Source organism: Malaya genurostris, chromosome 3 (assembly GCF_030247185.1).
Source record: "Malaya genurostris strain Urasoe2022 chromosome 3, Malgen_1.1, whole genome shotgun sequence".
In the NCBI taxonomy this organism is placed as follows: domain Eukaryota; kingdom Metazoa; phylum Arthropoda; class Insecta; order Diptera; family Culicidae; genus Malaya; species Malaya genurostris.
In genome coordinates, this window is record NC_080572.1 from 36,564,244 (window position 1) to 36,636,332 (window position 72,089).

At 38.8% G+C, this 72,089-nt stretch overlaps 5 protein-coding genes across 7 annotated transcripts; 4 read left to right on the forward strand and 1 right to left on the reverse strand.

Annotated features, from left to right (window-relative positions):
* Positions 1–4,003: 4,003 nt before the first annotated feature.
* On the forward strand, positions 4,004–5,509 carry LOC131436851 (vacuolar protein-sorting-associated protein 36). 2 transcript variants are annotated; one of them, XM_058605793.1, is made up of 4 exons: positions 4,005–4,144; positions 4,209–4,320; positions 4,375–5,058; positions 5,117–5,509. In XM_058605793.1, exons 2-4 carry the CDS (start codon positions 4,225–4,227, stop codon positions 5,486–5,488), a joined length of 1,152 nt encoding a protein of 383 aa, XP_058461776.1. In that variant the 5' UTR covers positions 4,005–4,144; positions 4,209–4,224; the 3' UTR covers positions 5,489–5,509. The 2 variants fall into 2 exon arrangements, with proteins under 2 accessions (XP_058461775.1, XP_058461776.1); XM_058605792.1 differs by having other exon boundaries at positions 4,004–4,320.
* On the reverse strand, positions 5,482–6,959 carry LOC131436850 (F-box/WD repeat-containing protein 4). The gene is made up of 2 exons (XM_058605791.1): positions 5,970–6,959; positions 5,482–5,920 (listed from the first exon to the last, which is right to left on the reverse strand). The coding sequence occupies exons 1-2, from the start codon at positions 6,800–6,802 to the stop codon at positions 5,482–5,484; spliced, it is 1,272 nt and encodes a 423-aa protein (XP_058461774.1). The 5' UTR covers positions 6,803–6,959.
* A 19,085-nt stretch (positions 6,960–26,044) lies between these two features.
* LOC131437454 (vacuolar ATPase assembly integral membrane protein VMA21 homolog) lies at positions 26,045–26,600 on the forward strand. 2 transcript variants are annotated; one of them, XM_058606820.1, is made up of 2 exons: positions 26,045–26,234; positions 26,325–26,600. In XM_058606820.1, the coding sequence occupies exons 1-2, from the start codon at positions 26,193–26,195 to the stop codon at positions 26,598–26,600; spliced, it is 318 nt and encodes a 105-aa protein (XP_058462803.1). In that variant the 5' UTR covers positions 26,045–26,192. The 2 variants fall into 2 exon arrangements, with proteins under 2 accessions (XP_058462803.1, XP_058462804.1); XM_058606821.1 differs by having other exon boundaries at positions 26,045–26,222.
* Positions 26,601–26,664: 64 nt separating this feature from the next.
* On the forward strand, positions 26,665–28,022 carry LOC131437452 (protein Exd1 homolog). Its single transcript, XM_058606819.1, has 3 exons — positions 26,665–27,291; positions 27,497–27,604; positions 27,672–28,022. The coding sequence occupies exons 1-3, from the start codon at positions 26,665–26,667 to the stop codon at positions 27,966–27,968; spliced, it is 1,032 nt and encodes a 343-aa protein (XP_058462802.1). The 3' UTR covers positions 27,969–28,022.
* A 4,839-nt stretch (positions 28,023–32,861) lies between these two features.
* LOC131436796 (proteasomal ubiquitin receptor ADRM1 homolog) lies at positions 32,862–35,032 on the forward strand. Its single transcript, XM_058605714.1, has 3 exons — positions 32,862–33,065; positions 33,241–33,807; positions 33,868–35,032. The coding sequence occupies exons 2-3, from the start codon at positions 33,254–33,256 to the stop codon at positions 34,616–34,618; spliced, it is 1,305 nt and encodes a 434-aa protein (XP_058461697.1). The 5' UTR covers positions 32,862–33,065; positions 33,241–33,253; the 3' UTR covers positions 34,619–35,032.
* The last annotated feature ends 37,057 nt before the right edge of the window (positions 35,033–72,089 follow it).

Consider the following 72,089-nt stretch of genomic DNA (forward strand, 5'->3'; position numbering starts at 1 on the left):
GTGGAGGAACAATTAAGGGCAAGGTAAAGTCCCGCTCAAACCGTGCTGGTCTGAGGTGCCCAGTTGACGGCAGAATCCATCGTTTGCCTCGGAAGGGGAACTACGCCGAGCGTGTCAGTGCTGGTGCATCGGTCTATCTGACGGCAGTGATGGAGTACTTGGTTGCCGAAGTGTTGGAGTTGACCGGTAACGCTGCCCATGACAACGAAAACGAAAATCATCCCTCGCCATCTGCAGCTGGCCATCCGTTGAAAACCCCGTCCTTTTCAGGATGACCACATTACTGTGATAAAGAAATATTTAGAATTGCTTTAAGTTTAGCCAGTTCTGATACGCCTGGAAAGTAGAATGCGCAAATCAAGTGGAAACATTTGTTCTAACAATTTTTGTTTTCGGCCGCATACTAAAGTAATCGCGACAAAAATACATATTGATCTGTGGCAAATCTGTTTCGCACGGCATATTTGTAAACTAGTATAAAGATGTGTTCAAAATCATCACTTTCGCTTTCGCATTGCCGTTCGTAATTCAATGTGTTAGTGACGGTGCAAATTATTTTAACTCCCATCTTGATGAATCTTTTGGTAGGAAATATTGAGATCTGACATGGTTCTCGTGTGTGTCTTGTTTCGGCAATGGGCCTTGCTGGACTTTTTGGCTGCCTTTTTCGGTGTCATTGTGCTGACGCTGTCTCGTGCATTCATATCGGGAAACAATGAGACGACAGGTCCTCGATGTTGCTATCGTGTGTCTTGTTTCGGGAAGAGTTGCTCAGCAAATGATAGGAAAAGTGAACCATTCAACTTTTATATGGATGCTCTTGTATAGATACAGACATCTCGCGTTCTGATTGGCTGGTGCTGTCATGGGTTAAATCAAACAGGTTTTTCAATAGTGTACTATTGAAAAACTTCAATATTGTTGTGATACACGTTCAAGTTGAAGATTTTCGATTCTATTGGTAGTTAGATTATATAAATCCTTCTACAAATCACTGAGCTATGAGCTTTCAAAATACGAGAAAGGCAAACGCGCCATATGAATTATCCTCTTTGATACTCGTTTATACCAAACATTTCAGAAAAGTTTCATTGTGAACTATTTAAGAATATGTCACACAACTGAAAGTTTTATCATAAAATTGTGATCATATTTCCGATGGCATGTAGCAAGAATTATGTTGATTCGTTAGATATAACAGGAGATATTCACGATCAAAAACTTATCACTCTCTCAGAGGGTAAATTTTGAAAAGGCGCCCCATAGTAAAGTAAGTCGTATTCACGACAAAAGATCATTACACCACTATGTTGTATTAAAACAGGTTTTTGGCTATTTTATTCAGCGTGAACATATGGTAACAGTGGAAAGCTATGGTAGAGTATTTTCGCCTATTCGCTACTAATGGCATTACTTGTTATCGTGCACGGTCCCTATAGATCTTCCATATAAAACTTCTAGCTGATGAATTTGCTCTAAGATGCAAAAAAGTATGTTTGTTTATGTTTACCGTTGCTGTATTAAATTGCAACAAATTCAAAGTACAAGATATGGATTGTACATGTCGTTTAGTTTAACCGAACCTCTTCCCAAAGAACTAAATCCACTCTTCCCAAAGAACCGAATCGAACATTGCGTACCCTTTTAGACTTAGCCATTGGATGTTGCTGCAACCGATTCTGTTGGTCTGCCGGCGAGGAATGACGAATCCGTAAGTCAGCATCGCATTCGAAACGATTTCCATTGAACTGTTAACCACGGGTAAATAAAGTGCTAATCTACCAAAAAAGTACGACACTTGTAGAAAAATCAATAGGCACTTGATTCATCGAAATTGGTTTCAAAGCGGAAGTGGGTATTATTAGAGACAATGCTTTGCTGAAGAATTGCTAAACCATTCTGCCCGTTTTAAGAACATTGCTAGCGTATGATAAACCTGTGCTGGAAAAACAGTCATGCATTTGTCGAATCCTATCAAGAATCCCATTTCACTATCTGGTGTATTTGGTGCAGCTTCCGCTTCCCACTGACGTTCACGTTGTACGTTTCTTCCGCGATCAATTTTTAAGGAAAGTTTGTTGCAAACATGCGAATGCTTCGCTTCCCGCTGGACAATCTGCTGAAATCGCAGTCCAAGTTCCAGTGGACAACGGAGTGCCAGCAGGCATTCGAGCGTTTCAAGCAGATTCTCACCTCAGAACTTCTACTAACGCACTACGATCCGAAAAAGGAGATCATCGTTTCTGTTGACACATCGCCAGTTGGTGTTGGAGCCACAATCAGTCACAGGCTCCCAGATGGCTCCATCAAAATAGTACAGCATGCTTCCAGAGCACTTACGACGGCAGAGCAGATCTACAGTCAAACGGATCGTAAAGATCTAGCTATCATCTTTGCCGTCACCAAATTCCACAAAATGATCTTCGAACGGCGCTTCTTGCTGCAGACTGACCATGCTCCGTTGCTCCGAATCTTCGGGTCCAAGAAGGGCATACCGGTATACACGGCCAACCGGTTACAGCGCTTTGCCCTCTCTACTGCTGTACGATTCCACCATCGAGTACGTTCCCACCAATAAGTTCGGCCACGCTGACGTGGTGTCCCGGTTGATAAACCTACACGCGCTACCAGAAGAAGGCTACGTCACCGCCCGCATCATTCTCGAGCAGGATGTTAGGCCAGTAGCAGTTGATACAGTAGATGCGTTGCCTCTTACTTTCAGAAACGTCGCTCGAAGTACTCAAGCTGACCCACTTCCTTGGAAAGTTTACCGTATTATAACCGACGGTTGACCTCAAACGAAAACAATCGATCCTAAAACGATTCCAAATCAGACAGGAATCCATCACTACCATTGACGGATGCATACTGTTCGCTGAACGGCTCGTCATCCCAGATCAAGTTGAAAGGTTCGTTGACACCTTCGAGCGGACCGTCAAAAAATTCAAGAGGGGAGAGGATCCATTGCTAAATCACCGTCTGAGGTTATGTTCGGTCGTCGTATACGGACTCGTCTGGAGCTACTTCGCCCATCATCAACAATTTCACCGACACCGTACGTTCAGCGAAGATCGTTCAATCGAAACGAGCTGGTTTTCGCATCCTACAACCACACACTATTGGAATAACATCTTTTAGCATCATTTTGTTGTAAGAATTTCATTTCATTAGTGAATACAGATTAATAGATTTTTTATTCAAAGAATACAGATTTTCTATGAAAATATCTGGCATCTCTGGATATGCCAGAAGAATAAACAAAGAGAAACTGTCATTTTGCACTTACACTCTCATTGAACATAACTCAAAATTGAGTGACACACCACTCAAATTCATTAAAAAGTGCACGTACTCTGAACTTGAGTTACCACCTATCTACTTATTTTTGAGTAAGGGACGAAGCTGTCAAAATTTGAGTATATTTTACTCAAAATATGGAAAAAATATATTTTTCTAAATTTGAGTTTTTTGCACTCAAAATAAATAAATTCTTTTCCGTTAATGTTTATATAAAAGGATTCCCTAATTAAAATCATTTTTCCGCATTGGAGTCAAAATTGAACGATTTCGATATCCTTATGTAGGATCTCTCACTTAGCATAATTGAAACCACAAAATTACTATTGAACACACCTATGATTGATGATTCATGATTTCAAAAGCCGGATCTAGAAAAGGTAATGAAAAACGGCGTGCTCTTGGACTCTTAAATTCGATAAGAATATTCCGATAAAGAAAACGCACTGAACTGCTAGAAGTATTTTTTTCACTCAAATGTTTGGAAAATCAACGCTTTCTCTAATGTATGAATAAATGCGAGATAACTCATGGCCTTAGTAAACTTTACTCAAATCCATACTCAAGTTTTGACATATTGTTCCAGTTTATGAATTTGAGTAAACGCAACTCAAACCATGAGTTATGTTCAAAGAGCGTGTAGGGTTAGGACCGTTAGGACCATTTCTCGGCTGATTTTTCATTAGGGCGTATAAGCAAGTGACAGTTTCTCTTTCATCACTCTCTCTTTCGATTGTTGTGATGTGATTAAAAAGATTTTCTTTGATTTGACTACACTGTTCGAAAGTCGAAAGTTTCGGGTATCATTTTATGCTAAGAGTTGAGTGATAAACGTGGAAACCGCTTGGTATTTAATAGAAGAGAAAGTAAACAAAGAGAAATGTTCATTGTATGAACGGTATTTTCAATAGGTCCGGAGAAACAGTTATGAACCGATTTGAATATTGCCAGGCACGACTTAGCGAGGGTGAATCTTTCGTTGCCAAAGACCGCAATATTAAATTGTACAATGGTGATGAGAAAGTAAGTCTATTTCCTCTGTTATCCCTACTTAGATAACAGTGTTTTCGCTCATAGACCAACTTCGAAGACGGAGAGCTCGTTCTTACCTCGCACCGAATACTGTGGGGTCGTATTGGAGAAATTGCCCGTGGTGGTAACGTAATATCGCTTCGTCTTAGGTATGTGCAGTCTCTAGACGAAGAGGAGGCCAGTTCAATGTTGTTTGGAAGAAAAAAGAGAATTATCGTCCGATTGGCGATGCTATTGCCCGACAAAACACCCGGTCCGATGGACAATAGTTGTGCTACATTTGTTAAAATTTCCGGCAAAAATGGAATGGATCAGGCATTTGTGCAGGCGCTACACGAAACTGTTGCCGCTAAAATTTGGGAGATTAGTGGAGAAAAAGTACCTGAAGCGGGACCATCGAAACGAGTACTACGAACTGGTATTATGGGAATTGAACGAAAAATGTTTGAAAAGCAAAAACAAACCGATGACAACATAAACATGGCTTTTAAGGATTTGGGAAAGTTGATGGAAAGGGCCAAGGAAATGGTGGAGATTTCTAAGATCGTAAGTGCAAAAATTAGAGAGCGACATGGTGATCTTTCCGAGGATGAAACTATTCGGTTCAAATCGTACTTGATGAGTCTGGGTATAGATGATCCTGTTACGAGAGATGGAACACGAAGCAACTCGGAATATTTTATGAAATTATCGCAACAGTTATGTGAAATTCTGTTAGACCCAATAATGGTGCGTGTCGTTTTTGTTTAGACAATGATTATATAATTTTCAATATTTATTTCTACAGGAAGCAGGTGGAATGATGTCTCTAGCAGACGTGTACTGTAGAGTCAATCGTGCTCGTGGTTTAGAATTACTTTCACCTGAGGATTTGTTGGAAGCCTGCAAATTACTCATAGGCCCGATCAAACTAAGGAAATTTCCAAGTGGTGCTATGGTACTACAGTTAGAGAATCATGACGATGAATTGGTTTCAAAGGAAACAACTGAACTAGTAGAAAAACATACTTCAATAAGTGCTGAAGAGTTGGCTCGAGTCGTAGGTATTTCTTTATTATTAGCAAACGAACGATTACTAGCAGCCGAGGTACTTGGTCAACTTTGTCGCGATGAGTCGATAGAAGGTTTGCGGTTTTATCCTAATTTATTTCTTCAATAAAGACAATTAACTAGATCGTAAGTATAATCTTTCTTTTCTTTGTTATTTGCATCAAAATTAAGCACCCGCAAGTCATGATCTGTTACAAGAAATAATTGACTACAATCCGCCGCAATACTATATACCGGCGAATAATGTGAATGCTTTTTAGAGGAAAAGTACATCTGAATGCAGCGTTTCGGTATTCGAAGATCGTATAAATTTACCCGGAAGTTATACTTCATTCCGCAGAGAACCGAATAGGCTCCGTCATAATCAAAACAATATACCGACGCATCATAGGGGTCTGTCCAAACTGATTCATCCTGTGCAGTTCTGGTATCTATTACTCGAAAAGTAGTGTCAAAATTTCCTGTCAATATAGTATTTGAATCTTTCCACATGACTTGGTATACGGCGCGAGTTGGAGAGTTTAATGTTGATGTTAAACTCCTGGAAAAAGTGTATTATGAACAAAACAAAAAAAGCGTGCGGTTCTTACCTTTCCACATCGATTAGTTTCAATGCTTTCTTCTCACGGTCACTATATTTCCCTGCAGCAAGTTGATTGGCACCGCTCGGACTTAATTTGATAGTTTGGTATCCTTCGTTCAGTTGTTGTTTTTTTTCTAACATGACATCATTTATATCATTGAATCCAGTCCAGAAAGAGGTAGATTTTGACTTCGTCGTGCATACGAACAATTTGGCATCAAAATCCACTGATGTGATTGGTTCTTCTGTAAGCTGCTGTTTTCTGTAAAATCCGCTATCGCAATTATAAACAAAGCAAGAGCCATCGGTTCGACCAGCGAAAAAAAGGTCACCGTTTTTTTCCATCCAATTGATATCATAATCCCTGGATTTTCCCAATATCCAGCTAGCTTTACCGTTCAATACTCTTTCATTATTGACTAAACGTTCATGGGCTCGCAATTGGCCCCTATGCGTCATGTACAACCAACGTCGTTCAAGCAAAATCTGTGAGAAGTAAAGCATTTGATGGTAAAAGAACTGCTTCTCATTGTACCGTCCATATCGCCAGTTTTCAAATAGCCTTATACGCTTCCGATAACTAAAATCGGAGTGAAGATCCCGACCAGGAACATGACTAAATCTATACCTTTGATGCCCCGTGCGCAATAGATATGCACTTCGTTTGGAATACACATGAATGTTAATAACTCGGTAAAAGCGTTTGCAAACACATATTAGCCGACCCAGATCCTCTAGGGAAAGATATTGAAAAACACAAATCAACGAATCCTCGTCCAATTCGCAGATATTAACATTATGTTTATATCTATTAAATGGCGGAGATAGTTGTGCGGACATCGCATCTTCGGAGTGAAATCTATATAGCTTTACACGTTGTAGTGACAACTTAAAGCTTTAAAAAATACAACACATCACAATCTACCGCTGAAAATAATTTCTATTTTTTCGGATTTAATGAAAACAAAAACAAACAAAAATGCAGAAGACGAAACTACACTGAAAGAATTCATCGACCACAGAATGAATGGTTTTTGCTTCATCCGATCCCCATAACGATTTTCAGATGGTTTTAATTAGAGTGACTACAATCAGAGTGACGACCAGAGATGCAATTTATACAGATTTATCTGTATTATACAGACTTTTACATACGCATACAGAATACAGATTTGATACAGATTTCCTAAATTTAATACGAATCTCCCATAAAGCAAAATAAAAACTTTTTCGTATGAGCAATCTATTAGTATTTGACTGCAGTGACGAGAAGCAAAGTCTTGGTCTTATTTAATCTACCATTCTACAGCCATAATGTATTGGAACAACATCTTTTATCATCATTTTATTGTTGAAATTTAATTTTATTAGTGAATACAGATAAATACAGATTTTTTATAGAGAGTAATACAGATTTCCTATGAAAATATTTGGCATCTCTGGTGACGACAGCTGTTCGTTTGGAATGACAGCTACCAGCAGAGATGCCATTTATACAGATTTGTCTGTATTATACAGATTTTTACATAAGCGGCCCTTACACGAGACAATATTATTGTCAATACAAGGAGTATTGACAATACTTTTGATCGTGTAATGGAAACTTCATTGGATTGACGAAAATATTGTCAAAAAATCAAAACTGCTCATCAATCCGACAATACTTTCTCTCCAGAGAGGAAACTGTCAAATATGTGCAATGAACTCATCTCTCAATATTTCAATGTTCATTTGCAATATTTGAAGCTCCAAACGCTTGATTTTCTCGAAAAATGCGGACTCAAGTTACCAAGTCAATTGGATTGACGGTATTGACAATACTTTGGATTGACAATATTATCACAGACTAACAGACATGACAGTATGAGTAATTTCTTATAAAAATAATTTTTCGTGATGCACTAGTTCCACCTATATTGTACTGCGCGAACTATTTACTATCTGTACACCCCTTGTGTTATGAAAAAGTTTTTTTTACTAGTTGGTTTCCCCTCGTTTGTCAACACCGATCAGCTGCTTGCAGGGATGCCTGATTTCCTGATTTGCTGCTTGCAGGGATGCCTGAAATCGTCAATAAATTATTGGATTATGTTGATAATATATTTAACTTTTTCGCGATGTTGGAAGGTAACCATTTATTTGACTCAACGTTGTTCATCTAGACTATTTTTTATTGTGTTGGTAGTTTTCACCCGAAATTAAGTGGCGGCAGACCAGAAGCAAGTAAATATTGTAACAAAGCGGGTTCAATTTTGTATTGCGTTGGAGAATGAGAAGTAGGCAAAATTATGTATATAGTTTTGGCAATATGTATTAAATCTGTATCCTGCATGAAATTCGCATGGACGTATACAAATCAAAACATTACCGGTTATTTTGTATGAATGGCAACTCTGTTGGTAAATGAAAAAAATAAACACAGTCTAGATGACAGACAGGATGTTTTTGATAGGGTAACGTGGCGTCATCATGACACATGTGAGTACTGTCCCAAATAAAGGAATATTCAAAATGACCGTTAAAATGATTGAAGAATCTAATTTGAGTGTCCTGTCTGTTAGTCTGTGATATTATTGTGACGTGTAAGGGCGGCTATACGCATACAGATTTAATATAGAGTACAGATTTTATACAGATTTTCTAAATTTTATACAGATTTATACAGATGTCACAAAAAGTAAGAAAGAACAAATTTAACTTTTCTGTCTGAGCTATCTTTTAGTATTTGATTCCAGTGACGATATAAAAGTCTATCAATCAACGGACAAATCACAAATTAATATGAAAATCTGTGAAATCCATTTATATTATAATTTGAAACCAATTTGAACTGATATTCAATTTTTTTCAATGACTGAGTGAAAACATATATTGGAGAAGCCAAATGAATGAAAAACTAACAGAAAAGATGATTTTTTGGAAATAGATACGCTCAGAGACAGTGCTTTATTTAAGGAAGTAATGGCATCATGAAACTTTACTGTCAAACTGAGAGTTGTATGAACCGACTTGACGTTGCATATTGGGCGTTGAAATTACATGTCAAATTATAAAGTCATCAATTTCAAACTAGATAAATATATGGAAAAAAAACTGTGGATAAAAAAACTATCAAACTTCGTCGTTGAATTGACTGATTGAATCTATCCTACAACCACAATCTTTTGAAATAACATCTTTTATCATCATTTTGTTGTAAGAATTTCATTTTATTAGTGAATACAGATTTTTTATACAAAGAATACGGATTTTCTACACGCTCGTTCAATGTTACTCTAAAGTGAGTACAATTTCACTCACTTTCGTTAAAAGTGGAACTACTCTATAGAGAGTAAAGCTTGTTTACTCACTTTTGAGTGAATATGGTATTTGTCAAATTCTGAGTAACATTTACTCAGTGCTACAAATAGGAAAATTAGCACGAGTGAGTAAATATTACTCATTATCATTCGATTTGAATAAGGGATTCGAAAAAGGAATTTTTACTTTAAACAAATACTGACTTACTTTTATCCAACGAATGAAGGAAGCCGCTTCCTGTTCATCGGTCATTGGAAAGGATCCGTCTGCCTTCCTACGTTGCCCACGTACTGGCATTTTGTACAGCATTCGTACAAATGCTCTGATGTATTCTTATATAGAAAAAATAAATATAATACTTGCTATATGACTGAACACTTTCTTACCGTCTTCAACCTGCGCAGTTTGCTTTGAGGTGTACAGTAAGCATTTCGATAATGTGCTGTTATAACATGGTTCCGCCACAGACTAACAGACATGACAGTATGAGTAAATTCTTATAAAAAATAATTTTTCGTTATGCACTAGCTCCACCTATATTGTACTGCGCGAACTATTTACTATCTGTACACCCCTTGTGTTATGTAAAAGTTTTTTTACTAGTTGGTTTCCCCTCGTTTGTCAACACCGATCAGCTGCTTGCAGGGATGCCTGATTTCATCAAAATATTTGAAAATGAATCGTCACAATAAATATTGATAAAATATTTAACTTTTTCGCGATGTTGGAAGATAACCATTTATTTGACTCAACGTTGTTCATCTAGACTATTTTTTATTGTGTTGGTAGTTTTCACCAGAAATTAAGTGGCGGCAGACCAGAAGCAAGTAAATATTGTAACAAAACGGGTTCGATTTTGTCTTGCGTTGGAGGATGAGAAATAGGCACAATTATGTATATAGTTTTGGCAATATGTATTAAATCTGTATCCTGCATGAAATTCGCATGGACGTATACAAATCAATACATTACAGGTAATTCTGTATGAATGGCAACTCTGTTGGTAAATGAAAAAAATAAACACAGTCTATATGACAGACAGGATGTTTTTGATAGGGTAACGTGGCGCCATCATGACACATGTGAGTACTGTCCCAAATAAAGGAATATTCGAAATTACCGTTAAAATGATTGAAGAATCTAATTTGAGTGTCCTGTCTGTTAGTCTGTGGTTCCGCCTCCGACAAAGGGAAAAGTTCAGTGAACGTAAATTTTCACACAACGTTTTCAAAGCACTGTGAGTCAATTTAAAAATTAAGTAGAAGTTACTCAGTCTTCTAAATCAGTATTACTCACTTTTTGACATTTGAATTAAATAAGCAAAAGTGAGTACAAATGACTCACTTGAGAGTAACATTGAATGAGCGTGTATGAAAATATCTGGCATCTCTGGCTACCCAGTAAATTCGAACATCGGACGCATCGTGCACGAAAGCTTTTGATTACGTTTCGAGCTTACATAGTGTATCGGTAGAACAAAAGAGTGAAGATATACCAAAGCAGAGAGCGGATATCCAATACTCAGGTGATGAGATATATCGGGGTTGGATTTCCAACCTCAAACATAGGGCCAGAGTTTTTCTGGCCCTAAGAGGCGAATGACCTAAAGGTTAAAGCCTCCATGATCGAGACAAAAGAATGTTTAACACTCTTGCACACCCTATCGGGGAGACGTCGGCTCGAAAATGCCTTGTTTGATATTCCTTCGCTCTGTTTCTCTAGCGATACATAATGTAAACATAAAGCTTTTTTAGGTCGACGCGATTGATGCAAATGGTGCAGAATTGTCCGATGACGGGCCGATCGAAGCGCTACAATCGGCCCTATATCGTGCTCAATCGGTCCGATAATCGGCCCGATGATCGGACCGATGCGGGTCGACAACATCCACCGGGTACCAGTTCCAATCGAGCAAACGACCTACACTCTCATTGAACATAACTCAAAATTGAGTGACACATCACTCAAACTCATTAAAAATGCACGTACTTTAAACTTGAGTTACCACCTATCTACTCATTTTTGAGTTATGGGACGAAATTCTCGGTTAATTTTTCAAAAGGGCGTATAAGCAAGTGACAGTTTCTCTTTGTTTACTTTCTCTTCTATTAATTACAAAGCGGTTTCCACGTTTATCACTCAACTCTTTGCATGAAATGATACCCGAAACTTTCGACTTTCAAACAGAATAGTGATATCAAAGAAAATCTTTTTAATCACATTACAATAATCGAAAGAGAGAGTGATAAAAGAGAAACTGTCACTTGCTTATACGCTCTAATGAAAAATCAACCGAGAGCTGTCAAAATTTGAGTAATTTTTACTCAAAATAAGAAAAAAATATTTTGTTCAAAATTTGTGTAAATTCAACTCAAAATTTTAATTTCTTTACTCTCAAAATGAAGAAACTTTAATTCGTTATTTTCATATACAAAGTTATTCTTTTTTCTTTTGAATGCGCAAAATAGTGATTCAAAACCGTTTCTTTTTGAACGGATTGGAATCAAAATCAAATTATTTTGATATCCTTATGTTGGGTTTTTCACTAAGCATAACTGAAACCACAAAACATCGATGATTGACGTTGATTCAAGTTTTCAAAACCGGATCTAGAAACGGCAAAGGAAAACGACGTATTCTTGCATTCTTTATTTCGATAAGAATATTCCAAGAATGAAAACGCTCTGAACTGCAAGTATTTTTTTCACTCAATTGTTTAAAAAGCGACGACACGACCAGACACTCAGAAGAAAAATCAGCATTAAAACTGTTCGCTAACGATTCACCGCCAGTTACCACAAATCTAGCGACCCCTTGTAAATGATAAAAATAATCTTCTCGAGCAACACTGTTTAAGTTGCTATGTACTGGTTACCAAGGATCCCCAAAACAAATAAACATGTTTTGAAAGCGGTGGAATATTAGTGTTAAACTTTGTCCAAATTTAGCAGAAATGCATTTTCGGAATTTAATCGAAACTATGGATAAACCAACGAACGAGGACAATGATCTACTTCCAGCGATTCATCCGTACACTTCCACTGCTAGCTTTTCTGGGCAGTAGGATTCGGTGTAATATGCCGGTGTCAAAATTGTTTTGTGTCGGTTGATTGCGCAGCAGTGGAAACAGTATTTCTCCTTGTTGGCCACTATTCGAGGATTACTAGTGGAATTCCACAAAGAAATCATTTTACCGTACGTTATGCAGGTACCGCAGAGCACAAGCCTCGCTCAGCTCGTTGTCGGTCATTTCCATGTCTTCTTTCTCACACAACGGTTTCAAGTCAAGACCTGAATTTTGAACTTGGCTTTATAAAAGACATAACTCATACTCCTAAATTTTTACATTCCGCTCGAGTCAGGTAAATCCATTAAAATGTTCCGTAATATAATAACCGATCTGAAATTTATTTTGTTTACATTCATCTTGCCTTCGATATGCAGTAACCAAGGTTATGGTGACTGTTATTCAAAATCAATAAATAAATCAACTTGTGCTGCCAGTTTAAAAAAATTCACTAACGTTTCCGATTTGACATTTCCAGTTACTGAGGGGTAGTTAAATTTACGATACAGTTTTGATAGACGAGTGGCAGGTCGTGTCGTCGATCAAAGCGTCGAATGACATATCAGAAATTGTCAATATAAGCAGGAAATGTTCTGCACTGAATAATACAGTTTAATTTAAAAGCACTGTAGTTCACTATCATCCAGAAATTTTCTCTAGAAGTTCGAGACAAAACATTATATCGTTTTCGAAATCATTTATTTTGTTTGTTTGTTTCTGATTTGAAACTTCACAGTGAGTTGACATAACACCAATACGTTAACAGACAAATATAGAACAGATTTCAAATCTTCGCGTTGAGATCATCAGGGCATGTTCAGGAGTGTTCTAGTTCTAGATGCATAATTTATGTCAGTTTTAAAATTTAAATCTAGAAATTATAACAAAATAATCTGGCAGCCCCAGCAGCGTTTTATCTGTGTTTCAAATATAGAAAAAATAAAACGGCAGTGTATACCAGTTTTAAATTTGACAGTAGAACTGGTCGAATTAATAAAACTAAAACGGATTGCTGGGGATTCGTTTGTTTCAGTTTTATTTACATTATAGACCACCCATATGAATCTTGCAGCTGCTGAATTTGCTCTCAAGCTTGAGTTTTATTTTTGACAGTTTTAAATTATACACGCTTAGAAAAAGTTACTCAGAGTTTGAGTACTAGTTACTCATTTTCAAATGATACATGGAAACGTCAAAAATTGAGTAGTTATCATCAATTATATTGAGTAACTCCTACTCTAAAGTTGAGTTTAACGCAAGAACTCATTTTTTTGTTACTATTCGCAAGATCAGTCTAAAAGTTGTAATAACCATTTGTAGCAACAGGTTGTATTTTTTGTTAGTGAGATCGCGTTTTTTGAGGGTGAGTCGCTCAACACAAACGGTGTTGTGTCTGCAAAAACCGGAATGATAAACTCCGTGCTGTGCTTTAGACTGAAGACGAATATGCTCAAATGTCATTTATGAGGAATAAGTGTCTGATTGGTGCCTGAGCATAACTGACATGTATGTTAATTTGCGTTTGACACACTACTCCAAGCGACCACCACTTGATATAGTATTGAGTTCAATTACTTAATATTTTAATACAATACACACAGAAAAGGAGCATTTTTTTTTTTGCAAATTTGGTATATGTGAAATAAAATTTCACACAAAATTTGAGTGATAGTTACTCTATTTTCGGCACATGTACAAATAAAGTATTACTTAGTAAATGAGTAGATTTTACCCAAACATCGTTTCCAGTGGAAGAACTCAAATTTGAGTAACTTCGGAGTTACTCTAAATTAGAGTTGTTCCACTTTTTCTGTAGATGAGTGAGATCTTACTCATTTTTGAGTAACTATTTTTAAGTGTGTACGACAACCTGTCATTTTAGAACAGATATATATCCATCAGAGCGTTGCGAATAGCCTAAAGCTAATGGAATGTTTTGAATTGTTGCCAACTTTACGGATGAGAAGTCGTCACTCTGGCCCGCATAGCGTTTTGGCTACCAAAATTGATTCAGTGACGGTTGTCAAATCCAAAGACAAAACAAAGTCGCCTGTATCTAAGTTAACCGAGCGTTTTCATCTTCTCACCTTCGCTGAAAATGTCAATTTAAATGTGGAAAATTCCTTGTGGATACGGTTATATCGATGACACGACCAGACACTCCGAAGCAAAATCGGAATAGAATGTGTTCGTGAGCGATTTACCGCCAGTAATCGAATATTGAAAATCCCCTAGGTAATAATAAAAATATATTTTACAAGCATCACTGCTGTGGTTGCTACGAAATAGTCGCCATGCACGGCATAATAACAAACAGGTAAATCAGCTAACATGGTTGGTAAACGACTGTACAATGCGCCCAGTGTGGTTCTTAGCCTCTTGTCCAGAAACTCCTATTTATACCTCCCCGCGGTGCCGGCTGGGGTACGAGCAACCATAGGAAAGATCGAGTAACCAACCCCGGTGGGACCTTGGTCGTATGCTGACAGGGAAGGGGGTCCTCTTTAGAGGATGTCGGATGGGTTGGCGTAGGCCTAATAAACCACCCATAAAACATTTATTAGGAATAATACAGGAGAGAATACGACTTGGAACAATCGGCATAGACCCACGCGACGAAATAAGGACTACGATTGGAAACTTGGAACATGGAACTGCAAGTCGCTAGGTTTCGCAGGCTGCGACAGGATAATATACGACGAACTAAATCCTCGCAGCTTCTACGTCGTAGCGCTGCAGGAGCTTTGTTGGATGGGACAGAAGGTGTGGAAAAGCGGACATCGAGCGGCTACCTTCTACCAAAGCTGTGGCACAACGAACGAGCTGGGAACTGGCTTTATAGTGCTGGCCAAGATGCGTCAGCGAGTGATTGGGTGGCAGCCGATCAACGCTAGGATGTGTAAGTTGAGAATTAAAGGCCGTTTTTTCAATTTCAGCATCATCAACGTGCACTGCCAACATAAAGGGAAACCCGATGACGAGAAAGAAGCGTTCTACGTGCAGCTGGAACAAGCCTATGACGGCTGCCCACGCAGAGAAGTAAAAATTGTCATCGGTGACATGAATGCCCAGGTAGGAAGGGAGGCAATGTACCGACCGGTAATCGGGCCGAACAGCCTGCATGCCGCATCGAATAACAACGGCCAACGGTGTGTCAACTTTGCGGCCTCCCGAGGAATGGAAGTCAGAAGCACCTTCTTTCCCCGCAAGGATATCCACAAAGCTACCTGGAGATCACCTGACCAACAGACCGAAAACCAAATCGACCACGTTTTGATCGACGGAAAATTTTTCTCGGACATCAACAATGTTCGCACCTACCGCAGTGCGAATATAGATTCGGACCACTACTTGGTTGCTGTATGCATGCGCTCAAAACTTTCGACGGTGGCTACCCAACGTCGAAACCAAACGTCACGGATTAACATCGCGCGGCTCCGGGATGCTGGAGTAGCCCAAGATTACGTGCAGCAGTTGGCAGTGGCACTACCAACGGAAGAGCAGCTTGGTGCAGCTACTCTTGAAGATGGCTGGAGAGACATCCGTTCTGCCATAGGTAGCACTGCATCAGCAACGCTAGGTACGGCGGCACCGAACGTAAGGAACGACTGGTACGACGACGAATGTGAACAGTTAGTGACCGAGATGAATGCAGCTTGGGCGAATAAGCTGCAACACCGGACGAGAGCAAACGAGGAGCGATACAGACAGGCGCGGAACAGACTAAACTCGGTATCCCGTAGAAAAAAGCACCAACAGGAAGACCGAGATCGCGAAGCGATGGAACAGCTGTTCCGTGCTAAGGACACAAGGAAGTTCTACGAGAAGGTGAATCGTTCGCGCAGAGGCCATGTGCCACAGGCCGATATGTGCAAGGACACCAACGGGGATCTTCTCACGAACGACTGTGAGGTGATCGAGAGGTGGCGGCAGTATTTCGACGAGCACCTCAATAGAGATGTGGCGGAATACGAAAAGGGCGGCGCGGTAACGAACTTGGGAAGGCGTGCGGAGGACGATAGACTGCCGGTCCCAGACCTCCAAGAAGTTGGGGAGGTGGTAAGCCGGTTGAAAAATAATAAGGCCGCTGGCGTTGACCAACTACCAAGCGAGCTACTAAAACACGGTGGTAATGCACTAGCGAAAGCACTGCACTGGGTCGTTACCAAGATCTGGGAGGACAAGATTTTACCGGAGGAATGGATGGAAGTAATCGTGTGTCCCATCTACAAAAAGGGCGATAAGCTGGATTGCTGCAATTACCGCGCGATAACTCTGCTGAACGCCGCCTACAAGGTACTCTCCCAAATCTTATGCCGTCGACTTTCACCAATTGCAAACGAATTCGTGGGACAATATCAGGCAGGATTTATGGGCGAACGCGCTACCACGGACCAAGTATTCGCCATCCGCAAGGTGTTGCAAAAGTGCCGCGAATACAATGTGCCCATACATCACTTATTCATCGATTTCAAATCAGCCTACGACACAATCGATCGAGAACAGCTATGGAAATTCATGCACGACAACGGATTCCCGGAAAAACTGATACGATTGGTCAAGGCTACGATGGATCGAGTGATGTGCGTTGTTCGAGTATCGGGGATAAACTCGAATCCTTTCGAAACTCGCAGAGGGCTACGGCAAGGTGATGGCCTTTCGTGTCTGCTATTCAGCATTGCTTTGGAGGGTGTGATAAGAAGAGCGATGATAGACACGAGTGGCACGATTTTCAGAAAGTCCGTCCAGCTACTTGGTTTCGCTGATGATATTGATATTATAGCACGCAACTTTGAGAAGATGGAAGATACGTACATCGGACTAAAAGCTGAGGCCAAGCTGATCGGACTAGAAATCAATGTGTCAAAGACAAAGTACATGAAAGGCAGGGGCTCGAGAGAAGATAACGTCAGCCACCCATTACGAGTTCTGATTGGTGGTGATGAAATCGAAATGGTCGACGAGTTCGTGTACTTGGGCTCATTGGTGACTGCCGATAATGACACCAGCAGAGAAATTCAGAGACGCATATTGTCAGGAAATCGTGCTTACTTTGGACTGCACAGGACGCTTCGATCGAGCAAAATTCGCCATCGTACGAAGATAACTATCTACAAAACGCTGATTAGACCGGTTATCCTCTACGGGCATGAGTCCTGGACAATGCTTGCGGTGGATCAACGCGCACTAGGTGTTTTTGAACGGAAGGTGTTGCGAACCATCTTCGGGGGAGTGCGGGTGGAAGACGGTACGTGGAGAAGGCGAATGAACCATGAACTGGCCCAGTTGCGCGGAGGACCAACCCTCGTCCAAACGACCAAGGTCGGGCGGTTACGGTGGGCCGGGCATGTTGTTAGAATGTCGAAGAACAACCCGGTTAAAATGATTCTCGATAATGATCCGACCGGTATAAGAAGAAGAGGTGCGTAGCGGGCAAGATGAATCGATCAAATTGAGGACGACCTGCGGACCCTTCGTAGCTACCGAGGCTGGCGGCGAACAGCCATGAACCGAATTGAATGGATACGCCTCCTGTATACAGCAGAGACCCGCGTGGTCTACTACTGAAAGAGTAAGAGTAAGTAAGCTAACATATATCAAGTTAGGCTAAAATATATTCATTGTAGGAATGTGCCAGTTATTATGGAGATAACAATATGAGGATGTGATTAAGTCCTGGCATTACACATTCCTTTTGTGGAATTTGGCCTTTCTGTTTCAACAGACTTCGCAGCCGATTCTTAGTGTACAGAATCATTGCATGGCTAGTACTATGGATCCTACTGACACTAAGAATCCTTCCAGGTCGGGGCTCGAACATACGACAACTGGCTTGTAAGACCAGCGTCCTATGCATTGAACCGCCAACCCGGGCGATGTGATGGTGATCTAGTAAAATGGAACATATATTTACCACTGAATTTTTCACTTCCTTTCTACGTATCTATCAACAATATTTGAATGTCAAGAGTTTTGGGATTTAGGCTTTTTCCTTAACGTGCATAACCACGATTTTGCATTTCAATCTTATAATCAAAATACCCTGTCAAGCCGCCCACTGATCGTCTCGGCTTCTACTGGCGTTTAAATCGAGTTTTATTATAAGAATCTTTCCACGGAAACAACCATCTGCCTAATGATAATCGATAGCAAAACAAATTATCTCACGACCAACAAAGCACGCTCAAGAACTATTTACTCACAAAGCGACTTGCAGTAATACGAGCACAACAAATACAGATTTCATCAATCTACATTTTTATTCATTCCAGACGTTTGAAATATGATTTACTAATAAACCGGTACATGTTAGCGAATATTAAAGTTAATTGTAATTGTAATCATAGCATGTTTCACCAGTACCTTAATCATTTATTTATTATTGCATTTTTATATAATTTATATATTGGTGAAGTCATTTGAAATTCGTGAAATCTGTTTAAAAATGTACAAAAATTTGGATTGAAAAATATTCGAAATATAAATAATTTAAACTGTTCTAGTACATTTGCACTAAAAGTAAAATAATAACGGCAATCACGATCGGGACTTTTCACTGAATTTCAAAATTGCAGCACATCACCAACATTCGGGGTCATACACGTTCATCTGAGTTCCTCAATGGATTTCAGATCATTCTGGCAAATACAAGTAATAATACCCCTAGGTCCTATACAAATGGACCGTTAATGTTTGGTTCACCTAGAGTGACTATAATCAGAGTGGCGACACCTGTTCGTTTGGAATGACAGCTACCAGTTCCAAACTAGCAAACGACCTGTCAATGTAAAGCTAATGAAATGTTTTTAATTGTTGCCAGCATTACGGATGAGATGTCGTCACTCGTGTTATAGGCACTCTAGGTTCTCCGAATAAACAAGTTTGCCTGGCCCGTTCTTCTATTCGTCTTTGACAAGTTAAAATTACTAAAAATGTCACTAACTAGCAGCATTGGTTAATGTTGTTATAGTTACGATAATTTTATTATTTGCATATAAACAATTTCCCATATTCAAACCATCATTTTGTTTTATAGACTCTCGGATAAGCTGGTTTAGATTTTTTCTTAAATCTTATAAAATATTAATGGAGATTTCTTAATATTTTAGAACCCAATAAAACGTTTCCATATGTTTCCTGAATGATATTTATTTACTCAAGAATAATCTGTTTATGGCGAAAATTAGGTTGGTTTGAGATGTTTTCGCGTAGACCCAGGAAAAGGATTCAGCCGTCATCCTCAATAAAGGGCGCTATCGCTGCTAAGAGATTCAATGCACTTAATAGCTCACATACCACAACCGAGTGGATATAGAAGACACCATCCTGCGCTATATAAATTATAATTTTTGTGACGTGAACTGGATGTTTTGTCTTGTTTCATGCTATCCAAAATGATCCATGATTTGAATATCATGTTTATATCAAGAAAATCCCTTTATTATTGAGTACACGTGAGCCGGTGTTTAATTATCGTTCCAGAAAGGACTTATCGTTATTGAAAAAACACTTTAAATAAAATGATTATTTCTTTATTTAAGTAACATGCACTAAACTCTCTTAGTAGACATCACCGGTGCCCTTGTCGCTAACGTTCTGCGATTTAAGTTGTTGCTGAAATCCATCTGGAACTTAATCGATTATCTGATTGTTATAACCCTCGACTCCACCGGTTGGGATCCATCCATAGTGCTTTCTGTTCATTTTTTTAAGCTGCCTTCCATACAGTTTCACCTCGACGATCCGCAATATGCTGCTCTGAGACATGATGCACTTACATCACAGACTAACAGACAGGACACTCAAATTAGATTCTTCAATCATTTTAACGGCCATTTTGAATATTCCTTTAGTTGGGACAGTACTCGCATATGGCATGATGGCGCCATGTTACCCTATCAAAAACATCCTGTCTGTCATCTAGACTGTGTTTATTTTTTCATTTACCAACAGAGTTGCCATTCATTACCTGTAGTATATTGATTTGTATACGTCCATGCGAATTTCATGCAGGATACAGATTTAATACATATTGCCAAAACTATATACAGAATTGTGCCTACTTCTCATCCTTCAACGCAATACAATACGAACCCGTTTTGTTACAATATTTACTTACTTCTGGTCTGCCGCCACTTAATTTCGGGTGAAAATTACCAACACAATCAAAAATAGTCTAGATGAACAACGTTGAGAGAAATAAATGGTTACCTTCCAACATCGCTAAAAATGTTAAATATATTATCAACGTAATTCAATAATTTATTGTGACGATACATTTTCAAATATTATGATGAAATCAGGCATCCCTCCAAGCAGCTGATCGGTGTTGACAAACGAGGGGGAACCAACTGTAAAAAACTCTTACGTAACACAAGGGGTGTGCCGATAGTAAATAGTTCGCGCAGTACAAAATAGGTGGAACTAGTGCATCACGAAAAATTATTTTTATAAGAATTTACTCATACTGTCATGTCTGTTAGTCTGTGCTTACACTGAGCCAAACCCTCACATTAGTTTCATGTGAAAAACTACATAAATATAAAAAACAGCCTACCACATAACATTCATTTGCATCATAAAGAATACAAATATACATTTACAATTTTTAAATGGAAGGTCGAAAACTTTTAAGTGTGCAGCACTTACTTTTTATATGTGCAGCACTCAAGCAGATTTTGTTTCAGGTGTGAAGCACATACATATCATGTGATTGTAAGCTTCAAAATAGCAATGGCGGTAATTAGCAAGATAGAAGTTAGCTTTAGCAGGCTTGAGATTCTCGAACTGAGGTAAATTACTTGAGTTCTGGAAGGTAAATTAATACTTGTAATCGAATATCATAATAGAAATTATTAGATTATGTTTTAGAATACCAAATATTGCCCAATTATTCACGATAACGGTCGAACATACTGAAAACCTACACTGAGCCAAAATCTCCCATTGGATTTACGTGAAAAATCACATACTTATTCAAAAAAGCCCACCACATTATATTCATATGCATCGTGTAACATTTATATGTTAATTTATAATACTTAATTGAAATTTCGATAACTTTTAAGTGTACATCACTTACGCCTTATGTGTGAAGCACGTAGACAGACTTCATGTGTAAAGCAAATATAAATTACGTGATTGTAAGCTGAGAAATTGTTTGAAATAAAAATGGCAGTAAGTAACGAAGAATAGAGTGCTCGCAGATTTAGGATTAGAAATTGTTTGTTTGATCTTTTACGTAAGTTTATACGAGCTATCAAAAAATAATTCTAAAAATAATTATATTTAACATTTTTCAGAATGCTATATAGTTCAACGGGGAGCAATACTGTCGGACAAAATCGACTTTTTCGTTTCATGTAGGCAACGGAATGCTACTTTTATATGGACGTTACAGTGTACCAGTTATAATAAGTATCAATTTAGCTTACATATTCGTTATTAAAAAATTAGAAAAAATCATTTTAAATATATGAAGGAAACGTAAAATCATTTTCATTCAATAAACATCAATAATATATCAATAGACAAGCATTTGATTACCATTGAAAAAATACATAGAAAGTAAATGAAATACCGATAAATAATATATGGATTTCATATAAGACCCATGTGATATACTAATAATAGGTAGGTGAAATTCACATAAAACATACGTGTTGCCAACATTGATTTTCATTATGTGGGGCACATGGCTGTCATATATGGGAAAATTAACTTTTACGTGCAAAGTATTATGGAAAATAATCATATGTTTTTGTTAGAGTGCCTATAACCAGAGTGACGACATCTTATCCGTAATGTTGGCAACAATTCAAAACATTCCATTAGCTTTACATTGAATTGACAGGTCGTTTGCTCGTTTGGAACTGGTAGCTGTCATTCCAAACGAACAGCTGTCGTCACTCTGATTATAGTCACTCTAGTTTTTGCATTTGAATACTAAGTGATGTTTATTTTGAGTGTACAAAAACTACGTGGAATTACGATGATTTCTTTTGAAGTATAATAGAGGATATGAAATGTTTTGTTTCAATGTTTCAACAATGTGCATCTCATCATAATCATTCATGGAGTGTCCATAAGAAATACTATAAGAATAATGAGCTCTTTGGGAAATATATGTCTCACTGAATGGAAAGTTAAATAATTTTCCTTTAGTCAATTAAAACGATAGAATCATTTGCTTACTATTAAATCAACATATACAAGATAAATGAGATTCCGATAAAAGATATATCGGCTTCAAATAGAATGCATGTGAAATTCACATAAACCATACGTGTTACCATCAATGATTTTTATTTTATGAGTCATATGATTATTATATATGAACTAAGTAGTATCTACGTGTAAAGCATTATGGAAAATATTTATATGTTTTTGCATTTGAATACTAAGTGATAATTTTTGTGAGTGTAATCATGCTCGTTCAACACGCTCTTTTAACATAACTCATGGTTTGAGTTGCGATTACTTAAATTCATAAACTGGAACAATATATCAAAATTTGAGTATGGATTTGAGTAAAGTAAACTCGTTGCCATGAGTTCTCCCGCATTTATTCATACATTAGAGTAAGCGTTGAGTTTTTAGACATTTGAGTGAAAAAAATACTTCTTGCAGCTCAAAGCGTTTTCATTCTTGGAATATTCTTATCGAAATAAAGAATGCGAGAATACATCGTTCTCCTTTGCCGTTTCTAGATCCGGTTTTGAAAACATAAATCAACGTCAATCATCGATGTTTTGTGGTTTCAGTTATGCTTAGTGAAAAGCCCAATATAAGGATATCAAAATAATTTGATTTTGACTCCAACCCGTTCAAAAAGAAACGGATTTGAATCACTATTTTGCGCATTCAAAAGAAAGAAGAATAACTTTATATATGAAAATAACGAAGGAACGTTTCTTCATTTCGAGAGCAAGGAAATTTAAATTTTGAGTTGGACTTACTCAAATTTTGAACAAAATTTTTTTTTCTTATTTTGAGTAAAAATTACTTTTGACAATTTCTTCCCTTAACTCAAAAATGAGTAGATAGGTGGTAACTCAATTTTTTTTTGTTGTGTCACTAACGTGACAGGCTAAGGCCAGTGATGGCCCATCTTGCCCCAACTCAATTTTAGAGTACGTGCACTTTTAATAGCGGCCCTTACACGAGTCATTAAAAATGTCATTAGTAAAAAAAAATCATTTTAATGAACGTGTAGTGGTGCACTAATGACGAAATTTCTAACAAATTTGAATTACATCATTTAAATGACATCATTTAAAATGACATTTTTAATGTTCGTGTAAAGCTGCCCTTACACGAGACAATATTATTGTAAATACAAGGAGTATTGACAATACTTTTTATCGTGTAGTGGAAACTTCTTTGGATTGACGAAAATATTGTCAAAAAATCAAAACTGCTCATCAATCCTACAATACTTTCTCTCCAGAGAGGAAACAGTTAAATATGTATTATGACCGTTTCTCTCAATGTTACAATATTCAGTTGCAATATTTAAAGCTCCAAACGCTTGATTTTTTCGAAAAACGCGGGCTCAAGTTACCAAGCCAATTGGATTGACGGTATTGACAATACTTTGGATTGATAATAATATTGTCACGTGTAAGGGCTGCTTAAGGGCCGCTAATGAATTTGAATGATATTGAGCAATTTGACGTCTCAGTTACTCACACCGATGCAGAGTGCGCAGATCTATTCATATACGAAATTAGAATGTGTGCGAGCCGAAGTCAAAGTTTGATGTGGGTTCAATTTTACACTGAGGTAAAACATTTTTGACTCATATTCATACACTGCGAAAAATGCATATAGAAATTCGTAAGCTATGAACTAATGCACCAAGTAGAAGACAGTTCCATTGCGTGATGTAGAGTTTCATGAACGATTTTATGTCTTTCTCAACTGTTCTCTTGGCATTGCAGTGTTTTTTATTGCATATATGTCTTCAATAATTGGCACGATGCGGCTCGACAAAATTCACTGGGTTATTTCGACATACTCACACTCTAAGACAAGACCTGACAACTGGCTTCTTATTCTTCCTTCCGAATCATCCTTCTCGTCATTTTCGCACTGTGGAATAAATACCAACGTATCGGCTACAGTGTAGCCATATTTACAGATTTTTTATTAACTATGATAGGAAAAATATATTACATTTAAATTTTTAGACTTTAGGTTTTTGATTTGAAATGAACATGAAAAATGTTTTGGTGGATGCATTTCTTTGTTACATATTAATGCTTAAAAACAATTAATTTAGTTTTGATGACAAAACACGAAATATCTCATGTTGAACGCAAAATCGAATCCATTGTTGGCGTATTACCGGATCTTTTGGAAACCGGAAAAAGTCAGGTTTGGATAGAAATGCTTAGTGCGACCACAGTGTGAAACACAACAGTTCATTCTTCTCGTTATACTGAACACACTTTCAAGATTACACTAATTTAACAAATCTTTTTTGGTTACACTTTAATTCACTAAAAAGAAAAACGGCTTGATGTCTATTTTAATTACACAGTGCTTCCACTATAAACATTTATTACCAATGAGATTGAAAAAAGTGAAACATTCTCCGAAAGTTTTCATTTCATTTGTGAGCTAAAATTATACATTTTAATAAACTTGTTTTCTGATTTTCTTTATACTTGGCATCATTGCTCGCGTACCCTGCAAAAGTTTTTTCTTTTCACAATGTGCAGGTAGCAACATCAAATTCAGCCAATCAGAAACTGGTCCATTTTGGAACAAAAGCAGCCCCCCCAGATGTCAGGTCTTGTCTTAGCTCACACTAGCATCATAAATCAAATAAACATAGATTTCTCACTGTACGGTGACACTAACAGCACCTCTAGTGACAAACGGGTGTACTTTTTTCCATTAGCTACTGTGGTTGTGTTAAATGCGCAGGCAACTTTTTGCATGCATTTTAGGAGCATTTACGCACCCATTCTCCACCAGACGGTGCTTTTAGTGTCACGGGTTGCTCAACTACATTACTATTACACTGGGAAATCTATGTTTATTTGATTTATGCTAGCATTAACCCAAAGACATCATATTAACAAGATATCCAGCTCTCACATTTCCCGAACAAATCATTGGCAACATCCTTTTTTGCGAACATGGTGCCCTCAGGCGAGTTCGCATCGAATCTTGTACATAGAAGTAGGGAAGAGAAATGTCAAATTCGTGCGCGCCAAAACAGCAGCACTGCGCACCCATACAATTGACATGATATGTTGAATGTGATGCCGTGCGACGGCGTTGCTGAACTGAAGATGGAGATCGTTCCAAGCTGACAGGGTCTGATTAACCTTTCAACTACTGAGAATAGTTACACCAACACATTCGCACGTGGATTGGACTATGTCACTCAGTTTTGAGTTATGTTCAATGAGGGTGTAGAGCCCAGGGTTACCAGGTTTGCCAGATTTTTCTCGCTTCGCCAGACACTCAAACTAACCAGATCTTTTGCCTGATTTTCCAAATTTTCCTAGATTTTGTCAGATCTCGCCAGGTCTTTACGGCTTTGACCTCTATACGATAGGTGGTGAGACCTTTTTTTGTTTATTTTTGCTCGCTGAAAATGAAGCCCGGTCAAAATTTCCTTGTATATAGTAGACCCAGACAAATCCAGATAAATTGTAGAGTCAGAGACAGATTTTTGAAAAAACAACCTGGCAACTCTGCTGGAGATAGATGTTGCAGTTTGAAGTAACAAACATAAAAAGTTATGATTTTTCGCAATTAAATTTCGTTATGTGTAAATGGACATAATCTCTGAAAAATCGTAATTAAAACGATCAAAAGCCTTGAAGATAAACTCACAGTGTGAAAATGTCTAGATCCAAATCAAGACAGCTACAGGTTAGTAGAAGTGTAAGTATAATATATTTCACACCTTAATTCCGCCGCACATGTCAGATAACACCTGACCCGATATTTTCATATCATTGCATCTCTTTATAGGAACAAAACGTTGAATATCGCAACTTTCGAGTAGTTTTCTTCTATTGTACTTTGATAATTGTTTTGCCGGTGGTTACATTTTTTGGGTCCAAGTATTTTTTGTTTGATGGTTTTCTTCAGTTAGCACCGGTCAGTAGCAATATTTATTCGGCAGTCTCTGCAGTGATCGCACTACACATCGCCCTTGGTTTATACATATACCGAGCTTATTTCGATAGTGAATCGTCAAGTTCAACACCTGGTGGCTATCAGAGATTATCTCAAAAACAAGATTAATATTATTCAATAATTTTATCGAATCAACATTCCATTGCAAACTTTGTATTTCTTGTTCAAAATAATGGACAAACTGGACTTATTTAAAGGGCAAATTGTACTTCTCGAGTTGGAAGAAGAATGTGTAATTGGCGAGATATTACACATCGGGGCAAAAAAGTCATTTGTGCGGTTGCAAAACGTTCGCGACTTTCAAAGTAATTTACCGATTTGTGGCAATCAAGACTATTACAGCTCCGAAATTAGAAACATTAAGATCATAGAACAGAGTAACCCATCTGAAACAAACAGTACGAGTGAGATTGTATCATCGATTGCCGCTCTGTCTATCACCCGTATTGATCTGGAAGATGTTCAGCAGATATTCGATCAAATAACTGCTCACGTTTTCATACATCAAACCGACATAAAATACCACGACGCAATAAAATACTTGAAAACCCAAAAACTAATTGCTTTGGCCATGGAAGGGATTGCTGGTGGTCGGCATGCCACCGCACCATCGCTACTGTCCATTGCCACCACGGAGAGAATCTACGTGTTTGACGTCATGTGGATGAATATAACGAATGACCTGAAAGCGATTCTGGCTAGTTCGAAGGTTCGTCGTGTTGTTCACAACGGTCGATTGTTAGAGGATGTGCTGAAACATCGATATGGAGCTCCTCTGGGAAAGTGCTTCGATACGTTGGTAAGTAGAGTCAGTAAGCTACTCTAATAATGTCCGTAGCGTTTATCAGTACAATCTTGTTGCTGAGAGAAGAAAAAGGCATAGACGAAGAGCTACATAGATCGTTGCAGCATTTTGTAGGAAATTTGATATTTTATTTATGACAGTCGAATTGTTCTGTTTCCTCGCTTTGTTCTAAGCATTGAAAAAAAACTTCCACACACAGGTTGCTCATATTGCCACAACCGAAAACTACGACGACCGGAACGAGCTAACCATTCAACAGTGTTTGTCTAAGTACTTGAATTTACCGAGCAACTTTTTCAATGGAACTGTATGTTAATTTTTTATTGTTATTAATTGATGGTCGCAGTGTAACTATTACGTGTATTTTCACCCAGGTAACATTTGCCAATCGGCCGTTGAATGATATCCAGCGCAAGGCAGCTGCCAAAAATGTCGCCTTTCTACTAACGTTACAGGACTACCTCGTTCACGAAGTGATGTTGGAGTCATTTTATCGCAGCTGCAACCGATATGGAACAAGTTTAGCTGGTGGGGATGAACACTTCACGAGTATTATGAAACTATCCAAAGGACGAAATGAAGATTTGATCGAAATTGACCGGTTTAAATTAAACATCATAAAGCGCCCCATCACGAATACGAATGTACTGCCGCGGTCTAGAGCTGAGTGAGCTAGTAATGTTGATTTTTGTTTCATTAAAGTGTGTGTGTTTGACTGGTCATTAGTTATGCAATTTTATACAAAATAATGAACAGATGACAGCCTGTGATAAGTAGGATATGGTTTATACATAACACAGTGGTCAAATATTGTTAAAATGAGAAAATTAAGAGAGTTCTAGACAATCAAACATTGGACGTTTCAAATTTTTATGCTTCAGTTTGATCAGACCCTGTCAGCTTGGAGCGATCTCAATCTTCAGTTCAGCAACGCCATCGCACGGCGTCTCATTCAACATGTCATGTCAATTGTATGGGTGCGCAGCCCTGCTATTTTGGCGCGTACGAATTTGACATTTCTCTCCCCTACTTCTATGTATGAGATTCGATGCAGACTCACCTGAGGGCGACATGCTCGCAAAAAAGGATGTTGCCAATAATTTGTTCGGGAAATGTGAGAGCTGGATATCTTGTTAATATGATGTCTTTGGTTTGATGTAACCGGAAGTCTTAATAATATAATTTATGAGGCACACTGGTTACGCTCTAAGATGTCGATAGTAAACCGGATGTCTTATTGCATTAGTTCTTATTCTTTTTCCAAAGCACTATCAAACTAATTCTACATTTCCAGCTTTTGTCACTAAGCCAAGGAGTATTAGGTGTGGTAGTGTGTTAATTAGTTAATTTAGTGGGATTTATTGAATGGAAATACGTGTTGATTATCAGTAGCAGGTTCAAGATACTCGATTACTTCGAAAGCTAGATTCCAATAACTCACGAATATTACGTTGAAAGAAGTTCTCATCTGTGTTCGGAAATGATGTTTTTTGCTTTCGCTGTACGTGCGGGTTGCTGTCTTGGTGAAATTTGACTTTCTCATGTTTTGTATAGCATTCTAATCGTTTTTCGAGCAGTGCTAGGTTCAATTTCTTCATTTGCTGTCTGTCGATAACAATTAATATTTACACTATCCCCTGGTTGGAATAGATTATAAACCAAAACACCAAAATATATTCTTTTATCACGATCCGGAGCAGAACATCTTTTCATGCCGAAAAAGAAAATTTCATTCAATGTGTTTCGCTGTCTTTCGTTGAACTCACGAGAAACCCATTTCCGACATGAATCTTTCCCGTGACGATTAGGCAATCAGAATTGACTTGACAACTAACCTTTAACCTTTCTTTCATTTGTTTTTCGATTAGATGAGATTCAGCAACACTTTTTCATAAAACAAAGTTATTATTCAACAATTCTCGCAAATGTTTTTTACTTGGTAAGAATTTAAACATACTCATTTGACTAAATGTACTAATTCGGAATTGACAATACAACAATGGTATTTTTACTGGCACGTGATGTTACTGCGAAAAAAATTAACGCAATAGTTTCGACGGTAATCTAAACCCTGTTCATAAAAACATCTATTGATAACAGCCCGCCTTTTCAACTAGCACTCCTGGTACAAGTCATATTACTCTGCTAGTAGCAGTTCATTCTCTTCGAACTCTTTTCACCTATCAGGCAAGATCACACTGCCTATCCAATGAATCGCCAACGGTCTCAGTCATACTCCAGATGACCTTTAGCACCTCATAGCCGTTCATGATTCGGTGGCGTAAGCTCTACAGGTAACTCAACTTCGCCAATTGATATATTCTGTAATTTTATTTTGCGTCTTCGACTCATCAGTGCATAGCAGTTCATGGTTAACTGTCACATCACTCAGCAGTTCAACATAAACCGCTAAGCTGACTCTACTTGAGACACAATGACTGTACTCCAACAAATCCCTGCTTCATCAAAACCGATCTAATAGCCATCGGCATCACCATCCTTCTACCTTCTAGCATAAACCAAATAAACATAGATTTCCCAGTGTAATAGTAATGTAGTTGAACAACCCGTGACAGCAAAAGCACCGTCTGGTGGAGAATGGGTGCGTAAACGCTCCTAAAATGCATGCATAAAAATGCCTGCGCATTAAACACAACCACAGTAGCTAATGGGAAAAAGTACACCCGTTTCTCACTAGAGGTGCTGTTAGTGTCACTGTACAGTTGGAAATCTATGTTTATTTGATTTATGCTTCTAGGTTGTAACTAAGACAAGACAAGATAGCTGACTTCTTACTCTTATTTTGTTCGCTTTTCATGGGCCCTGCTGAGTTATTAATGATATTTCCCATTGTACGGAGACACTAACAGCGCTTCTAGTGAGAAACGGTTGTACTTTTTTCCATTAGCTACTGTGGTTGTGTTAAACGCGCAGGCAATTTTGTACATGCATTTTAGGAGCATTTAAGCACCCATTTCACACCAGTCGGCGCTTTTGGTGTCACGGGTTACTCAACTACAGTACTATTACACTGGGGAATCTATGTTTATTTGATTTATGCTGTATGTGAGTAGCGATATTGGCAGTACAGCCAATTTCTTTTATATATTAATGCATGTTATTTACATTCCCTTATTCAAATAATAATAAGTCATATTAACAAAAATTTTGTTGTTTTTTGTTTGGTATTAAGCTATCCAACATTTGGAGATTTTATAAATATCTATTTAGAGTTCCTACAATAAATGCATGTTGACTGTTGAAATTGATTCGCAAGCTGTATTGAATATTTCAGAATACGAAAACAATTATTGTATTGTTGAATTTAGTTTATTTTGAGTTTAAATTTCCTTCAAGGGTTTTCACTAATCTTGCTGCAAAAACTGCGAAATACGATGAGAATAACCCCGTGGTTGTTGCGAGTAACGCAGCTTTTAGAATGGGATGGATAACCGCGAGAAAATCCTCAACCAACAACCTCCTGTGTTAACCAAAAGGAAGAGACGGATATCTTAAGGAATACTCCTTTCAGTAATCCTCTCAGAGCGGATAGTATCTCTGTGAAAATCTTCACCAAGAGAAACCAAAACCTTAATCAAAAGACTGGACAACACTAGTAATAAAAAAAGGCATTTCGAAATCTCAGCGATAATATTTTATCAAAGACATCATATTAGGCCCTCTGACAGCTCACTTACAACCACAAATGCAAATGAGATTGGTTTGTTTACATCAGGAAATGCATGCATTAAACACGATTCAGACGATCAATCAACTTCCGTCGACGTTCAGATTATTTTTATTAATTTTTTTAGCCGAATATTGCTCACGTATCCGACGTTAAAATTTTCCGTGAACTTGATGTAGTGTCCTTTCATATGAATTGCTTACAATTAATGTTGTTGTTCCGTAATCGTTCCATGCAGGCGATAGTCGTTTGATGCTGCGTGTGAATCGCTTTAAAAATTTGTTTTGTTTTCATCAGGAAACGTGTAGGCCACCCATTTTTCAGTAGGGCCGCCGTTCATTTTTCACTGGGCATAGAAACCTCAATTAACAAGATATCCAGCTCTCACATTTCCCGAACAAATCACTGGCAACATCCTTTTTTGCGTGCATGGCGCGCTCAGGCGAGTCCGCATCGAATCTAGTACATAAAAGTAGGGGAGAGAACTGTCAAATTCGTGCGAGCCAAAATAGCAGCACTGCGCACCCAAGCAACCCAGTAAATCCGAACATCGGACGCATCGTGCAAGAAAGCTTTTGATTGCGTTTCTAGCTTGCATAGTGTATCGGCAGAACAAAAGAGTGAAGATATACCAAAGCAGAGAGCGGATGTCTGATTACTCAGGTGATGAGATATATCGGGGTTGGATTTCCAACCTCGAACATAGGGTCAGAGTTTTTCTGGCCCTAAGAGGCGAATGACCTAAAGGTTAAAGCCTCTATGATCGGAACAAAAGAATGTTTAACACTCTTTCACACCCTATCGGGAAGATGTCGGCTCGAAAATGCCTTGTTTGATATTCCTTCGCTCTGTTTCTCTAGCGATGCATAATGTAAACATTAAGCTTTTTTTTATGTCGACGCGGTTGATGCAAATGGTGCAGAATTGTCCGATGACGGGCCGATTGAAGCGGTACGATCGGCCCTATATCGTGCTCAATCGGACCGATGATCGGACTTATGCGGGTCTACAAATTTCACTGGGAATTGACATGATATCGACCGTCCCACGACCAAAGGGCCTAACTGTAAATGCGAGTTTCTCTTTGTTTACTTTTTTTTTCGCGTATTACCAGGTTGATTTTATATTTGAAGCTTAACTTTTCGCATAAGTTCCTAACCAAAACAACAAACCTTAGTTGGATATTGAAAACTTTGAAGAAATTTTAATAACAGCTTCGTAATAATCGAAGGAGAAAGTAACCACAGAGAGGCTCTCATTTCAGTTAGGCCCTTTTGTCGTGTAACGGTTGATATGTTGTATTTGACGCCATGCGATGATGTTGCTGAACTGAAGATTAATTTTGCTCCAAGCTGACAGGGTCTGCTATAGAGCAATTCCATACGAAATCGAAGTTCGATTTTTTCTTGTATTGTCTCATTTGGCTCAAATAAGCTCAAGGCTATGCTAACTGTTATTCAAAATCAATAGTTAATCCGCAAAATTTGTTGCTAGTATCATTAGTTTTTCATCTGTTGCTAGTAGAGTGACTATAATCAGAGTGACGACAGCTGTTCGTTTGGAATGACAGCTACCAGTTCCAAACGAGCAAACGATCTGTCAATTCAATGTAAAGCTAATGGAATGTATTGAATTGTTGCCAACATTACGGATGAGAAGCCGTCACTCTGGTTATAGGCACTCTAGCAAAAACATATGATTATTTTCCACTCTAGTTGCTAGTATCATTAGTCTTTCACACGAAAAATAAATGAATAGAAATGATGTGATTATTTTTGAGTGTATACGGACAATGTATAACAAAATTTGTGTGTAGTTATATAAACCTTGATAGTAAAGTAATCGTTGCCAACTTAAATCAGCTTAAAACAAAATATGATTTTTGAATTGTCACTCCCATTCTGCTACAGAAGTCGAAAGCAAGATAGTAATCGACCTAAATTTTTGTCTTTCTCGTATTGAATGCACTCGAATTCTAGCGTGAAATTGCTAGGAAATAATAGAATTGCAAATCATTGTAATTTCACCTAGTGCAAAACCTCGACGGAATTATCTATCTCAGAAATTACTTCAGTGAAAGGTGAGTAATTGGAAAATTACAAGCGCTCAGAGAGGGAGAAAAGTAGAACAGCAGTCAAGTTTTCCTATCCTCAATCTTGAGTTTCCAATTTAGTGTGGTTTTGTTATGAAAAACTCCTGCCATTTTAATACCCAAAGATTCTGTTTTTATTTTCTGGGTAAAATTGTGTTCTTAGAAGCGTGAAAGCTATGAGCGGACCAATATTTGGTAGCAGCAGTGCCCTTGGAGGTAGTTCCGGTGGGAATCGTCATTTGGTGGAGTTCCGCGCTGGACGGATGAATTTGGTCAACAAAATGGTTCATCCAGACAATCGAAAGGGTCTAGTCTACGTGTACCAGGCGGACGATGGTCTGATTCATTTCTGCTGGAAGGATCGTACTACTGGGAACGTAGAAGACGATCTAATAGTTTTCCCCGATGATTGCGAGTTCAAGAAAATTGAAAATGTCAAAAGCGGACGTGTATTTTTGCTAAAATTTAAGAGTTCCAGTCGCCGTCTGTTTTTTTGGATGCAAGAACCCAAAACGGATAAGGACGAAGAATGGTGTCGCCGTATCAATGAAGTAATCAATAATCCACCGTCATCGAACAGTTTAGGTGGTGGTTCTGGTCGCGGAGGTAGTGGCAGCGATAACGGAGATTTGCAATATCTTATGCAGAACATGTCGCAGCAGCAATTGATGCAACTTTTCGGTGGTGTTGGCCAAATGGGTGGATTAAGTAGTCTTTTAGGTTCTATGAGGTAAGGTTCGGCATTTACATTATTGAGAATATTGTAACATTCTAAGCCTTTTTTGAACAGTCGTTCTTCGTCAGGCAACTCGAGCAGTCGTACAAGTGCTACCACTCCTTCCAGTCGCAATACTCTGTCTTCGAGCAATGCTGGTAGCGGAATAACAGTCACAACACCGACTGCCGCTTCAAACTCTCCCTCTACACCAAGAGCTCCCAGAAAAAATGCAACTGATTCTTCTAAGGCTAGTGGAACCACTACTGCAGTTCAATCTGCTGGAACGGGTACAGGCAGTGCATCAGGTGATGGAGGAAACCGTGTGCGCTTGGCTGATCTACAAAATTATCTTGCTGAAATGAACCCTGCATCAGGCGCTGGTGCTGGACAAAGACGTAATATAGATCTTTCGGCTGCAGTCAATTCAGAATCCCTTTCATCAGTCATCACCGTACCGGAACAAGTGGATGCCCTTATCGAACATCTGCCCCAAATCGAAGGAGACGACAACAAAAAGCAACAATTGAAAGAAACCTTATCTTCGCCACAATTTCACCAGGCTTTGTCCATGTTCTCCAACGCGCTTCAGTCAGGACAGCTAGGTCCTGTTGTTTCTCAATTTCAGCTCAATGCGGAAGCCGTAGCTGCTGCTAACAGTGGAGATCTGGAGCAGTTTGTCAAAGCACTGGAGAATGCTCACAAGCAGAAGGAAACGGAGAAGAGCAAATCCACTTCAACAACGGAGAAAGCCAGCGAAGCCAAGGAAGAGAATGGCACCCAAACGACTAAAGCCGACAAGAAGGATGACGATTTATTGGATTAGAGTTTTGTAATGAACATCCTAAGGCACGGCTCATAATTATATCATTTTACTGATTTATTGTTGCTTTGAAAAAAGTCGAAATTCGTATCGTATCGACTGAGTGTATTGGAAAAAATTAAAAAAAAACTTAAGTGGTAAATGAAAGGCAGTGCCAATAAATCAAAATACGCGGAAGAATATTGGAGTCTTTGTTTACTATCGTTCGCGTCTGCACAGCTCAATTTACCTTATCGAATAATCGTTTCAATCATTTCTAGAGGAGCGAGCAAATATGGGTGTTTGATCCTACAACTAAGCGAAATGGTATGCTACTTGTATACCAAGTTCTTTGCAGAAAGAAAAGTCCGAAATTATAGGAAACAAATAGGAATTTCAAAAATATAGAAAATAAATGTGTCAACAATCAAAACTTTTTTTTTTTTTTTATTTGCTGTGTCACTAAAGTGACAGGCTAAGGCCAGTGATGGCCCATCTTGCCCTTGTATTGTTAGATTATAATTTAATTTTGTGTTTTAATTCGATTGTGTTTTTGCACATGTATTGTTCATTTATTTTCTTGTAGGTTATGTTTGGTTGTATTATTATTTTCGATTATTTTATATTTTTCGATTGTAATTTCTTTTACATTGACTCCCGATGATGTTTCGCGGCGTCGCCACACGGATTCACTCTAGGGCGAGAAAAAATTTTTCTTCCGCGAACAGAAATACACAAAATTTTATCGCACTAGTGCGAAACGATATGCTAACACTTTGAGAGCTTCACCGGAAGTGCAAAACTATTTATTCATCGACTGTTCTGCCCAATCCGTATTGTCAAACATTTCCCCACAGACTAACAGACATGACAGTATGAGTAAATTCTTATAAAAATATTTTTTCGTGATGCACTAGCACAGACTAACAGACAGGACACTCAAATTAAATTCTTCAATCATTTTAACGGTCATTTCGAATATTCCTTTATTTGGGACAGTACTCACATGCGTCATGATGGCGCCACGTTACCCTATCAAAAACATCCTGTCTGTCATCTAGACTGTGTTTATTTTTTTCATTTACCAACAGAGTTGCCATTTATACAGAATCACCAGTAATGTATTAATTTGTATACGTCCATGCGAATTTCATGCAGGATACAGATTTAATACATATTGCCAAAACCATATACATAATTGTGCCTACTTCTCATTCTCCAACGAAATACAAAATCGAACCTGTTTTGTTACAATATTTACTTGCTTCTGGTCTGCCGCCACTTAATTTCGGGTGAAAATTACCAACACAATAAAAAATAGTCTAGATGAGCAACGTTGAGTCAAATAAATGGTTACCTTCCAACATCGCGAAAAAGTTAAATATATTATCAACGTAATCCAATAATTTATTGTGACGATTCCTTTTCAAATATTTCGATGAAATCAGGCATCCCTGCAAGCAGCTGATCGCTGTTGACAAACGAGGGGAAACCAACTAGTAAAAAAAACTTTTACATACCACAAGGGGTGTACAGATAGTAAATAGTTCGCGCAGTACAATATAGGTGGAACTAGTGCATCACGAAAAATTATTTTTATAAGAATTTACTCATACTGTCATGTCTGTTAGTCTGTGGCACTAGTTCCACCTATATTGTACTGCGCGAACTATTCACTATCGGTACACCCCTTGTGTTACGTAAAAGTTTTTTTATTAGTTGGTTTTCCCTCGTTTGTCAACACCGATCAGCTGCTTGCAGGGTTGCCCGATTTCATCAATAATATGATAATGAATCGTAACAATAAATTATTGGATTATTTAACTTTTTTAGCGATGTTGGAAGGTAAACATTTATTTTACTCAACGTTGTTCATCTAGACTATTTTTGATTGTGTTGGTAATTTTCACCCGAAATTAAGTGACGGCAGACCCGAAGCAAGTAAATATTGTAACAAAACGGGTTAGAGAGACATCCGTTCTGCCATAGGTACCCACATTATCGAAATGACGGAATGAGCAATGAATTCTTACTCGACTGCATGATTATACAATCGGTGCTCGATCGGTTCAGTGCCAGAATTTTCGCCTGAGTTGGCTGCTCGATCAACCTGATTGACAGTGACATTATAAATGTCATTGAATATTCGCTAATTTTATGAATGTGTTAGTGTGAAATTTAAGCGACTTAAGCCATTTCACTACACTCCAGCTAGAGGAATGGATGATGCTGACTAAGGTAGGCCGTTTTGTTAATTTCCAGCGAATTTCAATAGTTTATGTTGGGATTCTAAGAAGAACTGGTTATTTACTAGTTCTGTATATCCGAAAAACATGAAGTTTTAAATTTGTATATTCAGTTATATAATGTTTTCGTTTAAAAATAAACTGAAAATCAGCTCGAAAACGTGAAAAATCAGGAAAGAAGAGGAAGAAGACAAATTGACAATTCAGTCCGCATCTTCTCACTCAATTCCGAATGATTTCCGAATCAACCGGTTGTCGGCGAACCGGTTCATTCGGAATCGGTTGTTGCACTGGAGTTGGAATTGATTCGGAATCCATTATGATTTCCACATGAAATTCCGAATGAAAATTTCTCGCCGATTCGGAATTGATTCGGAATCCATTCGGATCCGATAATGTGGGTAGCACTGCATCAGCAACGCCCCACATTATCAGATCCGAATGGATTCCGAATCGGCGAGAAATTTTCATTCGGAATTTCATGTGGAAATCATAATGAATTCTGAATCAATTCCAACTCCAGTGCAACAACCGATTCCGAATGAATTTCGCCTCCAACCGGTTGATTCGGAAATCAGTCGGAATTGAGTGAGAAGATGCGGACTGAATTGTCAATTTGTCTTCTTCTTCTTCTTTCCCGATTTTGCACGTTTTCGTGCTGACTTCCAGTTTATTTTTAAATGAAAACATTACATAACTGATTATACACATTGATGTCTTCATGTTTTTCGGATACACAGAACTAGTAAATAACCAGTTCTTCATAGAATTCCAACATAAACTGTTGAAATTCGCTGGAAATTAACAAAACGGCCTACCTTAGTCAGCATCATCCATTCCTCTAGCTGGAGTGTAATGAAATGGCTTAAGTCGCCTAAATTTTACACTAACACATTCATAAAATGAGCGAATATTCAATGACATTTATAATGTCACTGTCAATCAGGTTGATCCCACATTATCGAAATGACGGAATGCGTAATGAATTCTTACTCGACTGCATGATTTTTTAGAGCTCGATCGGTTCAGTGCTAGAATTTTCGCCTGAGTTGGCAGCTTTTATGAATGTGTTAGTGTGAAATTTAAGCGACTTAAGCCATTTCACTACACTCCAGCTAGAGGAATGGATGATGCTGACTAAGGTAGGCCGTTTTGTTAATTTCCAGCGAATTTCAATAGTTTGTATTGGGATTCTAAGAAGAACTGGTTATTTACTACACGCTGCCAAAAAAAAACCCAACGGTTGACTTAAATTCACCTAACATGAAGTAATCAAGCATGTTTTTAATTGTTGGGTGAAAAGTACTGTATCGGTTGAGTAGTTTTCACTCAACAGTGTAGTTTACTTCAATAAGTTGCTGTTGGGTGAAAAAATTTTGTGTGTTGCATTGCAGAAACTATCGGTCAGATTTGAAGTGAGTGAAATTATTTTGTAAAATTGCCGGTTTTGGGAGAATAATTCAATGATTGTCATCAATCGCAGTGTGAGTAGCTTTATATAATTTCTTTTTAAAATAATAATTACACCGCAATATCATTTCAGGTGATGGAAGATATTGAGATGCGTTCGATCGCTCAACGGTGCAGTTCCAGCAGCTGAACAGAACAGCCTTGGTAGTTCAATGATATAGTTATATTGTTGAAATATGTAAAAAGATTAATATTAAATAAATAAAGTAATCATAGTTGACTTTATTGTTTGCGTTTTATTTTTCAAACCATCGAACGAAAACTGAAATCAAATTACCCAAGTTGATTTTTATATCGTTTGCGTAGTTTCTACCTAATCAGTACTATTGATGCTTTTACTCAAAAATAAGTAAAACCCATTTTACCCAAAATTGGCTTCCTGCACACAACCCCTCTATTGAGTGAAAAGTACTTAAAATTAGGTAATTTTTTGGCAGCGTGTAGTTCTGTATATCCGAAAAACATGAAGTTTTAAATTTGTATATTCAGTTATATAATGTTTTCGTTTAAAAATAAACTGAAAATCAGAACGAAAACGTGCAAAATCAGGAAAGAAGAAGAAGAAGACGAACTGACAATTCAGTCCGCATCTTCTCACTCAATTCCGAATCAACCGGTTGTAGGCGAACCGGTTCATTCGGAATCGGTTGTTGCACTGGAGTTGGAATTGATTCGGAATTCATTATGATTTCCACATGAAATTCCGAATGAAAAATTTCTCGCCGATTCGGAATTGATTCGGAATCCATTCGGAATCCATTCGGATCTGATAATGTGGGATCGAGCAGCCAACTCAGGCGAAAATTCTAGCACTGAACCGATCGAGCACTGAAAAATCATGCAGTCGATTAAGAATTCATTACGCATTCCGTCATTTCGATAATGTGGGGCTACACTCAGAAAAATAGTATGGTAACTGTTACTATATAGAGGGCCAACTTGACCATGAGCGTATAGTGGTTTTTAGCCGACTATGAAATCAGATGATTTCAACAATAGTCAAGTTCATGCTTGCTATGAATGGTATCGGCTCTAGAATAGTAATATTGAACAGTGTATTGTATGAATAACTAATACGATTGAGATGGTTAGCCTAACCATGACCGAATATTTCTTTTACATTGTAGTTTTTGCTATAACCAGAGTCATGGTATTTTTGACATTTAGTTATTTTGAAACTAAAAGCAGTGGTTGATTCAACAATGCTGAAGATCAGCAAAACATGAGCTAATGTTGAAAAGTTTTATGAATTTAAATTCTAAAATAAAAACAACAAAATAATTTCTTTAACCTTTTTTTTATTTTCGCATCAAATCAAATGATAATATATCTGGTGAAATATTGCTTAGCATTGCTTGATAGCATCAGTTGATCCAAGGCTCTGTCTGTCTGTGGAGTTTTTTCCTGAAGCAGGAATTGGCAGCAGAAAAGAAATTATTAGCCAAGTCCAGATGCAAACCTCGATACCCACCTGCGATTTTCCGTCGGATACGAGCGAATTGAATCCGGGAATCAAATGATAATCTTCCTTTTCATCAATCGCTTGATGTTGTTTCTACAGCGACCGATAATGAATAATAAACCGTATACGAGATGTTGATTTCACTGGAAAACAACCGGAAAAATTGTTGAAAAATTGATTTTCAACGACGGAAACTAGTAAGGCTACAAACTTTACCTACCTGCAAGACCTACCAAAGTATACAGTCACAATATAGAATATTTTGTTCAAATCCATTACTGATGTGTTACCCATGTACGAAATTTTCTGCCAAATTGTAACTTTATGTGACAATAGCAGTACACCCGTTCATTGACAATTTGTATAGTCAGCACAAATGTAATACATAGTAGGTTGAAAAACACTATACGATAATGTACTTACTACATAAATTCTGTTGATATGGACTACATGAATAGTGTTTTCAAACTTCATAATCGTCTTTTAAACCATGTATCTATTTATGGTAACATTATTATATTGTGAACATATTTACTAGTAGCAATAACTATTTCGCTTCTCATATATATCAAGGCTCGAGAACAATTTCACCTTACTAGAAATTGTCATTTTAACTATTTGTTCTTATATTTGAGATGACTACCATTGTCAGGATGACCATGCCAGAAAAGTCATAAATACAAATAGTTTAGTCAAGTCGTAGTCTTTGTTGTCTAGTAATTTATACAATACAAATGGTGAATAGTCATATATCATGATTGTTGACACTTTTTAAGCGTATAGTTGAAATAACAATAAAAAAGTACTGGTGTGTAATGTCAGAGACATAACTGGATGTCGTGAATACGAATAAAACTGACACGATTTCTTTACACTTTCGAATTCGAATTGATAGTTGATTGATTGTGTGAATTGCGAAACTTTCCCCCTTTTCACTACTAAACTTTTCAACGAGTTTTGACGTCGATTATCTCATTTCGGATTTGCATATTTCATTGAAAGAAACTATTAAGATGCTGTACAGGATTCATTTCTGCCTTTTAGAAGGATCAAATTATGGAATTCTCTACGATATTGAGCACAATTCGGAACATTTTTTTCGAACAGCGAAAAGTGCACGAAGCAAATCAAATTATTTTTGAGTTTCACTAAACTGATGATTTCTACCTTCGAATTTCAAAGAAGTAATCTTAATAGTTCTTTAGATAACATTTAGAGCCATTAGAACGGCTGATTTTATATAATGTTGTCCACTTTTCGTTTCTTGTTTTCTTTCTCTCCAACGCAAAGCACCAGCAGCTGATGCAATCGTTCTTGCTTGAATTGAAACTAGCTTTGCGTACAAACCGACACATCCGCAAGCAGTGCCAAATGATGCGAAACTGGTTTAATGCGTCTTCTCGCCTTGACGACCGGAAGACAAATGAGAACTACGACCTGAGTGTTTGAGGTTTAGCACCACGCAAAAGGTCTGCTTTCGTCGACGACTGCTCCACCTGACGATTGAAGTCCAAATGAGAGCACGCCCTAAGCGTTTGAGGCTTTATACCTCGCAAAAGGTCTTCTTTCATCGACGACTGCTCCACCTGATGACTGAAGTCTAAATGAGAGTTGCGACCTGAGCGTTTGAGGTTTTTAACCACGCAGAAGGTGCACTCTCCGAAGCTGCTGGTCCCACGACGTCTGCTTGCATCCAACGCACAAGAAGAAATGATCGAATTTCATTTTTTTTTGCATAAATATCTGTTTATTAATCTTATTTTTGTGTATTACATCAACATTTTACAGTACAAGTGTTTTGACCCTTTGGCCTTTCATCTTTGTTGTTCATACGATTCGTTATTAATATTAGGTGTTTTAGTTACTCTTGTTTTACATACTAATGTTTAATCATAATATTTATTTTAATTATTTATAAAATGTCTACCTACTTATAACTATCCCTAACCTAATACGTACAAATTTTGAATTATTTGTATTTCAGAGATTGAGCACCTCTCTTCAAATTTCGTGCAGAATTGTTCGAATTTTTGTTCTAGTATATCCAGGGAGGCCATCTCATGTACTTCACTAGTCCTTGTCCAAGGGGGTAGATTTAGAATCATCTTTAAGATCTTACTTTGAATGCGTTGAAGCCTAAGTTTGTGTGTTCGTGCACAACCCCGCCAAACAGGGACTGCGTATTCAATTGCGGGGTAGATGATTTGTTTATAGACAGCCATCTGATTCTTCAGGCATAGTTTAGATGTTCTACAAATCAGCGGATACAGAGACCTGATGAGTATGCTACATTTTTGAACGATTTTGTCAACATGTGACCTGAATATCAGATGTCTGTCAAAGGTGAGTCCTAGATAGATAACTTCATCGGACCATTGAATGACCTCATCACCGAATCGTATTCTGCATTCGTCTGATGGAACAAGTTTTGGAGATCTTGAATGTGGAAACAAGATGACCTGAGTTTTTGCTGCATTGATCACAATTTTCCAGCTTGTAAAATATTCCGTTAAAGCGTCCAGACCTGTCTGTAGTTTATTTTTCAGAGCATTAATGACACGACCTTTGTAAAGAATGGCAGTATCATCAGCAAATTGTGACAGAACACCACCACCTGGAAGAGGTGGGATGTCTGATGTGAAAATGTTGTATAGAATGGGACCTAGGATACTTCCCTGGGGTACACCAGCAGGAATAGTAAATCTTTCTGAAAGTGCATTATTCAGAGAAACCTGGAATGCTCTATCTGCAAGATAATTTTTGATAATTTTAATAAGATACATGGGAAAATTATACCGATGCAGTTTGAACACCAGTCCATCGTGCCACACATTATCGAATGCCTTTTCAATATCCAATATTGCCATGGCAGTCGTTTTGGACACTGATTTGTTTTGCTGGATGACGTTGTTAACCCTTGTGAGCTGGTGGATGGTGGATCTTCCTTTCCGGAACCCAAACTGTTCTTCCAGAAATATATCCTGTTCATCTGCAAAAGCAAGAATTCGCCTTTGTATTGACTTTTCAAACAGCTTGGATAGGGCAGAGAGTAAGCTGATGGGTCGATAGCTCTTGGAAAAGGAAGGATCTTTCCCCGGTTTCAAAACTGGGATAACTTTAGCTAACTTCCACATTGAAGGGAAGTAACCAAGCTCCCAGCACCTGTTAAAAAGTTTAGCTAAGACAAATGAGCGAATACTCAAATGTTTCAGCTCAATGTTGAATGTGTTGTCGAAACCGGGGGCCTTCATATTTTTGGATTTTTTCACAAAAGCCATCAGCTCATTCGCAGTGACTCTACTTTCCTCAGGAACTAAGCTGTCTGATTGGTCAACCTCAGCTACGCTATCAGCAACGGCTCTTTCATATGGACTAACAATGTTGAGTCCTAAATTGTGAGAACACACAAACTGCTGGCCTAGCGCATTTGCCTTCTCTACTGGTGTGATTAAAGGTATTCCTTCAGCTGCGTCCTGGGGTGACATCAGAGGAGGAATAGGCTTCGGTTTTTTCTTAAGCACCTTCGTTAAGGACCAGAAGGGCTTTGAATGTGGGAGAATTTCTCGAAGCTTTTGCTGGAAGTTCCTGTTGCGAAGCTCAGATATCCTTTCCTGGATTATCCTAGTTAAGTTGTTATAAGTAGTCTTCCTATCTAGGATGCCAGTTCGTTGATACTGCCTCCGGTAGATATTCCGAAGTCGGATGAGTTTCTTGGTGACACTGTCGATTTGAAGAGAGGAACTCGGCATATGTTGTACTGGAACCGTCCTATCACGAGCGACTGTGATTGAATGCTGGAAGGAAGATAGGGCTGCATCGATTTCCATCGGGGAATCAAGTGGTAAATCGATATTAATAAGTTGGTCGGCGATATGTTGAAATTGGACCCAATCGGTGCGATAATAGTTCCTCCGAGGTTGAATAGGCACTGTTTCTGGTGAAGATCCCAACGTCAATATTACTGGAAAGTGGTCAGAAGAGAGCTCGTTGAAGACAACCGGAGAGCTGTCTATAGCGATGTTGCTGATGAATATATCCAAAATGGAATGAACTCCCGATCTGGAAAGTCGCGTTGGTTGATCCGGAGCGAAGATGTTGTATTGTCCAGCTTCGTAATCTTCGGCAAGTACGAATCCGTTTCGATTCTGTCTTCTGTTTCCCCACAGTTCATGCCGTGCGTTCAGGTCCCCAGCAATGATGAATTTGTTTTGTCGTCGAGTGAGCATAGCCAGATCTCGCTTCAATGATGCACACGTACCATCTCGAAGATTGTTTTGTTTGGGGCAGTACGCTACAATGATGATGATGGGTCCCATCGTCGTTGTAATCTCAATTCCGATGGCTTCTATGAGTTGCAATTTAAAGGCTGACAGAAGCCTGTGCTGAATGGATCGTTTAATGGCAATGGCAACTCCCCCTCCTCTGGTAGTTGCCCTGTCGAGCCTGTGAATCCTGTAATTGGAAATAAAAATAGAAATTTCAGGTTTAGGATGAGTTTCAGTTAAAATAGCAATATCGGCATTCTTCTCTTGAAGAAAGTCGGACAATTCAGCAGTTTTGCTCCTGAGTGAGCAAGCATTCCAATTTACTATAACCAACTCATTATATTGCATATTCGATGATGAATTTGCCTAAGGCGTTGATTTGCTCTAACCGCGTTCTGCAGTTTCGTAGTTTTGTTGTCATTGTTTCAAAAATGACGATCAGTTGTTCAGCAGAGAATAAATCACCAGAGTCACCCTTTGCTTGTGGTTGATTATTGCCCCATCCAGGAGGGATTCTTGAGGAAGATTCTTTTTGAGATCCAGCGGCTGAAGTCTTTGGATTGCTGCGAGGAAGTGACGGCAAATTCGGAATATCCCTCTTCGGTGGGAGCCGTGGGAAATTAACTTCATCCTTCTGTGGAACATTCTTGCGCGTTGATTGTTTGCGGGACGCCTGTTGTCGAATTTTTGTGAACTCAGCACGTTTGGGACACGATTTGCTAGTAGATGGATGGTCGCCATCACAGTTCACACATTTTACAGCGATGTCATCTAGTAGGCAATCGTTGGTATTGTGTGGTTCGGCACATTTCCCGCACCGACTTTTCATGTGGCAATTCCTCGCTCCATGGCCGTAGTTCAAACAGTTCGTGCACTGTGTGACATCCCGATGTACCGGTTTATACTTTTGCCATTCGATGATTATGTGAAATAACGATTTAATCGTTTTCAGTTGACTCATGGTGATGGAGCCCTTCTCCAGATGAATCAGGTACAGTTGATCTCTAAACTTTTTGTCCGTATTATGGCGCTTCATTTTAAATACCATCAAAGGCTTTAGTCCAGCCTCCGGCAGTGCCTGCTTTAGTTCGGCTTCCATCATGTCGGGTAGTCCTCGAAGTACAACCTTCATAGGTTTGCTGGCGGCAATATCGTGTGTGAAGTATTCCGCTTTTGTCTGCTTCAGATAGCATTCCACTCCTTTGTAGTGGTTCAAAGCCGGAACAGTTATTTTGTAGCCTTCAGTACATAAACGGATTGTTGCCTGTAGTCCTTTGCTGATCAGTGTGTTGAAATCCGAGCGTAGAGTTGGTGGGAAGCCCTTCAGGTAGAAAGGCGGCATTTTTTCCTTCTTCTGCAGTTCCTCTTCGACATCTACTGGCAGATCAGCATATTGGTTTTTACTCAGCAAACGGTCGTTTACCTGTACATCACTTGGCTTCAGACGCTTAGCATCCTTTGGATCCTTCTCGGATCTATGGCGGTTTTTACCCATAGCTTGGGTTGGTAGACAACTGCGAATAAAAAATAAAACAAAATCGAAATTAGTCGTAGTAGGTTATTCGTCTATCCACATCGAGTGTTAGATGACGAATGATGATCGAATTTCGATGACGGTTCCCCTTTTATACGCAGTCAGTTGAAGATATGTGCCTGACTACCTCAAAATCGTCGTCCTTGCGCGAAAAAGCCATGCAAAAGTACAGAGTTTTCCGCGTTGTTTTCAAAGTTTGAGAAAACTTGGTAGTTGGGTTGTTTGTGGTTATCTCACACTGTTCAAAATATTATCCCAAATTCCTGATCATATTTTTGATGAAATGGTGAAAGAATTATGTTGCTGCCTTTAATACGAGTCGAGATATTCACGATTAAGTTCTGCCCATTCTTCCATATGGCTAATTTTGAAAAGGCACCCCATAGTAAAGTAAGTCGTATTCACGACAAAACAGGTTACGGTTACTATGGTTCTTTTCTTAGTGTAGGTACGGCGGCTCCGAACGTAAGGAACGACTGGTTCGACGACGAATTTGAACAGTTAGTGGCCGAGATAAATGCAGCTTGGGCGAGCAAGCTGCAACACCGGACGAGAGCAAATGAGGAGCGATACAGACAGGCGCGGAACAGACTAAACGCGGTATCCCGTAGAAAAAAGCGCTAACAGGAATACCGAGATCGCGAAGCGATGGAATAGCTGTTCCGTGCTAATGGCACAAGGAAGTTCTACGAGAAGATGAACCGTTCGTGCAGAGGCCATGTGCCACAGGCCGATATGTGCAAGGACATCAACGGGGATCTTCTCACGAACGACTGTGAGGTGATCAAGAGGTGGCGGCAGTATTTCGACGAGCACCTCAATGGCGATGTGGCGGGATACGAAAGTAGCGGCGCGGTAACGAACTTGGGAACGCGTGCGGAGGGCGATAGATTGCCGGTCCCAGACCTCCAAGAAGTGGAGGAGGTGGTGAGCCGGTTGAAAAATAAGAAGGCCGCTGGCGTTGACCAACTACCAAGCGAGCTACTAAAACACGGTGGTAATGCACTAGTGCAAGCACTGCACTGGGTCGTTACCAAGATCTGGGAGTCGTGTGTCCCATCTACAGAAAGGGCGATAAGCTGGATTGCTGCAATTACCGCGCGATAACTCTGCTGAACGCCGCCTACAAGGTACTCTCCCAAATCTTATGCCGTCGACTTTCACCGATTGCAAACGAATTCGTGGGACAATATCTGGCCTACGACACAATCGATCGAGAACAGCTATGGAAAATCATGCACGACTATGGATTCCCGGAAAAACTGATACGATTGGTCAAGGCTACGATGGATCGAGTGATGTGCGTTGTTCGAGTATCGGGGATAAACTCGAGTCCCTTCGAAACTCGCAGAGGGCTACGGCAAGGTGATGGACTTTCGTGTCTGCTATTAAACATTGCTTTGGAGGGTGTGATAAGAGCGAGGATAGACACAAGTGGCACGATTTTCAGAAAATCCGTCCAGCTACTTGGTTTCGCTGATGATATTGATATTATAGCACGCAACTTTGAGAAGATGGAAGATACGTACATCGGACTAAAAGCAGAGGCCAAGCGGATCGGACTAGACATCAATGTGTCAAAGACAAAGTACATGAAAGGCAGGGGCTCGAGAGAAGATAACGTCAGCCACCCATTACGAGTTCTGATTGGTGGTGATGGAATTGAAATGGTCGACGAGTTCGTGTACTTGGGATCACTGGTGACTGCCGATAATGACACCAGTAGAGAAATTCAGAGACGCATATTGTCAGGAAATCGTGCTTACTTTGGACTGCGCAGGACGCTTCGATCGAGCAAAATTCGCCGTCGTACGAAGTTAACCATCTACAAAACGCTGATTAGACCGGTTATCCTCTACGGGCACGAGTCCTGGACAATGCTTGCGGAGGATCAACACGCACTAGGTGTTTTGGAACGGAAGGTGTTGCGAACGGTCTTCGGTGGAGTGCGGATGGAAGACGGTACGTGGGGAAGGCGAATGAACCATGAACTGCACCAGTTGCTGGGAGGACCAACCCTCGTCCAAACGGCCAAGGTCGGGCGGTTACGGTGGGCCGGGCATGTTGTTAGAATGTCGGAGAACAACCCGGTTAAAATGATTCTCGATAATGATCCGACCCTTATAAGAAGAAGAGGCACGCAGCGGGCAAGATGGATCGATCAAATTGAGGACGACCTGCGGACCCTTCGCAGCTACCGAGGCTGGCGGCGAACAGCCATGAACCGAGTTGAATGGAGACGCCTCCTGTATACAGCAGAGACCCGCGTGGTCTACGACTGAAAGAGTAAGAGTAAGTAAGTCATTTTCAAACATTATGATGAAATCAGGCATCCCTGCAAGCAGCTGATCGGTGTTGACAAACGAGGGGAAACCAAATAGTAAAAAAAACTTTCACTTAACACAAGGGGTGTACCGATAGTAAATAGTTCGCGCAGTACAATATAGGTGGAACTAGTGCATCACGAAAAATTATTTTTATAAGAATTTACTCATACTGTCATGTCTGTTAGTCTGTGGTGTTATCTTCAGGGGGAATATATTCATCTAACTAAGCAAAAAAACTAAAACTAGTCCACCAAGCCGATTGAATATAGATTTTTTGATAACTCGCTCCAGGCGTCTTGTAACTTCACTAGTAATGATACTAACCGAATAATCATAATCCATCATAATTTCTTGTTTTGAACGCCGTTAATAAGGCGTCGACTTGCACTATCAGGAATTGTATAAATGTTTCCTAAGCTTCATACGATGCCAACTCTTCCTCAGCGAGGTTGTGATTGTGATTGGTCAACCCACGGATGCAAACGAGGTATAAAAAAAAATTTTTCACCTGCCTGTTCAACGTCACTAGTTTGTTGAGCGATTTGCTGGATTGAACTTTGAAGAGCCGATTGGGCTAGATCTATGTAACCGGTAGGGTAACCAGATTTCAGAGGTGATTTTAAAGCATTTATGAAGTCTAGTTCCAAGCAACTAGCAGCGTTATTAACAACAGCACACACTCCGTCTAGCGATTGCGTTCCATTTGAACGTCGAATGCACTTCCGAATAATGAAAAATACATCATCCAACATGCTGGAACGCTTTCAGGACGCTTTCTTCCATGAAATAACGCTCAAAAAGTAAATATTTCCCAAGAATTTCCAGCATTTGCGTACTCAATCGGGACTTTTCAATCAACTCATTTAAGGTTTTGTCGTGAATACGACTTACTTTACTATGGGGCGCCTTTTCGAAATTAGCCATATGGAAGAATGGGCAGAACTTAATCGCGAATATCTCGACTTGTATTAATGGTAGCAACATAATTCTTTCACCATTTCATCAAAAATATGATCAAGAATTCAGGATAATATTTTGAACAGTGTGCGATAACCACAAACAACTCAAAAATTAAGTTTTCTTAAAATTTGAAAACAACGCGGAAAACTTTTTACTTTCGCTTGGGTTTTTCGCGCAAGGACGACGATTTTGAGGTAGTCAGGCACATATCTTCAACTGAATGCGTATAAAAGGGGAACCGTGGTCGAAAATCGATCAGTATTCGTCATCTAACACTCGATGTGGATAGACGAATAACCTATTACGACTAATTTCGATTTTGTTTTATTTTTTATTCGCAGTTGTCTACCTACCCACGCTATGGGTAAAAACCGCCATAGATCCGAGAAGGATCCAAAGGATGCTAAGCGTCTGAAGCCAAGTGATGTACAGGTAAACGACCGTTTGCTGAGTAAAAACCAATATGCTGATCTGCCAGTAGATGTCGAAGAGGAACTGCAGAAGAAGGAAAAAATGCCGCCTTTCTACCTGAAGGGCTTCCCACCAACTCTACGCTCGGATTTCAACACACTGATCAGCAAAGGACTACAGGCAACAATCCGTTTATGTACTGAAGGCTACAAAATAACTGTTCCGGCTTTGAACCACTACAAAGGAGTGGAATGCTATCTGAAGCAGACAAAAGCGGAATACTTCACACACGATATTGCCGCCAACAAACCTATGAAGGTTGTACTTCGAGGACTACCCGACATGATGGAAGCCGAACTAAAGCAGGCACTGTCGGAGGCTGGACTAAAGCCTTTGATGGTATTTAAAATGAAGCGCCATAATACGGACAAAAAGTTTAGAGATCAACTGTACCTGATTCATCTGGAGAAGGGCTCCATCACCATGAGTCAACTGAAAACGATTAAATCGTTATTTCACATAATCATCGAATGGCAAAAGTATAAACCGGTACATCGGGATGTCACACAGTGCACGAACTGTTTGAACTACGGCCATGGAGCGAGGAATTGCCACATGAAAAGTCGGTGCGGGAAATGTGCCGAACCACACAATACCAACGATTGCCTACTAGATGACATCGCTGTAAAATGTGTGAACTGTGATGGCGACCATCCATCTACTAGCAAATCGTGTCCCAAACGTGCTGAGTTCACAAAAATTCGACAACAGGCGTCCCGCAAACAATCAACGCGCAAGAATGTTCCACAGAAGGATGAAGTTAATTTCCCACGGCTCCCACCGAAGAGGGATATTCCGAATTTGCCGCCACTTCCTCGCAGCAATCCAAAGACTTCAGCCGCTGGATCTCAAAAAGAATCTTCCTCAAGAATCCCTCCTGGATGGGGCAATAATCAACCACAAGCAAAGGATGACTCTGGTGATTTATTCTCTGCTGAACAACTGATCGACATTTTTGAAACAATGACAACAAAACTACGAAACTGCAGAACGCGGTTAGAGCAAATCAACGCCTTAGGCAAATTCATCATCGAATATGCAATATAATGAGTTGGTTATAGTAAATTGGAATGCTTGCTCACTCAGGAGCAAAACTGCTGAATTGTCCGACTTTCTTCAAGAGAAGAATGCCGATATTGCTATTTTAACTGAAACTCATCTTAAACCTGAAATTTCTATTTTTATTTCCAATTACAGGATTCACAGGCTCGACAGGGCAACTACCAGAGGAGGGGGAGTTGCCATTGCCATTAAACGATCCATTCAGCACAGGCTTCTGTCAGCCTTTAAATTGCAACTCATAGAAGCCATCGGAATTGAGATTACAACGACGATGGGACCCATCATCATCATTGCAGCGTACTGCCCCAAACAAACCAATCTTCGAGATGGTACGTGTGCATCATTGAAGCGAGATCTGGCTATGCTCACTCGACGACAGAACAAATTCATCATTGCTGGGGACCTGAACGCACGGCATGAGCTGTGGGGAAACAGAAGACAGAATCGAAACGGATTCGTACTTGCCGAAGATTACGAAGCTGGACAATACAACATCTTCGCTCCGGATCAACCAACGCGACTTTCCAGATCGGGAGTTCATTCCATTTTGGATATATTCATCAGCAACATCGCTATAGACAGCTCTCCGGTTGTCTTCAACGAGCTCTCTTCTGACCACTTTCCAGTAATATTGACGTTGGGATCTTCACCAGAAACAGTGCCTATTCAACCTCGGAGGAACTATTATCGCACCGATTGGGTCCAATTTCAACATATCGCCGACCAACTTATTAATATCGATTTACCACTTGATTCCCCGATGGAAATCGATGCAGCCCTATCTTCCTTCCAGCATTCAATCACAGTCGCTCGTGATAGGACGGTTCCAGTACAACATATGCCGAGTTCCTCTCTTCAAATCGACAGTGTCACCAAGAAACTCATCCGACTTCGGAATATCTACCGGAGGCAGTATCAACGAACTGGCATCCTAGATAGGAAGACTACTTATAACAACTTAACTAGGATAATCCAGGAAAGGATATCTGAGCTTCGCAACAGGAACTTCCAGCAAAAGCTTCGAGAAATTCTCCCACATTCAAAGCCCTTCTGGTCCTTAACGAAGGTGCTTAAGAAAAAACCGAAGCCTATTCCTCCTCTGATGTCACCCCAGGACGCAGCTGAAGGAATACCTTTAATCACACCAGTAGAGAAGGCAAATGCGCTAGGCCAGCAGTTTGTGTGTTCTCACAATTTAGGACTCAACATTGTTAGTCCATATGAAAGAGCCGTTGCTGATAGCGTAGCTGAGGTTGACCAATCAGACAGCTTAGTTCCTGAGGAAAGTAGAGTCACTGCGAATGAGCTGATGGCTTTTGTGAAAAAATCCAAAAATATGAAGGCCCCCGGTTTCGACAACACATTCAACATTGAGCTGAAACATTTGAGTATTCGCTCATTTGTCTTCTTAGCTAAACTTTTTAACAGGTGCTGGGAGCTTGGTTACTTCCCTTCAATGTGGAAGTTAGCTAAAGTTATCCCAGTTTTGAAACCGGGGAAAGATCCTTCCTTTTCCAAGAGCTATCGGCCCATCAGCTTACTCTCTGCCCTATCCAAGCTGTTTGAAAAGTCAATACAAAGGCGAATTCTTGCTTTTGCAGATGAACAGGATATATTTCTGGAAGAACAGTTTGGGTTCCGGAAAGGAAGATCCACCATCCACCAGCTCACAAGGGTTAACAACGTCATCCAGCAAAACAAATCAGTGTCCAAAACGACTGCCATGGCAATATTGGATATTGAAAAGGCATTCGATAATGTGTGGCACGATGGACTGGTGTTCAAACTGCATCGGTATAATTTTCCCATGTATCTTATTAAAATTATCAAAAATTATCTTGCAGATAGAGCATTCCAGGTTTCTCTGAATAATGCACTTTCAGAAAGATTTACTATTCCTGCTGGTGTACCCCAGGGAAGTATCCTAGGTCCCATTCTATACAACATTTTCACATCAGACATCCCACCTCTTCCAGGTGGTGGTGTTCTGTCACAATTTGCTGATGATACTGCCATTCTTTACAAAGGTCGTGTCATTAATGCTCTGAAAAATAAACTACAGACAGGTCTGGACGCTTTAACAGAATATTTTACAAGCTGGAAAATTGTGATCAATGCAGCAAAAACTCAGGTCATCTTGTTTCCACATTCAAGATCTCCAAAACTTGTTCCATCAGACGAATGCAGAATACGATTCGGTGATGAGGTCATTCAATGGTCCGATGAAGTTATCTATCTAGGACTCACCTTTGACAGACATCTGATATTCAGGTTACATGTTGACAAAATCGTTCAAAAATGCTGCATACTCATTAGGTCTCTGTATCCGCTGATTTGTAGAACATCTAAACTATGCCTGAAGAATCAGATGGCTGTCTATAAACAAATCATCTACCCCGCAATTGAATACGCAGTCCCTGTTTGGCGGGGTTGTGCACGAACACACAAACTTAGGCTTCAACGCATTCAAAGTAAGATCTTAAAGATGATTCTAAATCTACCCCCTTGGACAAGGACTAGTGAAGTACATGAGATGGCCTCACTGGATATACTAGAACAAAAATTCGAACAATACTGCACGAAATTTGAAGAGAGGTGCTCAATCTCTGAAATACAAATAATTCAAAATTTGTACGTATTAGGTTAGGGATAGTTATAAGTAGGTAGACATTTTATAAATAATTAAAATAAATATTATGATTAAACATTAGTATGTAAAACAAGAGTAACTAAAACACCTATTATTAATAACGAATCGTATGAACAACAAAGATGAAAGGCCAAAGGGTCAAAACACTTGTACTGTAAAATGTTGATGTAATACACAAAAATAAGATTAATAAACAGATATTTATGCAAAAAAAAAAAAAAAATGAAAATCGATCATTTCTTTTCGTGCGTTCGATGGAAGCAGACGTCGTGGGAGTGGAATCATCAACCAGCAGCGACAGAGAATACACCTTCTGCGTGGTTAATAAAAACCTCAAACGCTCAGGTCGCATCTCTCATTCGCTTGCTGGCCATCGAGGCGAGAGGACCAGCCAGCAGCAGCAGCGGGAGTTAAACTTTCCACCAGCAGCGAGAGAGAATGCACCTTCTGCGTGGTTAATAAAAACCTCAAACGCTCAGGTCGCATCTCTCATTTGCTTGCTGGCCATCGAGGCGAGAGGACCTTAACCAGCAGCAGCAGCGAGAGTTAACCAGCAGCGACGGAGAATGCACCTTCTGCGTGGTTAATAAAAACCTCAAACGCTCAGGTCGCATCTCTCATTCGCTTGCTGGCCATCGAGACGAGAGGACCTTAACCAGCAGCAGCAGCGAGAGTTAACCAGCAGCGACGGAGAATGCACCTTCTGCGTGGTTAAAAAAAACCTCAAACGCTCAGGTCGCATCTCTCATTCGCTTGCTGGCCATCGAGGCGAGAGGACCAGCCAGCAGCAGCAGCGGGAGTTAAACTTTCCACCAGCAGCGAGAGAGAATGCACCTTCTGCGTGGTTAATAAAAACCTCAAACGCTCAGGTCGCATCTCTCATTCGCTTGCTGGCCATCGAGGCGAGAGGACCAGCCAGCAGCAGCAGCGGGAGTTAAACTTTCCACCAGCAGCGAGAGAGAATGCACCTTCTGCGTGGTTAATAAAAACCTCAAACGCTCAGGTCGCATCTCTCATTCGCTTGCTGGCCATCGAGGCGAGAGGACCTTAACCAGCAGCAGCAGCGAGAGTTAACCAGCAGCGACGGAGAATGCACCTTCTGCGTGGTTAATAAAAACCTCAAACGCTCAGGTCGCATCTCTCATTCGCTTGCTGGCCATCGAGACGAGAGGACCTTAACCAGCAGCAGCAGCGAGAGTTAACCAGCAGCGACGGAGAATGCACCTTCTGCGTGGTTAAAAAAAACCTCAAACGCTCAGGTCGCATCTCTCATTCGCTTGCTGGCCATCGAGGCGAGAGGACCAGCCAGCAGCAGCAGCGGGAGTTAAACTTTCCACCAGCAGCGAGAGAGAATGCACCTTCTGCGTGGTTAATAAAAACCTCAAACGCTCAGGTCGCATCTCTCATTCGCTTGCTGGCCATCGAGGCGAGAGGACCAGCCAGCAGCAGCAGCGGGAGTTAAACTTTCCACCAGCAGCGAGAGAGAATGCACCTTCTGCGTGGTTAATAAAAACCTCAAACGCTCAGGTCGCATCTCTCATTCGCTTGCTGGCCATCGAGGCGAGAGGACCTTAACCAGCAGCAGCAGCGAGAGTTAACCAGCAGCGACGGAGAATGCACCTTCTGCGTGGTTAATAAAAACCTCAAACGCTCAGGTCGCATCTCTCATTCGCTTGCTGGCCATCGAGACGAGAGGACCTTAACCAGCAGCAGCAGCGAGAGTTAACCAGCAGCGACGGAGAATGCACCTTCTGCGTGGTTAATAAAAACGTCAAACGCTCAGGTCGCATCTCTCATTCGCTTGCTGGCCATCGAGACGAGAGGACCTTAACTAGCAGCAGCAGCGAGAGTTAACCAGCAGCGACGGAGAATGCACCTTCTGCGTGGTTAGTAAAAACCTCAAACGCTCAGGTCGCATCTCTTATTCGCTTGCTGGCCACCAAGGCGAGAACCAGCAGCGACTGAAACTGGATTCTAAGTCTGTTATTGGATCTAAATTTAGGTCTTGAACTCAGGGTCCAGTTCTCTATTCCAGACTTCTATTCGGTTCTTCTTAAAACCATAATAATACTCCTAAAGGATTATGCGGAATTTACTTTACTGTACCTCTATACAACCCATTTTTTATTCATGGCGAAAAATCGTCTTTAAATTTCAGAGCTTAGTTCCGGAATATGAGTTTAGAATTCAGAGTCTGCGTGCTGAATTGGATTCTGGAAAATGATTGTAGTTCTAGAACTAAAATCCAATTGAGTTCTGAGTCTGTTCTATGTTCTAAATTTAATTCTTGAACTCAGTTCCAGTTATTAATTTCAGAATTCTTCAAATCGGTTCTTTTTAGAACCATAATAATACTCCCAAAGAATTAAGCGAAATTTTACTTTTCTGTACTCTATACAGTCCATTTTTAAATTAGTTGCAGTTTGTAGAACTTCCTTTTGATTTGCTATATAAAATGCATAGCACTGACTCGGAAGCCATTCATTTCGAATTTGGCTGTCGTTGTCAACGTATCGATTATTTTATTATAAAGAACTATACTGCTTATTTCATAATATTTAATTGCGTTTCAGAATGATTAATGTAACTAATCTGTAATCTAGTCTAGGCGCATCGTTTAAAATTCTAGTAATGAAAGAGGGGGAAGTTGCACAATTCAAACAATCGATCAACTACCAATTCGAATTCGGAAGTATAAATAAAGCGTGTCATATTCGTATTCACGACATCCAGTTATGTCTCTGACATTACACACCCGTACTTTTTAGCTTCGCTTCCTAAGTATTTGATTCCAGAGAACTTTTTTCGAGATCGAACTAAAAACACAAAGCGATTAGAAATTCATTTATACGAATTAGAATATCATTTACACTCATCAAGCATCGGCGTTTGACAAACTTTATATACAATTCAGGCCTCGAATTAATTATTGTTATTTTCTGCAGTTTTTTGAAACATATTTTTATAACCATGAAATGTGGAATTATTCCACAACTGTTTCAAACTGTTTGTTTATTTATTCTGGTGCTCCTTGGTAACTAGTTCATAGCAACTCAAACAGTGTTGCTCGAATAGTTACTGGTGGTAAATCGCTCACGAACACTTTTTATTCCGATTTCTCTTCGGAGTGTCTGGTCGACGACACGACCTGCCACTCGTCTATCAAAACTGTATCGTAAATTTAACTACCCCTCAGTAACTGGAAATGTCAAATCGAAAATGCTAGTGAATTTTTTTAAACTGGCAGCACAAGTTGATATATTTATTGATTTTGAATAACAGTCACCATAACCTTGGTTACTGCATATCGAAGGCAAGATGAATGTAAACAAAATAAATTTCAGATCGGTTATTATATTACGGAACATTTTAATGGATTTACCTGACTCGAGTGGAATGTAAAAATTGAGGAGTATGAGTTATGTCTTTTATAAAGCCAAGTTCAAAATTCAGGTCGACTTGAAACCGTTGTGTGAGAAGGAAATGACCGACAACGAGCTGAGCGAGGTGATGATGTGCGGTACCTGCATAACGTACGGTAAAATGATTTCTTTGCGGAATTCCACTAGTAATCCTCGAATAGTGGCCAACAAGGTGAAATACTGTTTCCACTGCTGCGTAATCAACCGACACAAAACAATTTTGACACCGGCATATTACACCGAATCCTACTGCCCAGAAAAGCTAGCAGTTGAAGTGTACGGATGAATCGCTGGAAGCAGATCATTATCCTCGTTCGTTGGTTTCATCCATAGTTTCGATTAAATTCCGAAAATCGAGTTCATTTAAATGCATTTCTGCTTAATTTGGACAAAGTTTAGCACTAATAGAACTATTCCACCGCTTTCAAAACATGTTTATTTGTTTTGGGGTTCCTTGGTAACTAGTCCATAGCAACTTAAACAGTGTTGCTCGAGAAGATTATTTTTATCATTTACAAGGGGTCGCTAGATTTGTGGTAACTGGCGGTGAATCATTAGCGAACAGTTTTAATGCTGATTTTTCTTCGGACTGCCTGGTCGTGTCGTCGGTCTGGTCGTGTCGTCGGTATTGCGTTGTAGGATGAGAAGTAGGCACAATTCTGTATATAGTTTTGGCAATGTGTAAATAATCTGTATCCTGCATTAAATTCGCATGGAGGTATACAAATCAATACATTACAGGTAATTCTGTATGAATGGCAACTCGGTTGGTAAATGAAAAAAATAAACACAGTCTAGATGACAGACAGGATGTATTTGATAGGGTAACGTGGCGCCATCATGACATATGCGAGTACTGTCCCAACTAAAGGAATAATCGAAATGACCGTTTATATGGTTAAATAATCTACTTTGAGTGTCCTGTCTGTTAGTCTGTGATTTCCCCACCAATCGGAAAAAGATTTTTCTATTTTCACTTCACATTTGTTCAAGGTGTAGGGCAGGGGTTCCCAAACTATTTTGGGTCATGGACAATTTCTTGCTTTTTTAATATTGATGTAAAATACTTACCAATTTCTGCGGATGGTCAAATAAACACAACTGTTTTAGCATGAATATTTCAAATAATAATTTATATCAAACAATAGGGGGTCGATTTCTAGAACTCGTCGACCCCCATAACCAGTTTTCGTTTACGTCAACCCCCGCAAAAATGATATCGACCCCAAGGGATCTATATCGATCACTGGGAACCCCTGATCACAGATAACAGATATACAGGCTCGAACAAAATTTTTCAAAATCCTGTGTAAATTTCAAATTTGCTATACGTTGGAAACAGTACTGCCACCTACTCGACTGTTCGCCGCGATCTTTCAAAACGTTCCACTACGTTCCGGAACGATAACAAAATCCTCCTGCCTGTTGTAAAAATATTCCAACTACAACAATTTTAACACTTATCACACGATTTCCCTTAGTGTTAAAGACAGTTTTATTTCCATGTCGCATAAATCACACAAGAATTCGATCATAATAAAACAAAAATAAACTTGTCATTTTAACAAACAGCAAAACAAAAATTTAGCGTGAAGTGAATGTCACAGACTAACAGACAGGACACTCAAATTAGATTCTTCAATCATTTGAACGGTCATTTCGAATATTCCTTCATTTGGGACAGTACTCACATGTGTCATGATGGCGCCACGTTACCCTATCAAAAACATCCTGTCTGTCATCTAGACTGTGTTTATTTTTTTCATTTACCAACAGAGTTGCCATTCATACAGAATTACCTGTCATGTTTTGATTTGTATACGTCCATGCGAATTTCATGCAGGATACAGACTTAATACATATTGCCAAAACTGTACACAGAATTGTGCCTACTTCTCATCCTCCAACGCAATACAAAAGTTAAATATATTATCAACGTAATCCAATAATTTATTGTGAAGATTCATTTTCAAATATTTTGATGATATCAGGCATCCCTGCAAGCAGCTGATCGGTGTTGACAAACTAGGGGAAACCAACTAGTGAAAAAACTTTTACCTAACACAAGAGGTGTACAGATAGTAAATAGTTCGCGCAGTACAATATACACACTTAAATTTTATAGCTGAGTCTCGGCAAAAACATGCCGAGATTCGCACAGCCGAGTAATCAGCAATCATTTCGGCAAAAATAAAATTACTGAACGTCTCGGCACCCTCAAATTTGACAAACGTCAAATATTGCCGAAATCGTCAGCATAAGATTTACTGTTTGCTCAGTGAAACGTTCACTGAATATTCGGCAATCAAATAAAACGAAAAAATGAAAAAATAAATTTATAAAAAATCTAGTCGGTTAATTTTGTTTGTGATTTCTCAACATTATAAACACGCCATTTAGGATCAAAAATTAATTTTATTAACATTTAAAGGAGGCTTACAAATTTGTTGCCAGCATGTAGCATACAAAAAAAATTTTTTTTCGAAAGGCTCGCATTTGATACCGAATACTGTAAAAACCATGCCGAGTTTTAAATGCTGACAGTATTTCCGGTCCTACGGGAATTATTAAATCTCACCAAACTAATGAGCAGTCTCCTTCGCCAAATTCTTCAGACATCACTACCATCAGCGGCGTTTCCGGATGCCTTGAGTCGAGCTGGAAATATGAAAATAAATATATATATATTGATTTCTGGTTTACAAAAATTTTCAATATTTAATGATGCATATGCGGTATTGTTCCAAAAAACTTACTTTGTTCCATTGAATTATTCCATGCATTGGGTTATTTTTTCGCATATCCCCCAAAGTTTTGTCTCAAGGACGCTTTGAGCCCCGAGTTGGGTGTTTTCCATTATAATCGCGAGTGCTCTGATAAAGTCACTTTTTATAAAGCGAAACATTCAAGCTATTTATTAAATATTTTTAATTGCAAGTGGTTCCACACTTCTTCGAAGATTATCCATTTATTCACTAGAGAATTTCATCATTAAATAATCGCGCAATGCGAAGAGAAAATGTTACGCGGCAATAAATGACAGGTGTTGTAATGAATCTCGGCAACAGCTAGCGCATATTCCGAAATCTCGGTAAACGTCTCTGCTGATGTCGGCATATCTGTTGTTTACTGATAAATTCAGCAAGCAATTATGCCAAATTTCGGCAAAGTGAAGCATTTTACCGAAATATCAGGGAATGCATTTAACGAAGTTCAGAAACATGCGTATTGATTACTAAGCAATCAGCAAATTTACGTGTTGCTGATCAGTTTCGGCATTTTATTATGCCGAGCTCAAGAAATGGTTTTAAGTGTGTAGGTGGAACTAGTGCATCACGAAAAATTATTTTTATGAGAATTTACTCATACTGTCATGTCTGTTAGTCTGTATGAATGTTGCTCCCAAAATTGTGGCTCATGTGAAAGCGGCACCCAAATAGTGGTGGCACCTTGTGTCGATCGTGGTGACATCTGTAAGTGTTCGCCACGCTGACTGAGCAAATTTTACACACAATTCATATGTGAGCCTGTATATCTGTTACCTGTGCCCTGATGTAGGGTAATCTTTTAAAATGTTGGAAATTCACAAGAATCAACGGATTGCATGTGAGCTCTGCGAATTAGGCTCTCTGACAACTCACTTACAACAACAAATGCAAATGAGATTGGTTTGTTTTCATCAGAAAACGAATGCACTAAACACGATTCAGAGATTAATTTATTATTTTTTTCAGCCGAATATTGCTCACGTACCCGAGGTTAGAATATTCCGTGAACTTGACGTAGTGTCCTTTCATATTGCTTACAATTAATGTAGTTGTTCCGTAATCGTTCCATGCATCGTTGATGTTGCGAAACGTGTTGGCCACTAACTTTATCAGTCGGGCCGCCGTTCCTTTTTTACGGGTCAATAGCCGCTCTTCATGATTATCCTTGCAGGCAGCGTTGCCAGGTTGGTAGATTTTTCTCGCTTTGCCAGACAATCTAACCAGATCTTTTGCCAGATTTGCAAAATATTTCCAGATTTTCCAAATTTTCCTATATTTTGTCAGATCTTGCTAGATCTTTACGGTTTCGGCCTCTATACGATAGGTGGGAAAATCTTATTTTTTTGTTTATTTGCTCACTGTAACTGAAGGCCCCAAAAAATCTAGCGTGAAGTGAAAGTTGTCACCCCGAATTGTGGATCAGTGAAAGCGGCACTCAAATCGTGGTGGCATCTCGTGTCGATCGTGGTGACATCTGCAAGTGTTCGCCACACTGATTGAGCAAATTTTACACATAGTTCATATGTGAGCCTGTATATCTGTTATCTGTGATATTTGTTTTCTGTGTCCATATATCTCGGTTGATTTTTCATTAGAGCGTATAAGCAAGTGGCAGTTTCTCTTTGTTTACTTTCTTTTAATTACCAAGCGGTTTCTACATTTATCACTCAACTCTTTGCATAAAATGATACCCGAAACTTTCTACTTTCAAACAGAGTTGTAAAATCAAAGAAAATCTTTTTAATCACATCACAATATTCGAAAGAGAGAGTGATTGAAGAGAAACTGTCACTTGCTTATAGGTCCTAATGAAAAATCTACCGAGATATGTTTTGTCTGAGTGTAAGTCTCGACCCAAAATTAAGTAGAGGCTGGTAGGAGTGTAGTTTTAGCGGAAGTTAGTGAAATTGCTCTCTCTTTAGAGTAACATTGCACGAGCGTGTATCTATTTATTAGTTACGCGCTTTTGAAATGCTGTGCCGCATATAAAATCAGTCAGAACAGGCAGGGATGCCAGGTTCACAGATTAATCTGTGTTTCACAGATTTTCAACTTTCTGCACAGATTTTAAAAATGACACAGATTTTCACAGATTTTTGAAAATGATCACAGATTTTCACAGATTCTGGAATAAATCACAGATTTTCACAGATTTTTGAAATCGAAAACAGTTTAGCACCAAAAAGTACAGAACGGTAGAGGAAAAAGGTACAGAGCGTGTTGGTAGTGAGACCGTTTTTTTGTTCACCGAATTGATTTTGATCCGCTATTATGGTACGAGAAACGGGCACAGATTTTCACAGACAGGTTTTTGGCTTCGATCACAGATTTTTGAAAAAATGACCTGGCATCCCTGAAAACAGGGCAAAACAAACTATCGTTTATATGGTGTGTCATTCGAAAAACCTAACAAGTTTCCTCAATTTAATTTTTTCTGAAATATCTGTATCTAGCCATGTCTGACCCAAGTTCAAAAGATACAGTCCTGAAAACGGCCATGATTTATGTCTGTGGAGGTAAGAAATTGAAGTAACGATCAACCGTATTTTTCCTTCACTATTGATGCTTTTTCAAACAGAATGCCACCACGAGAACGAGATGCGTCCTCGAGATCCTATCCGCTGTCGTGAGTGTGGCTACCGTATCATGTACAAAAAACGAACTAAGCGATGTAAGTAAACATTTATCACATACCGAATTTTCATTAAATTCTTTTGCTACGGAAAAACTGTATTAAACATTATTCCAGAACTTGCATCTCAATTGTATTACTATTCACAGTATGCTCACTTCCTGTTATTTCGTTCATATCAAAATTCGTACTCTTTGAATGAGATCAATCATTGTATGGTAATAACACAGAACCAGGAAAGGATTCTTTAATTGACTACTTTTAAGTTATTTTGAGTTTTATCTCAAACTGTTCTTTTGTACTTTTTCTTTCCATTAACAGGAAGCATAGAGCAAAACCACCAAACAGCTAGAGTTTCGATTTATACAAAATTAGAACGCATTCAACCTAAATTTGAGTTATTTACTTACTATTGAGTACATATATCATCTCATCAAAATATCCAGCTTTCACATTTCACGAGCTACATACTTTTTTGCGAGCATTGCGCCCTCAGACGAATCCGCCTCGAATATATACACTCAGGCAAAATATAATTTAATATATTTCATAATGATATTGTATGGTTTTTAGCCACTAGAATATCGTATGCGAATCATAAGTCCACCTTATGAAGTCACATGTATTGGAATTTCAATAAAAAGCCTTATGAAATTCATACCAAATTTTTAAGAACGTGCGAAATTTTTATAACAAACATAATTTCTCTCTTCTGTGTAATTCATGAGTTGTTCGTATGCAAACTATTAGAGTGAGAGATGAAATGTATATTGCAGAGTCATAAACATTGTAACACAGGTATATTTTTCATATTTAACTCTTGAAATGGTGATTTTTATTGCATCCTAAGATTTGCCTTATGACTTTCACTACTGATTTTGCCTTTTACAATTGACATGATATGTTTAACGTGATGCCGTGCGATGGCATAGCTGAACTGAAGATTTATTTCTTTCTAAGCTGATGGGGTCTGATATAGCATAACTCTGTATATCTTTACATTGAAAATTGATTGCGCAGCTATAAAAAAATAAGGAATGTCCATTATGAATTTTGAATCTGAAATTAACTTCAATTTATCTGTGGACCACATGATCACCATGGGAAGGATAAGTTTATAGGTTAGGGTAGGCTACGGATGCTATTGACCTGTTGCAGCATTGTATTTGCGCGATGTTTGTCTACCGAATTAGTTCATGGCTTTGTCTTACGAGAACTCACTTCTGACTTAAAGTTGCTTCGGTTATGGCTAAGCTATACATACACATAGCTGCATATGCAGCTCAGACAAAGACGAAACAAACAAAAAACCGGTGCCGGTCGGAACGGATCGACGGCACGGTCTGATGTGGGGCAACCTTTTGTCCTGGTTTCTCATATTGTCTAAAGCAGTGCAAACGATTTTTTTTTGTGTTTATTTATTTATTTAGGTATAATCAACAGACACAATATGGTCCTAATGAGAATTTCTAGTAATATATAAAAAATTTCCAAGTATCCTACTGTGTGATAGATTGAAGTCAAATCCTGACGAAACGCGGTTGAATGATCTCTGCAAGCCAATAATAGCATTGTTAGCAACGTTGTTAGTTCGTCGTAAAGGAAGTCGAAGAAATGCACTGTTGCGAAGAGCCCGGGGTCGGACGTTGATATTAATTTCGCGGAGCAAAGCAGGGCAGTCAATCCTATCGGTCAGAACATCTGCTATCAATAAAGTACGTGCAACATCTCGACGAACTTGTAGTGTATCGAGACCGATTAATAACCCGCGACTTACGTAGCTTGGTAGTTGGTGAGGATTGTTCCACGGTATGCGCCGTAGGGCGAAGCGAATGAATCTGCGTTGTATCGATTCGATTCTATGAGCTCCGTTTATGTAGTGAGGGTTCCAAACGACAGAACAGTAGGGTAACAGAGGTATTTTGGCCCGCTTTAGGATCGATTTTATTTTGGCCCACTTTGTAAAAATATCCACCAAATGTTTTAATATCTTTGGAAAATTCTTCCGCAATAGGTAATTTAATGTGATTAGCTTCAAACTGAAGCAACATGGGTTACCTAAGATCGATTGAATCCATATAGTTTGTTAGGTGGGCCAAAATATATGAAGTGGCCAAAATACTTCTGTTAGCCTACTCCAAGGATGAACGAACGAGCGAGCAAAACAGAGATTTTAAACAGTGCACGTCTGTAAAATGTTTAGCCATCCTCATTACAAATCCTAGGTTGCGAGAAGCTTTAGACACGATATAGCTGATGTGTTGCTTGAATGTCAGTTGCTCATCGAGAAAGACACCAAGGTCTTTAACACACGTCGTTCTGACTATCGGGGATCCTTCCAGAAAGTAATCAAAATGAAATGGCACTTTCTTCTTCGAGAACGTGATGGTCGAGCATTTGTTAGGATTCAATTTCATACGGTTTACTTTACACCACTCGGCGAAGCTCAACAACTGTCGTTGAAGAAAACCTTCATCTTCTGGGCTTCGAATGTAATAGTAGATCTTAACGTCATCGGTAAACGATAGACGAGAGCCCTCTAGAGTAAAGTTGACGTCGTTGAAATACAGTAAAAATATTAAAGGCCCGAGATGACTACCCTGCGGAATTCCGGACGAAGTATAAACTTATTGGAAACGTGATCGCCGATTTTCACTGCTAAACGACGATCTACAAGATATGACTGCAGCCACCGAAGGATGTTAGAGCCGAATCCAAGTCTTTCCAATTTAGCAATTGTTATATTGTGATTTATTATATCAAAGCCAGCAGAGAGATCGGTGTAAATAGCGTCTGTTTGTAAGCCTTTTGGCATACCATCAGTCACGTAGCACATGAATGACAATAGGTTGGTGGTTGTGGAGCGCTTGGGCATAAAACCATGTTGAGTGTCAACAATATATTGCTTGCAGTGGTTGAAAATCGGTACCAGAATAACCTTTTCAAACAGTTTAGGAACTGCACTAAGCGATGTGATGCCACGGTAATTGTTCACGTCTTTTTTGTCACCTTTCTTATACACTGGGAACATAAAAGAAGATTCCCATAAGTTGGGAAAAACTTCTTTAGAGAGTGACATCCGATATAGTCGACAAAGGGGAGCAATTACACCAGCCGAGCAATTTTTCAATATAACTGCCGGTAAGCCGTCAGGGCCAGAGGAGGTAGACGACTTCATGCAAGCGATTGCCGTCCGAATCGAATCCTCGTCAATATGAATGAGATTTAAAGAATTATTAGATTCTGGAACGTTGAGCGCGGCGAGTGTAATTTGTTGCGGGCTTAAGGTTTCGTTTGTAAAGGCACGAGAAAATTTTTCCGAAAAAAGCTGGCAGATTTCCCGCTTACACGAACCAGTAAACTCTCCAAACTTCATTATAGAAGGTAACTCAGACTCCTTCCTTTGCTCGTTCACGTGTTTCCAAAAAGACTTCGGATTGGATTTCAATTTCCGTTGTACATTTTTCAAGTAGTTGACATGACAACGCTTGACAGTTTTCTTGTATAATTGATTGATCTGGACATATGTATTGATTACGCAGTGTGTATCCTCCATGTTTTGAATACCGTTTTAGGGCGGCTCTTTTAGTCGTTTTCAGTTGTCTCACTACGGTGGTCTGCCATGGTGGATGCAGAGACAGCCGTTTGGATCGTTTTGGTACAAAGAAGTCAATCGCGTAGCTCATGACGTTAGAGAACGTTTGTACAGCAGCGTTGACATCATCATTGTCGAGAATTTCCTCCCAGTCAATATGTATTAGAAAGTCGGTCATTTTAGTGTAGTCAGTTTTATTAAAATTATAGCTGATGATGTCGGTCGTATTGTAGCCATCTGGTGGAAGATTAGAGTTAAGCACAATATGAAGTGGCGGGTGATGTCGAACAGATTTGACCAAAGGAAACGGTGAGGCATTAATTATAGGTGCAACATCTGCTCTGCTCGAGAAGCATAGATCCAGCATTCGGTCGTTTTCGTTGGCAACAGGATTCGATTGGCGAAGTAAGTTCACACTATAACCGTCGAGCAAGGTCGTAATGCCAACATGGAATGTTGAAAGCGTCGGATCAGCGAAAAAGAATCCACCGGAAGTTCCTTGCCATTTGATTCCGGGAAAATTGAAGTCTCCAACGATTAAAATTTCGTCGATTGGACGCGCGTGAGTTGAAAAAAATTTCATGAAGGGACTCTAAGTGAGCATTGATTAGAGCAAGATCGCGACATCGATCAGGTGGAAGATAGACTACGCAGAGGAACTTACTTATTGAACTTTTTATCTATTTCAGTCATTTCCATGTAAATAAAATTCACATATGGAAAAATAAACAATATATAAATTTGTAATATCACAGAAAACATACATACAGGCTCGCATATGAACTGTGTAAAATTTTGAATTGGCTGCATGCACTTGCAGTTGTCACCGCGATTTACACTATTTTGGATGCCACATTAATAATTCATATCACTGTTGGGTAAAATTACAAGTTTATTTTTGTTTTATTCCAATCAAATTCACGTGCAATTTAAACGACATGGAAATGAAGTTGTCTTTTACACTTATGGAAATCGTGTAAGAAGTTTTCGAATTGTTATTGGAATATTTCTATAACCCAGCGTATTAAGGGCTGAGGACACTGCCGTAAAGTGGTAGGTTTTATGCTATTTTCCCGTTTCAAATTAAATTTTCTTGTAAACAGTGCAGAATATAGCAAAACCCACCATACAATGTCTTCGAAATTTAGTTGAGAATATTCTGTGAAATTTTCAGAATGATTCATTGAGTTGAGCAGTCGTGTTGTATTTTTTTCTGACTGAAGAACTGCTGAAAATTGGAACGCTCGGAAATGCATACCTCTACTTGTTCATCGAATATCTTGGCTTTGAAGGCTTGTATCATAAATCTACCGTGACAAAGTCTAGATAATTTAGTTTAGATGCGATTAGTACATAAAAACATATATGTTATCGCGATAAAATTAAAGTCTTGTATTTTTCTGTGAAACAAAGTCAGTTTCAATGCATCCACCTTTGTTTTTTCTCTTTGGTTTCCTGATAGCATTCTGAAAAAGGAGAGAGAAATAAAATTGGGTCGACAAGGCTGCCAAACACACAGACATTCAATCTTTGTGAAAGTTGAATATTTTTTCATTGTTCATTGGAATCCATGTAATGTCCAACCCATACGATAGATTAATGTGATAAAACTTCTCATCAAAATAATAAAATGTATGCTGGCATCCCGGTACAGTTTGCTCATATACGAGAGAGTGCAAAAGAAATACGATGCGCAAAGGGAATTGAGCGAACCACGTGGTCGATTTAAAACTCAACACGTGGCTCTGTGTCCTCAGACCTTAAGCAAAGACATCATATTAACAAGATATCCAGCTCTCACATTTCCCGAACAAAACATTGGCAACATACTTTTTTGCGTGCATGGTGCCCTCAGGCGAGTCCGCATCGAATCTCGTACATAGAAGTAGGGGAGAGAAATGTCAAATTCGTGCGCACCAAAACAGCAGCACTGCGCACTCATACAATTGACATGATATGTTGAATGTGATGCCGTGCGATGGCGTTGCTGAATTGAAGATTGAGATCGCTTCAAGCTGACAGGGTCTGCCTTAAGTATAGCTAGCGCAAAAGAGTGAAGATATACAAAAGGAGGACGGATACAGCGGAATCCGATTCCCAAACCCGAACATAAGGTCATAAATGTTCTGGCCCGAAGAGGTGAATTGCCTTAAGGTTAAAAACTCTATAATCGAATCGAAATAAAATGCCCGATTCATTTTACCACGCCATCGCATCGGGATTACGTCGGATTGATAATGTCTTGTTTAGTATCTCTTCATCTTTTTCGCTAACGATACATAATGTAAGTGGAAAGCTTTTTCAGGTTGACGATTGATGCTCAATCGGTCGGATAATTGGGCCGATGATCGGAACAATGCAGGTCGTCAAAATCAACTGGATGGGAATAAGCAAAAGATTTCTGTTATCATTTCGGAACGTAAAGAAACGATTTGAAATATCGCGGCAAATTGTCTAGCAGGTAGCAGTAGTGTGCTCCTTGTTCAAACGCATGGCAAATTTGAAATATACACAGGTTTTTGAAAAAAAATATTCAAGCCAGTATATCTGCTATCTGTGGTAATATAAAAAGATACTTATCTGAAGCAAAGACATCATATTAACAAGACATCCAGCTCTCACATTTCCCGGACAAATCATTGGCAACATCCTCTTTTGCGAGCATGACGACCTCAGGCGAGTCCGCATCGAAGCTCGCACCAGACCCTGTCAGCTTGGAGCGAAATCAATCTTCAGTTCAGCAACGCCATAGCACGGTGTCACATTCAACATATCATGTCAATTGTATGGGTGCGCAGTGCTGCTATTTTGGCGCGCACGATTTTGACATTTCTCTTCCCTACTTCTGTGTACGAGATTCGATGCAAACTCGCCATGCTCGCAAAAATGTTGTTGCCAATGATTTGTTCGGGAAATGTGAAAGCTGGATATCTTGTTAATATGATGTATTTGCTCGTACATAGGAGAGAGAAATGTCAAATTCGTGCGCGCCAAAACAGCAGCACTGTGTGCTTATACAATTCTCGGTTAATTTGTCAAAAGTGCGTATAAGCAAGTGACAGTTTCTCTTTGTTTACTTTCTCTTCTATTAATTACCAAACGGTTTCTACGTTTATCACTCAACTCTTTGCATGAAATGATACCCGAAACTTTCGACTTTAAAACAGAGTTGTAAAAAATCAAAGAAAATCTTTTTAATGACATCCCAATAATCGAAATAGAGAGTGATTAAAGAGAAACTGTCACTTGCTTATAAGCCCTAATGAAAAATCAATGGCGTTGTTGAACTGAAGATTGATTTCGCTCCAAGCTGACAGGGTCTGTCTGAAGGCAGACCCTTCTTCCTCTTTTTATCTGTTTGGTTGGAAAGGTATACCGAAGAAAATAAACTTAATAATTTCATAAGTTGTGACTTATGAACCAGCACAATTTTGATTTCATTGAAAACTTATGCATTGAGTAAGCACACATATGAGCTTTATAAGCATTACTTATGAAATTCATATCAATGACATTTGCATTCCTTAAAACACAATTTATGATTTTTATAATAGTCTACCTTGTGAAAATGTCATTCCTTATAAGAACAGTCAAACCATAAAAAAGGAAAACGAAGGCACCGTTGTTTTGCTTCAAAACTTTGTGCAAAGCGCACCATCTGAAGCCTGGAAAACATTTGTTCATAATTCGAAATTACAATTGAAAGAGTTGATCGCCTGTGGAGATGAAGAAATAAATTCGTTAGCTTCAAAATATCCCGTTATTTCAACACACCTTGTTTATGCATGACACAGTAATTAGAAAATATTGCGTTTGTGGAAAAAGATAACATCCAGAAATCGGAAGCTTTTGTTAATTCGGACTCGTTTTCACATGACATAAATATATCCGTTGGAACTGGATAGATTTCTAAAAAATCGCAATATATAAAAATTCATCATTTGCTATCCACGAAATAGGTAATTATTATCTATTCATACCAAATGAAAATTTTTTGTTGTAGGTAAGTGCTTTTTTACTGATAAATAATGTAAAGATATAAACAATGAAAAGAATAAATTCTGCGTCATGAAAATTTTAAGGGGTTTTTAGTTATATATATATATATATATATATATATATATATATATATATATATATATATATATATATATATATATATATATATATATATATATATATATATATATATATATATATATATATATATATACATATATATATATATATATATATATATATATATATATATATATATATATATATATATATATATATATATATATATATATATATATATATATATATATATATATATATATATATATATATATATATATATATATATATATATATATATATATATATATATATATATACATATATATATATATATATATATATAACCATAAGATAGTAGCGATGAATTTCATTAGTAGGGGTTATGCAATATGTAAATAACTTATTACATTCATATTTACATTTCTATATTAATCATAAATCTACCTAACGAACTTAATAAGTATGATTTATGAAATCCATAAGTGCCCAATGAAAAATTTTTTCTGAAGATCATAAGATTGACTTATGATTTCCATATGGGAAACTTGTAGCGGAATATCATAAGCGTTTCTTATGGAATTCAATAACTTTTTTGCGTCCGTGTAACAATGCCCTTACATCCATCGGTCTCGTTCACAGTCAGATGGACTTTACTGTTTTTGACTACCGATGGTATTTCGTAGCGTCACATTGTCGAGCCATTACAACACGAAAATTTTTTCTATCGTTCTCGCGAATTACTCGAACTTCTAACGCACTGTCGTGCTCACACGTTGAGAGCTCCACCGAAAGTCTAAGGCAGATGCTATCAGCTTTGAGAGAACTCAATCTTCAGTTCAGTTACGTCATCGCACGGCATTACATTGAACATATGTTAGTTGTGTGGGAGCACAGTGCTGCTTTTCCCTACTTCGATCGTCCCACGACAGAAGGGCCTAACTGCAAATGAGAGCCTCTTTTTTGTTTACTTTTTCTTTTGATTATTACGAAGCCATTACTGTTTGTAGTTTTAACTTAAATGTTGAATAAAAAAGTAAACAAAGAGAAACTGTCATTTGCAGTTGGGCCCTTTTGTCGTGGGACATAGAAAATTTCAAATATTCACAGGTTTTTGAAAATTTTTAATTCGAGCCAGTATATCTGCTATCTGTGGTAATCGCCCTTATTCTGAATAACGTCCTATTGGTTTTTCGATCGAATATGGTTCGGTCGAATCCTAGCTACCTTTGATTTTGCTAGCGTTATTAGGAATATTAATGAAAAAAAAACGATACGTCGTTATTCAGAATAAGGGCGAATATAAAAAGACTTGTATGTACGAAACTTGATGCGAACTCGCCTGAGGGTGCCATGCTCGTAAAAAGTATGTTGCTTGCGATTTGTTCGTGAAATGTCAGAGCCTGATATCTTGATAATAAGATGACTTTGCTGAAGGTTAAAGTCGTGTTATTCCGACAGCTATTTCTGTATTTGCTTTGAAATTCATTGTCACAACCAATTCATTCATTAATGTCCATATGAAATAAAAAAATAAAAATGTGTAAGTGTATATAAAACTGACATACTACAAATCCGAAAGAAGGAACAAAAAGACACCGAAAACACCGTGTTAAAATATTTGATGATGACTACAATTCCAACTAACCCATAAATCAGAGGATGATCATCACTTGAGTACAGGGAGAATAACACACTGAGATTGGGAACTGGAAGTCGAATACAAAAACAATTTATGGTCATATATGAACAGTGATGTTGCATGACAGCGAAACATTGTTGATGGGATTAGGGTTTGAATCAACATATATGTATCAGTTATTTAATTTTAGAATTAAGTAATTTGTTAAAGTAACATTTTTTCATGCAATAATTCATGTTTTTTTCAGTGGTTGTATTTGATGCCCGTTAAAAAACAGCTGCAGCAAATCTCTTAATTACCAATACAGTAAGATGATTTTATAAATCCTAATAAATGTAAGTAAACGTAGCATATTGTTTCATTTCTTCCCAAAAAAAAGGCGGGTGGGTAATTCCAGAGACATAATTGGATGTTGTGAATACGAAAACAACTGACATGTTCCTTAACACTTCCGAATATCAATTGTATGAATTATGCAAGCATTCCCCTTTTTCACAAACAAAGAAGGCTTCACTTGATCTCGATTACTGTGAATTTCACACAGCGAAAAATGCACAAATCTAATCAAACTGTTCTTGATTTGCACTAAACTGAGGATAATTACCTTCGATTTGCGAACAACAAATCCTAATAGTTCTTTAGAAAACTTTTAGAGCCATTCAAACGGCTGATATTGTGTAATGCTCTCCATCGTTGTTTTTTCCCAATGCTAATGACTGGCAGCTGTGACGTAATCGCTCTTGTCGAAAGCTAAACTAGATGTGCAGACGACACAAAACACATCTGCTCGCAGTGGCGATAGAATCCAAACTGATTCAATTTTTGCATAAATATCTGTTTATTAATCTTATATTTTGTGTATTACATCAACATTTTACAGTACAAGTGTTTTGACCCTTCGGCCTTTCATCTTTGTTGTTCATACGATTC

Bases quoted from the DNA above. Each gene is read 5' to 3' on its own strand.
- LOC131436796 (XM_058605714.1), top strand. From the start codon at position 33,254: ATGAGCGGACCAATATTTGGTAGCAGCAGTGCCCTTGGAGGTAGTTCC. The intron at 33,808-33,867 runs GTAAGGTTCGGC...TTTTTTGAACAG, and splicing joins AGTCTTTTAGGTTCTATGAG to TCGTTCTTCGTCAGGCAACT.
- LOC131437454 (XM_058606820.1), top strand. From the start codon at position 26,193: ATGTCTAGATCCAAATCAAGACAGCTACAGGTTAGTAGAAGT. The intron at 26,235-26,324 runs GTAAGTATAATA...ATCTCTTTATAG, and splicing joins AGCTACAGGTTAGTAGAAGT to GAACAAAACGTTGAATATCG.
- LOC131437452 (XM_058606819.1), top strand. From the start codon at position 26,665: ATGGACAAACTGGACTTATTTAAAGGGCAAATTGTACTTCTCGAGTTG. The intron at 27,292-27,496 runs GTAAGTAGAGTC...TTCCACACACAG, and splicing joins GAAAGTGCTTCGATACGTTG to GTTGCTCATATTGCCACAAC. The intron at 27,605-27,671 runs GTATGTTAATTT...ATTTTCACCCAG, and splicing joins GCAACTTTTTCAATGGAACT to GTAACATTTGCCAATCGGCC.
- LOC131436850 (XM_058605791.1), bottom strand. From the start codon at position 6,802: ATGTCCGCACAACTATCTCCGCCATTTAATAGATATAAACATAATGTT. The intron at 5,921-5,969 runs GTAAGAACCGCA...CACTTTTTCCAG, and splicing joins AAACTAATCGATGTGGAAAG to GAGTTTAACATCAACATTAA.
- LOC131436851 (XM_058605792.1), top strand. From the start codon at position 4,189: ATGAACGGTATTTTCAATAGGTCCGGAGAAACAGTTATGAACCGATTT. The intron at 4,321-4,374 runs GTAAGTCTATTT...TTTCGCTCATAG, and splicing joins TGTACAATGGTGATGAGAAA to ACCAACTTCGAAGACGGAGA. The intron at 5,059-5,116 runs GTGCGTGTCGTT...TTATTTCTACAG, and splicing joins TTCTGTTAGACCCAATAATG to GAAGCAGGTGGAATGATGTC.